This window comes from Passer domesticus, chromosome Z, assembly GCF_036417665.1.
Source record: "Passer domesticus isolate bPasDom1 chromosome Z, bPasDom1.hap1, whole genome shotgun sequence".
Classification (NCBI taxonomy): domain Eukaryota; kingdom Metazoa; phylum Chordata; class Aves; order Passeriformes; family Passeridae; genus Passer; species Passer domesticus.
The window spans coordinates 49251177-49309984 of NC_087512.1; the positions used below are offsets into that span (position 1 = coordinate 49251177).

The 58808-nt window shown below is 47.8% G+C and overlaps 2 protein-coding genes and 3 long non-coding RNA genes across 8 annotated transcripts; 4 read left to right on the plus strand and 1 right to left on the minus strand.

The window, feature by feature from the left end:
• Positions 1 to 245: 245 nt before the first annotated feature.
• LOC135291075 (uncharacterized) lies at positions 246 to 4485 on the minus strand. Its single transcript, XR_010353943.1, has 2 exons — positions 4152 to 4485; positions 246 to 708 (listed from the first exon to the last, which is right to left on the minus strand). It is a non-coding gene; the product is annotated as an uncharacterized LOC135291075 (long non-coding RNA).
• Positions 4486 to 4623: 138 nt separating this feature from the next.
• On the plus strand, positions 4624 to 22330 carry LOC135290515 (serine/threonine-protein kinase PAK 3-like). Of its 4 annotated transcripts, none has more exons than XM_064404449.1 (14): positions 4624 to 4826; positions 5730 to 7356; positions 8308 to 8371; positions 10249 to 10297; positions 11427 to 11539; positions 12063 to 12180; positions 12819 to 12918; positions 13351 to 14246; positions 15265 to 16828; positions 17271 to 17650; positions 18221 to 18568; positions 19409 to 19575; positions 20542 to 20662; positions 21753 to 22330. In XM_064404449.1, exons 2-8 carry the CDS (start codon positions 7119 to 7121, stop codon positions 13584 to 13586), a joined length of 918 nt encoding a protein of 305 aa, XP_064260519.1. In that variant the 5' UTR covers positions 4624 to 4826; positions 5730 to 7118; the 3' UTR covers positions 13587 to 14246; positions 15265 to 16828; positions 17271 to 17650; positions 18221 to 18568; positions 19409 to 19575; positions 20542 to 20662; positions 21753 to 22330. The 4 variants fall into 4 exon arrangements, with proteins under 4 accessions (XP_064260519.1, XP_064260518.1, XP_064260520.1 ...); XM_064404448.1 differs by having other exon boundaries at positions 5730 to 5767; positions 6169 to 7356; positions 13351 to 16828; XM_064404450.1 differs by lacking the exon at positions 17271 to 17650 and having other exon boundaries at positions 13351 to 15348.
• A 365-nt stretch (positions 22331 to 22695) lies between these two features.
• On the plus strand, positions 22696 to 24344 carry LOC135290643 (uncharacterized). Its single transcript, XR_010353408.1, has 2 exons — positions 22696 to 22858; positions 23211 to 24344. It is a non-coding gene; the product is annotated as an uncharacterized LOC135290643 (long non-coding RNA).
• An 18032-nt stretch (positions 24345 to 42376) lies between these two features.
• LOC135291222 (uncharacterized) lies at positions 42377 to 47957 on the plus strand. Its single transcript, XM_064405252.1, has 5 exons — positions 42377 to 43130; positions 43760 to 44107; positions 44948 to 45114; positions 46106 to 46226; positions 47317 to 47957. Exons 1-5 carry the CDS (start codon positions 42377 to 42379, stop codon positions 47385 to 47387), a joined length of 1461 nt encoding a protein of 486 aa, XP_064261322.1. The 3' UTR covers positions 47388 to 47957.
• Positions 47958 to 48195: 238 nt separating this feature from the next.
• On the plus strand, positions 48196 to 49884 carry LOC135290585 (uncharacterized). The gene is made up of 2 exons (XR_010353352.1): positions 48196 to 48439; positions 48749 to 49884. It is a non-coding gene; the product is annotated as an uncharacterized LOC135290585 (long non-coding RNA).
• The last annotated feature ends 8924 nt before the right edge of the window (positions 49885 to 58808 follow it).

Genomic DNA, 58808 nt, shown 5'->3' on the forward strand with positions numbered 1-58808 from the left:
TTTTAAAAATTATTTGAGGGTTGGTCTGTTTGGTTTTGCTTCTGTTTGCTTGTTTTAGTTTTGGCTAGCTGCGTTGGCAGGTGGCTGTGAGTGCACTGTAGTACCCCCAGCGGCTGCCCAGCTCTGCTCTATTATGTTTCTTTTTCTTAGCCAGGTCTCATAAGCCCTCAAAAGAAATATAATACAGCCAAGGACAGCTTATGTATTACTTTGGGGGCATAAAATTAGCAGGATGACTTCTGCTGCAGTGTTAGAAACAAAAAGGTTTAATAAAAGGCATAATAACAAAGAGAAAAACTCGAGCCAGGTGCAGAGGTCTGCTCCTGGTAAAAACACCTCACAAAAGCACTTAGCTCTTTTCTCTTCTTTTTCTCCCTGATGGATCAAGCAGGACTTTTTGGCTTCTATCCAATTAGATGTCCTCAAGTATTTGGTGAAGTCCCTGAGGTCCCATGAGGTGGCTTTTCACCTAATCCTTGAGAGAAACTTTTGGCCTTCTTTCCTTTTTTCGGGGACAAAGGCTAGTTTTGCCACTCTGCCATTAGGGTGCACACTCCTACAGACATGGCTCTGTTTTCTTTCTTGCTCTCTTACCTCTGTGGCACTCAAAGCCATACTTGCTATTGTAGTCATTAGCTACAAGGTCCTGCTAGGATGGTTGACTAATTCAGGAACAAACAGCCATGCTGCCATACCAGGGACACTGCTCTGGAAATGGGCAGAAAGAGAAACCATTCAATGTTTTTCACTTTAGAAATGTTCCATTGCAGCTTTATCTGCAGCAGAGTTACATTTACTGTACTGTCCAATACAATTCCATGTGTCCAGAGCTAACTTTAATCACATAATTTAGGAGTGTCCAGCTGTAAATCTCACAGCCATGGGATCAAAAGTCCTTTCCACTTCTGGTTAAGTGGCTCTCCTTTCTGGGTCTGGATGTACACCCAGTCTCCTGAGTAGTGAGGACATTCTTGAACATTCAGGCTTATTAGTGAGACCAAAACAACAAACTTGCATGATGATAAAAGCATTTTCTCCTAAGGGTTACAGATGCTCTAGCAGCAGCATTTCGGCCTCCAGCCTCTGGTGGCAGACAAGGCTCAATAGCCAGGGCTGCCAGAAGGAGGCAGGGCAGGAGCAGTTTGCAAAGCTTCCTTAAGAATCCGGGGAAACCGAATCCCCATTTAATCCCCATTTTCTTTCCAGAGAGCCTCTTGGGATATTTCAATCCACCACCTTCTATCAACAACCATAACTTTTTGGAGGTGGTGCCAAGATTTTGTTTTCTCAGTTTTGATCCTTAAATGTTGAAATAACTTACAACAACACAGACGAAGGTCAACGGGCTTCAGCTCTTTCTCATGCATTGCTTGGGGTTCTCTCCCCTGCAAGGGGTCCAAACTTGTCACATCACAGGTTGTTCCCCGGGCAAAAGACTAGGAATTTTCACCATGTGCTTCCTTCTCCAAAAGTTCTATTTCATTCCCCCAAATCCAAATTCGCAAAACATTCTCCATTTCCCTTTCTTTGCAATCATTGCTTATTTTCCCGTGTAGTTCAACCACTTCTGTTGCAGAATGAGGTATCACTTCCAGACACTGCATCCTGATAAGGGAATTCCTTCTTTATCAGTGAGCAGGGCTTGGGATGAGGAGGGAAGAAGATTGGCTTTGCAGAGCCGAACCTCTCCTCCAGGGAGCAGAGGAAGGTGACATCATCTTCGGGGCATCCTACCTCTGTATTTTATAGGGGCTGGCGGAGTTTAGAGTGAGGGGCGGGGTTGGACTTTGAGGCATTAAAGCCCTCCCAAGGGCTGCAGGGCTGACCTTGCAGTCAGGAACGCCCTGCTGTTCCTGGAGTCTGGAAAACACTGCTTCCAGACCTTCCCCAGCACTGTTAAACTGCAACTCTAAACCTCTCTGGCTTTGGAGGAACATGTTTAACTGATTTCTCATGGTTTGGGGGCTGGCTTCATCCTGCCATTCAATTCCTGCTCTGGCCTCAGGCTGGCTATTGTTTCAGGTTCTGAGGCAATTTGCAGCTGATGGGCACCATACAGCTCTGAGTCAAACCTCCATGCATATGGATACCACGCATGGTCCTTTACTGGGAGTTTTTAATTTTCTTCTACCAAATTTCATGTTTCTCCACAAGTAACTGTGGATGGTGCTAGTTCCTCTCCATCCCCATCTCTCTTTAGGGCTGGACAAGCTTTCTATATAAGCTTTTAGCAAGTGCGTCAGTGGAGAGCAGTTCAGATCAGTTTCTGCGTGGGATTCTATTACTTTTCTGCCAGAAAAGAGCAGCTTTGACTGAAAATTTATTTCTCCTTTGTTATGTCATGAACAGTTAATGCTGTATAAAAGGCCCAAGTCACCTCAAGAGTACCCGGCTTGCTGTGCCAATTAAAATGCAAGCATCCAAAAATGTTGCTCTGTGAGATACTTTAAAAGGACTTCAACTTGTTCATGTACTCTAAGTTAGAAAAGCAGGAGAAATACCGACGAGATGTTCTCAAGAGTTCGGAATAACATAAAAACCCTTGACTGGCAACGTTTGAAAATCAGAGAACTTTAAAGGCAAAAATAATTTAGAGCAGGATTCAATCAACATAAAACATTCCATGAAGGATTAATTTAGCCCATTCAATTTATAATCTCTGCAAGTTAATTTACATTTAGATTATTAAACCTGTTAGATTTTAAATTATTCAAAACTCTGAGAGGAGGGAAAAGGGAGAAGAAAGAGAAAGAGAGAATGACAGAAAAGAACCAACATAGCTATCACTCCAGGTTCCAGTGGTGTTCAGCTGATAGAAATTCCAAGAGGAGGTAGGGTCAAGACATGTGGTGGCCACATATCCCAAGGTAAATAGCCTTTGGCTCTCCTGGGGCCTTCCCCCACATGGGGCTCCCACTCACTTGGCCATTTAGGAGCTGGGTTAGGGGCTCCAGACACAGGTGTGGAGCATTGCCTCTGGTGTGCCAGGGATCAGCAGCCACTGCTGGGCTGGGATACAGGCCTGGGGGTGTGGGGCGTGCTGAGTGGGGCATCGCCTCACCAGAGCAAGGCTTGATCTGCCCCTTTCCCTACATACAAGCCCCTGAAAAGTGTTGAGCCAGCACTCTCTTCTAGTCCCTCACAGCAAGGTGTCCAGGTTCCTGTGCTTCTTGGCTGTCAAGACTCCACAGATTTGCAACTGGATCTTAAGAAACTTGGACATCTATTCCTTCCAAAAGCGGCTGCATGAGGGTTGTTTATACTTTCTAAGGCATTCCCTCCATTCTATGTCCTCTTCTTGAGGTGGTCCTTGTAAAGCCTCTCCTCTCTCCCCTTCTCCATGACAATGGAAAGGGACAATGGAGAAAACAATCGATGAGAGGTTAAAACTATTAGAGTTACAGTGTAGTGAGGAAATAAAAAGCAGTGCACAACAATAAGAAGAAAATTGTGCAAAAGGGGTACTGGCTTATGCAACAAAGGTGAAGTGTCACATGGGGCTGCTGAAACAAAGACAGGATGGCGAGGGCTTACAGAATGGTTCTGATGGTAGATGGGGGCTGCTGGTGCTGCCTGGAGCAGCTGTGCACCTGCAGTGGCAGTTTCCTGCTCCCTCTCTGCAGCAGGGATGGTGGCAGTGGTGATGGTGATGGGTGTCTCTCTGTCCCTGCAGAGCTCTGTTTGGCACTGCCGCTGCCATCAGTCTGCCACGCTGGGCATGTGTGTGGGAATGGGATCTGCCGCTTCGCTGCCTCTTCCTACCACCCTGCTGGGCTCCACTTGGCTTGGCTGGACTCACTTGGGATCAGTGTCACCACTGTGGCTTGCCTTGTTCTGCTGGAGCAGAAAAACAGTCCCACATGCCACCCTGGCCCTGATGGTTTCAGCTGTGTGTCAGAGCTGTCATTTCCATGCCACCCATCTCAGCCCCATCTCCTAACAAATACTGTGGAAGGACAAAAATGGGGGAAAAAATGGGGTGGTGCTTTGGTCCCAAGGCCTCCCTGCTAGAGTGAGTCAGACAGAACAATCCTCCTTGCATTTTCTGTCATGGCATTTCCCTGCTGAAATCACACCCATGGCTATGATGTAAAATGTTTTGAATATATAGTATTCAATAATATAATATACATACATACATATATACATACATATATATATATAGAAAGATCCATGACCATGTCTCTGTACCTAGGAGAAACCACTAAATGTAATTAAAGCAGTGCTTCTTCTCCTTGTTTTCTGATTTCTAGAACAAAGGAATAAGCCTTCTGGTTTTTGCTCATCAGCAATAGCGGCCAAAGACCACTAATGTGGTTCCTCACATCCTGGTCCCTTCTCAGTGCTCAGCTTCTCAGTGTGGGCTCCAGGGGCTCAGTGTGTTTCTACTCTTAGATGCCTTGAGCAACAGGTGATGGACTAGGAGGGCTTTGTGTGTTGCTTTGTAACAGAGGAGAACTTTGCAGGCTTTTTTGGCATTAGGTGTAGAGAAGGTCTGGTTCTGTGCATGAATTCACAATCCAGCCTAGGGCGGCCGCTATTGTGATGTCAGCGGCCGCATCCCGGCGTTGTCAAGGCAAAGTTGTTGTGCCGAGGCCCGGAAGGGCTCAGTGTGCAGAGCACCTCTGTGGCACTCTCACTGCGGGCAGAACCTGCTGATCGACGAGGTCTCTGCCAGCAGGACTCTGAGTATTTTTGCTTTTCCCCACAGGCGTTGTCTGCTGCAGACTTGAGCAGCGCTGCTCAAGCCATGGAGGGAGTGTGTGCTGCAGTTTGCACAGCTTTTTCCGTGGCTTATTCTGGGTACTTTCTCACCCACCTGGCACGTAAGTAGATATTGCAGCATATGGAAACCAAAGTGCCACCAGGAGGCCTTTGGTTGGGTAAAGCCACTGTCAACAGCTCCAGCCAAGAAGGAGGTGTCTCTAGCCAGCAGGGAGTGGGCAGCATTTGTAATGTGGCCTGCAGGGGCTCCGCTTCTCCCATGGCACAGCATGTGGTAATGGAGTCTGCAGTCCCCTCAGTTTGCTGGCTCAAGGAAGACAACTTCCAAGATAGGAAGAGTGGGAGAGCTTGTCAGGAGTCCTTGTAAAAGCTGTGCACTGCTCTCCAGGACTGAGGGAATGTCCCTCAGTTCAAGTCTTCTCTGCATTCCCTCATCCCAGCATGTGCCTGTGGAACTTGACACTTCCTGCACATTAAAAGAGCCATTTGTTCTGTAAAGAAATTACAGAATCAGCTCGGAAAAGGCCTCTGAGATAGACATTTCAGAGGAGTTCTTGTATGCTCCTGAACACAGGAGCTGTTCCCGTGCTGTGTCACAATAGAACTGCCACCATGGCTAAGGGGCACTTGGGTGAAGCTTTTCTGGGGAAAGCTTTTCAGTGGGCTCATGGCAATTGCTGCATGCAATCTCCTGAGAAAACTGAAGCACAGGAAAAGGAGGAGCTGTAGCTCCTGCTGGGTGGGGCAGAAGCACTGACTGTTACAGAACCACTGGGACTTTCTCAGTCCCAGGTTTCTATGGGTTGAGTGGCCAAAGAGGACAAAAGGTAGACATCAGGCAGTATTTTGTGCTGTTGACGTGCTTGCTATGTGACACAGGGGTTGCAGCTGGAGTGATGTAGTGAAAGCAGAATGCTCTGTCTTTGGGTTGACTTTTTGGTGGGCTTGCCCAGCACCGGCAGTTTTCTTTCAGCATCTGGTTGTTTTTCCCTTGTGTGTTGCAGGTCACATCAGCCATGCCTGGAGAGAATCCGGTCTTTGGGTGAGTGGGAAAGGAGCCTCTGGCCTTGGGAGCATTTGACAATTGTGGAGCAAGCTGTGAGCTGGGCCTGTTGCAGTCCAGTGCCAGCCTGGTTGCATGAATGAAAGTACAGTCCAGACTCTTTGCAGCAAGAGCAGCAGCAGCAGGAGGAGCCTGGGCTGTTTTCTGCAGTTCCTTTTCAGAGCTTTTAAGCAGCTGGAAGTGGGGTTGCCTGGTGCTTTAAGCCATGAGAGAATTTCACCTGCACAAGAGAGTGCAGTCCCATCTAATTGTCCCATTTTACTTGAGTTGGAGCAACTTAGAATCCCATTTCCCTACAGATGATTTCTCCTTAGTGCATCTGGGTCTAGAGCTGAATATAAAGAAGGTCATGTGTCCCTCATGCTGCTGTCTGTCTGCAGAGCCCAACACCAACCTCGGAGGCTCCTCTGGCTATGTGTCTTCCTGCAGAAGAGGCCAAAGGGGAGGAAGATGCTCCCCAAACTGCACCTGCTGCCACTGCAGGGCCTGAGCATCCAGCATCAGTAAGTGGCAGCTCTGGGTAGTGCTGTGGCTAGAGCAAAGCATAGCTGCAAGTTTCTGATCAGACAGCACCTCCCGTGCCTGGCTGAAGATGCTGAGGGCTGGAATCATTCCAGCCCTTCCCCCAGTCAGTTAGGCTTGGAAAAGGGGAGTGGAACTTGGATTGTTCAGACATCTGAACAGTAGGCAGTAGGCACCTTCCTACTGTTCTGAAAGGGGCTGTGAATTTGTCTTAGCAAGAGACAAGAGGTAGCATTAAGATGTCTTTGGATGCTCCTGGGGTACAAGTGAGGCCCGTGGTGGCCAGTGGCTGTGCAGGCTCCCTGTCCCCTGTGAGGAGAGCAGTGCAAATATGCAGTTCAAAAGCTTGCAGGATATGAGGTGGCACTGTCCCCAGGAGGGACCTGGCCCTCCCCACAGAGCAGCTGTCAGTAGCTAAAGGAAGAGCTGAGCTGCAGCAGGGCCTGTAGCTGAATATAGGTAAGGTTGTGAATGACAGGTTCTTTCCTGTCCCTCGTGCTGCTGACTGTCCACAGAGCACAAGGGCAGCGTCAGCACCTGCTCTGGCTGCCTCTGTACCCGAGGAAGAGGCTGAAGAGGAGGAAGGTGCCAATGAACCTGGCCCTGCTGTCAGCCCAGGGCTGGAGCAAACAACACCAGTAAGTGCCCCCTTTGAGTAGCAGTGTCTTTGGTGTCATTTTGTCCGTCATGTAAAAGCAGCCTTGGGATTTTGTGCCTTGAGCTGTTGAAGCAAGCTGCACAAGCTGGGAGGTGAAGAGTCCTGGGTGTGGCCAGCAGCATCTTCCTAGGGGTGTGCATTTGAAATGAGATGGGAGGGGCATCTCTGCCAGGCACATTTGTGACCCAAATTCATTTCTTGTCCCAGAGCTCCACCTCCTCTGTCCTGGCAGCTGCAGGAGCTGCAGCTGAAGGCTGGGAAGAAGGCTCCAGTGCCCAGGCTGGAAGCTCAAGCACGAGCAGCTCGTGCACCTGGAGCACGACTAGCTCCTCTGGCAGCAGAGAGCAGCAGCGAGAGAGCACAGAGGACAAGTGCCTGGCCGTGCTGAGTAGGTCCTTTGTGATCCTTGTGTGCCGGAGCAGTGCCTTGTGTGTGCGTGTGTCGGCATGAGCTGTCCCACCTCCTGCTCCTGCTCAGCTGAGTGCCAGGTCCTGAGGCCTCCACACAGGACCTGTTGTTGTGCCCTGAGGTGGTGAGGGATCAGCGGGGTGTTGCTCCTGCCTCTGAGAGCAGCTCGGCCTGGTTTGGCTTTGCCTGAGCTTCCCTGTAGGCAAAAGGCCAAGCAGAGCTTGCTTCTGGCTGAGCAGGAGGCTGTGACCTCGCGAATGAGTAGGCCTCAAGGAGCTCCTGCGGGGCCCAGCTGCTGTGGGCACGGCCAAGGTCATCTTCAGCACTCAGCCTGTCCTAAAGGCTGAGGGGCCTCATTCCTGAGGCCATCACAGTAGCTTATAACATGAGCTGCTGCTCCTGAAAGGCTGAAGGGCATTGTTTAGGCAAAGTCCTGCTTAAAGCTGGACATCTGGGCTCTGCTGGAAGCACTTTGCAATATTCTTCCTGTTCTGGAGAGAGCAGCTGATGATAAAAATTGATGCCAGAACCCAAGATGCCTTTGATGTTTGCAAGGATGAAAGCTTGTGTTGAATGTCACGGAGTGTTCATTGCCAAGAACAGGAAGGTTTTGTTTTTCCTGCTGCCCTTAATGTTTCTAGAAAACAATCATTTCTCTTGGTTAGAGTTTTCTGATCCCTGTCTCCTCTGACTGTTTCTCCATGTGCTTAGATTGCAGTTTAGACTTTTAGTTTAGTGCAGGCCATCTGCGCTGCAGGGCTGCTTGTCTTGCTGCTGCTGTTTTTGAGGTGGTGCTGGTGCGGTGGTGTTGTTGTTTCCCGACTGACTGAGTTGAGAGGGCCCAGTGTCCCAGAGAGTGGGGCTGCCTTTGTGATCTGCTGCAGGGTGTGATCTCTTTTGAAGTGAGCATCTTTCCTTGGGCTTTTTACAGAGATGCTGGTGAGCAAGGGAGATCCTGAGGCGAAATACACAGAAGTGGAAACTCTTGGCAAAGGGTGAGTGCAGCCACAGTTCCTTCTTCAAAGGGAGGGGCTGTGCGTTTTGCTGGTGTCACATCTCCCTGGAGTGACAATCTCCAAAGCTGCTCAGACACTGCGTTAAGATGATGCCTGGTGATCTCTCAGTGCTGGCCAGCATTTATAGCTGTGGTCTAAAGGCACGGCAGAGACACCGGGATGCTGACAATGTCTTTCCTGCAGCAAAGAGCAGCACCTGGCAGATCTCCTGTCCCTCAAGTGTGTTTGCACCTGTTTGCCGCTTTTTGTAGGAGAAATAATTTTTGAGTGTCTCAAAATAATACAAAATACGTGGGAATGAAAGGAGGAGAAACCCCATTGCCTCAAAGGTCAAGTTAGCTATCAGGAAGCAGCTCTCGGTAACATTTCTTTCCTGTATTTTGCTGAAAACAAGATTCAGTGGTCAGGATGACCACCACCTAGTCTAGAAGCCAAAAGCAGAAATGAAAGCAGCACCTCTCTTTTGTGACTGAGGTGGCAAAAGACAAAGCTTCAGGGGAATGCCCAGTGCCAATGCACTCTAGAGGAAAAGGCATCATTTGCCTGATGGCAGACCCCTCATGGATCCTGTGGGGTTTAGGCCTTTGCTGCAAAGAATCCACCAAGCTGTTCCCCTTGAAAGCCAGCTCTGCTGACTGTAGATGGGATTGATTTGCAACATTTTCTCTGTACCATGTGTCCTGGTTTAGGGCAATTTTGGGAGGAAACCTCCCGACAGGGCCCCTCCCAAAAGGAAACCCACATGGCCACTGCCCCCAGCCGGTGTGGGAACAATTTCCTTGGAGATAAGTGGAAAGAAGTTGTTTATTTAACAGGCAAAGCACTCCCCAGCACACAAAATGAACAATACTGGATGTCAAAACTCATTTGCTGCTCTGAAGAGATGGCAAGTTCAGAAAGTCTCTCCTGGGGTTTGTCACTGTGTTATCTGTCCCTCCAGTGCTGGGAAAGGCTGCAGAGTAGGCCCTGGTGGGCTACAAAGTGTGAGCTCTCGATGTTTTGCCGGGTCCCAGTCTGGAGCACGTTCGAATGGTTCCAAGAAAGGGGAAAGAAAAACAGTAAAGGGAAAACTCAGACTGCCTTAGCTAGCTAAACTAACTAACTAACTAAAAAGCAAAAGGAGTGTGGTGCTCTACCCCAACTGTGCCTAGACAACAACACTGGAGTTCCGTGTTCCAGCAGACTGCAGGGCAGAGTGCAGTTGATAACAAAACTCTGTGCTCCCTCTTCTCCTGACACCTACTGTCTGATCCAGTCTTGGAGGCACAGAATATAACATCCAGCATAAACAGAACATGTGACTGGGGGTGCAAGCATCATAATGTCACCCCAGAACAGAAGCCAAATGTACAAGAAGTCACCAGAAAAGTAGAGTCCTTCCAGTGTCAGGTGCACTGAAGAGAAGCAGCTGCCAATGGTTCTGGACCCAGAGCACAGCTGTCTAAGGATCCTGTGTTTTGAAGACTTCTCCATTTGTGTGTGCAGCAAGGGAAGCCTTTGCCTGCTCTGGCTGTGGCTGGACACTATTTTCCTTGCAAGCTGGAAAAGGAATCTGTGTCTAGAGGATTTCCTCCAATGGCTGTTACAGGGCTTCAGGCTTCTCAGAAGGCCTGAGTGGTGGTGCTTGAGTTTGGCAAACAGACTCCAAGGGGAGATGTGAGAAGACCCAACTGGTAAATTCCTGGAAGAATCAGACACATGCACAGATAGAGAAAAGAAAAAGGAGAAAAGACCCAGAGAAGAATCTGTCGTGTTCCACTTACTGTTTGCCCAAGGACTTTTTTCCCGTTGGACTGCAGTGTTTTGCACTTGCAGGGACTAAAGGATATCTTTCTCTGCTGCTGTTTTGTTTCTAGGGGTTTCGGCACTGTGTGCATGGCAGTGGAGTCTGCCACAGGAGAAGAGGTAAGCGTCAAGCAGCGCCGCAGCTTCTGCAGCTCTCGAGTGCCCTCCCCTCTGCTGTGAGCTGTGGCTGAGCTTTGGGTCGCCAGCAGAGCTTTGCTGCAAAGGCAAATGGAGTGCAGAGCAGTGACTGCCTGCCAAATACAGTGGGGACAGATTTTGTCCTTCTCAGCTGCCCCAGGGGATGCAAGGAGGCCAAGCAGTATTGTTCAGAGGAGGACACGCTGGCTGGGTCTAAGTGCCCAGGTGGTGTCTCAGAGCATGGCACTGCTCTTTGGGGCTGCAGGGTTCCTGAATTCTCATTTCTGGCTGTTAGCCAATACATGGGAATCGTGCTGGTAGTTCTGTAGCCACCTGCAGTGCTGCCCTTGGGATCTGTACTTAGAGAGAGAGAGGTCTGCAAGGAGTCTGTCAAGGGCCTAAGCCCTGCTCAGAGCCTGGTGTACATCCCTAGAGGATCCAGGCTTGGGTTATTTCTTTTTACAGTCAGGCAGTAATTGCAAATATCAGTGGTGTGAAGTAAAGTATTTTAGTGGAATGAAATGCAAATTCCTGAAGTGAGGAAGTGCTAGGATTGTCTATTTTGTCCTTAATGATGGTTTCATCATCATGGCATTTTTTCTGTGAAATATGTAGGGTTGTATTTCTTAGGGGGAATAACCCTCAGGATGATTTTAGGACAGCATTGTATCTGTCCTGTCTGTAAGAGTTTGCTTTGTAGTTGTGCAATGGAGAATGCCAGTGGTTGCTGGAGGAATGATCAAGCCCCCTAGAAGTGCCCAAGGTTTCCCAGCACTTTTGCTCCATTTTTACTGGCACAAAATGGCTTCCTGCTTGCAAGAGGTGTGTCAATGACAATGGGAATGATAAAGTAAGGCCCTGGGGGAAGACGGTGGGCACAGTGAGTGTTGTTAGAGGTTTGAGGTGGAGAGCTTAGACCCTGTTTACAAGGCAAAGGGTATCTGTCTCTCTGTCCAGGGAGGTACCCAAGCAAGCAGTCTGATGTCCAGTCACAGGGCAGTTTGGCCCAGCCCAGCTGGGCTACGGTCATCCCATAATCACTGTCTCCATCTTCGCCTTGTGGACGTGTGCCACACACTTCTTTGGTTCATGGTTTTCCATGTTGTTTTAGGTGGCCATCAAGAAAATTAGTCTCCTGCAAGAGAGCAGCAGTGAGCTGTGCCTGAATGAAATCCAGGTCATGCGTGGCAGTAAGAATGCCAACCTTGTGAACTATGTAGACAGGTGAGTGGTTCTGCTGTCCTGCCATGAAAGGTCATTCACATCCTGCAAGCCAGAGGTTCAACCACTCCTTTGGGCGCTGGCAAAAGAGGATGGAGCTGTTAATTCCTGTTTCTGGGCTGATTTACAGCATCTTGGAAGGAGATTGCATTAGGGCTGCATTAATCTTTCCTGGCATACCTAGTGTGAAGGGCACTTTCAAAGACAGGACTGGGCCCTGTCTTACTGAGCCAACAGCCTCCAAGTTCCTGTCCTCTCTCCACATTGTTTTGTTGGGTTTGGGGTTTGATTTTTCCCCTGGGTTTGAAGTGCTAACAAAGCACTGTCTATTGTATTTCCCTTGGCCTGTTGCATTGGTGTGGATACCGAGCTGTCTTTTAGACTGCTCAGAGTTCAAACCCTGTAGAGCATAGTGAATGACTACTCACTTCCTCCTGTGTTCCTCTGAGAGAGACACAGAAACAAGAATCCACCAGGTCATGTAAGTGCATGCCTTCATCTCCATGCTGTTGTTTCCTCCTTTCAGCTACCTGGTGGACGAGGAACTCTGGCTTGTGATGGAATACATGGACGGAGGTTCTTTACATGATGTCATCAGGGAGACTCACATGGCAGAAGGAGAGATAGCAGCTGTCTCTCGGGAGGTAAGGGATGGCACTTGTGCTTCCCATGGCTTGGTCGGGATGGTCCTTCCAAATGGGTGATAAGGAGAGGAGAGATTTCATCTTCCAAGCCTTTCTCTTATGTCCTTGGCAGTAGCAAGAGCATCTGAAGTGCCTGCCAGTGTCCCTGCCCTTCTTCTAGCGTGTTTGTGTTTGCCTCTCTAAACATTTCCCTGGTGCCTGTGTGTGCTGCATTCCTTCCCTGTAAGGGCAAATGTGATGGTGGCGCAAAGTGAAGCAGGGGGCAAAGACAAAGAGATACTCACAGGACTCTCCCAGAGCTCAGCCTCAAAGGAGAGCCTTGCACCCAAAGTGGTGTTTGCAAAGGCATCCACTGCTGTCTGGCTGGAGAGAGCACAGCCACTGCAGCAGGGCTCCTTCAGCCTGTGTTTGCCGGGCACTGGCCAGAGGAACAATTGCCCCTTCTCTCTCAGAAGCAAACACACCCTCACTTAGAAAGGCACTGCTGTCCTCGTGGTGGAGCAGCAGGCTCTTGCCCTTGCCAGCAGCCTGTCCTGCCATGGCTCACCATCCCCCAGGAAGTCAGTGTTTCAGATGTGCCACTTCCCTGCTTGTGGGATGAAATCCACTTAGGCTCGTGTTTCTTTTTCCTCTCTCAGTGCCTGCAAGGCCTGGATTTCCTGCACTCCAATCAAGTGATCCACTGCGATATCAAAAGTCACAACATTCTCCTGGGCTTGGATGGATCTGTCAAGTTGGGTGGGTGTTGCTGGCCAGGCTCAGCCGTGGCGGGCTGCGGTGTGGGGCTGCCTTTGGGTGGCTGCCAGTTCCCTGCAGAGGGGCCTGTGGCAGTGCAGGCTGCCCTGCTGCAAGCACAGAGCACAGCCACAAGGTGCAGAGAGGTGTTGCTGGGAAGAAGGGCCCAGGAGTGGCTTTGGGTTGTGTGTGTCCCTTCCCAAGCAAGGCAGTTTCAGTCTAATAGCTTCAGGGACTAAAAGCCACTGCCTGAAACTGGGGACTTTTGCTAAGTGGCCAATTCTGTATTTCCTCGGCTGCAGGCTGAGGAATGGCTGTATGGCCCCTTTACAGCTGGGTTCCACACTGCCTTCTTGGACATTGGTACAGTGGGGATTTCTTTTGTTTGCTTTCCTAATTCACGCTGGCTTGATCAGAGTGGTTTTTCCTCCTCAGCTGATTTTGGCCTTGCTGCTCAGCTCACTGCTGAGCAGAGCAAACGGAGATCAGCTGTTGGGACTACTTACTGGATGGCGCCAGAAATTTTCACCAGGAAGCCCTGTGGCCCCAAAGTGGACATCTGGTCCTTTGGAATTGTGGGGATCGAGATGGTGGAAGGAGCGCCTCCGTACCTGATGAAAACCTCCCGCACGGTACGCTGCAGCTGCTCTCAGATACTGCTGTCACGCTGACAAAATCTGCTCCCATCCTTCTGCCTGGGAAGCTTGCCAACACCTGAAAATGATAGGTTCCAGGCTGCACAGTCTCTTGTGCTTCTTGGCCAGATCATCCCCTTGCCATTTTTGTGCATGAACAACACCAAAAAATCGTGATGCCTTTTGCTTGGCAGAAGCTTCACCTAAGGGAGCAGGGAGCAGTGCTGAGCTGCATTTTGTGGAATAATCCTTGGAAATAGTAGAATGAGATGGAAGTCCTTCTTTTAAAATGCCTGAAGAGGTGGTGTCAGTGCTCAGAGAAGCAAAGTGTGCTGTTGCTGATGGAGCTGCTGCTAATTCCAGCAGCCAGTGAAATCAGGGGTCAAGGCAAGAGCCTTTGCATACTGGACTGGCTATGGCTGCCTCTGGCTTTGGGTTGTTTTAGTAGGGCTAGGGAGTAAAGTGCCACTGGAGAGTGGAGCTTGTCCAGTGGGGTCTGTGTGAGCAGTTTGGGGTGCGAAGGAGACAGGTAGAGTGTGGCATTTCCTTCTTCTCTAGGTTCAACAGCTGATAAGCACCGGGGCCCCCCCGAAGCTGCAGAAGCCCAGGCAGCAGTCGGCGTGGCTGCGAGACTTCCTGCACTGCTGCCTGGAGAGGGACGAGGACAGGCGCTGGTCTGCCCAGGAACTTCTGCAGGTAAAAGGCAAAGCGGCTGCACGTCCTGGATGTGGAGACAGCATTGCACAGAATGCCCTCCTTTCTGTATCTTTCTGGTAGCCAGAGAAAGCCTGTTTCAGCCTGTGGGGAAAGTAGAAGTTCATTGCTTCTTTTTCTCTTTGGGCAGCATCTGTTTGTTACATCAGCCAAGCCGACCTCCACCCTGGTGCCTCTGATCATGGCCACACAGCAGTTTATGTCTGGCAGGAGATACTAGCCCTGGAAGAGGCCTTTGTTGTTGTTTGTAGTTTCTAGTTTGTAGCTTATAGCTTGTAGTTTGTAGTTTGTTTAGAGTGAATAAATACTATAATAAATAAAATCTTCTCTGTGTTGGAACTTCTCTTTGTTCTCACCTTGTGAATAGGCTCTAAATTTCTTCTGAATGGTCAGGTGTTTCTCCAATGTGGCAAGACCCATGGATGGGGTTTGTGACATGGTTTGTTTGTGAGCAAAGGTCATCTTCCTTCATCGCCTCCAGGCCACAACCTCTTGTGGAGATACAGGCTTGCAGCTGTGACTTGAGGAGCAGAGCAGGACAGAATGGAGCCGAGCAGTGGTGTCACTGCTGGGGATGCTGCTGTGCCTGTGGTTGTGTTGCAGCTCTTGGGAAAGGTTGGGAGTGTCTGTGTTGCTGTGGGCAGAGGGGGAGGGAGCCAGGCTTCTCCACAGTATCAGGCACAGGTGAGTGTCCAGTGGGAAGGCAAGTTCTGCCACGGGAACTGAAGCCAACATGAGGGAGTGAAAACTTGTTCAGTTTGGATCTGTGTGAGCCACTGTGGACACTGCTAGGGGACTTCCTGGGGCTATGCCCTGGAACAATGTTCCCTAGAACTTTAACCTCTCCCATGGAGTCCTGTTTTTCATTTCAATATACAGTGATTATTGAAAATTATTGAAAATCATTTACTGTGTGATGTTCGGTGGTATCAGACAGTATATTTGATGACATTTAAATTCAAATTTAGTTGCACAATATTTAACAAACTTCCTTTCCCAGTTTTCCTGTTGTACCCCTCACTTCCCTGAACCCACTATCCCTGAGAAGGAGAGGATGGGAGATGGAACCTGCTCAAGAGCACAGGTGAGCCACCAGTCATCTGCCATCTCCCCTCCTTTTCTGTCCTCTTGCCAGGACAGCACTGGCCATGCCAACCTGGAGTCTACCCTAACCCACTTTCTGACAGCCCTCAGCCCTACTCTTGCCTTCCTACTGTATTAGCCATTCCCCATTTTTGTTGGAATTCATGTTTTAGAGATCAAACTTACAATGAGATTTCACAATAAAACAGCCAGAGGACCGACTCTGTTGCCCCCACAGGAGACCTGTTCCTGGCCCTGCCAGAAGCTCCCCCACAGGCCAGTCTGCCGGGGTCGGCTGCCAGTGGTCTCTGCCCCAGCACGGGAAAAGGTGGTTCTGGGCAGGCCGCACTCTCGAAGAAGGAGTCTGGACTCTTGCTTTTCGGTCTTCAGTTGAGTTTATTGTTCCTTATCTACAAAGTTTTTCTGTCTGTCCAGCCGAGGTCTGATCAGCAAGACAGCCAAGGGCACTCTCTCCCGCCCATGGGGCGGTTGTCTCTTTTCTAGTAAAAACTACGTAGAAGATATTTACCTTTAATTTCCAATACTTTTCGCCCTTGTTGGCAAGTGCACTTTCCCTATGAACCAATCCACACATGCCAACATCATCCTGAACATGGATGCCAAGGAGAAGAAAGAAGAAGGACAGGACATGCCCAAATTCCTCCATCTTAGTACCCCTGACCCCCATGTACAGAATTTCAAAACCCCCCTGTATAACATATAAAACCCCCCTGTACAGTGCATTATAATTCAAGTTTTATCAAGTGAGTATCTTCCCCTCACCATTCAGGCCTGAATTTCTCTCATTTTCTCACATTCAGGTGTCTTCGGCTTCCTGCCAGGGTCTCCGAGCCCCTGCCAGGGCTCTGAGACATCCAGGGCATCCAGAGAGATGCTCTGGGTTCCGACACTAGTCCTCCATCAAAGCTTTTCTTTTGATTTGTGTGTTTGGTGAAGGGCACAGGGGAAGGTGCCACCACAAGTCCTTTTGATTTTCTGTTCTCTTGTTTTGTGGGTGAGTGAGGGGGAATGGAGTGGCAGGGAGCAACCTGGGTCTCAGGGCTTTAGAAGCAAGGGGGAAGGGAAATCAAATTCTCTTATTGTTTAGCTGTGCTCTGCAATATGAACCCACCTGTTAATTTAAATTGTCAAGTTTAGTTAAAATCTATTAAGTGTTGTGTTGTTTTTAGTTAAGACAAAATTATTATTTTAACTATGATTGTTATACATTTAATTATAAATCAAACAAAAAAGGGGGAGTCGTGGGAGCTTGTGCTGGAGGGCAGGGGCCAGGAACTGACCATACAGCCACACATCAGACAAACAACGACCAACACCAAGCCTCAGGAGAAGAGAAGCCACAAGGGATGACACCCAGACAACTTATGGGGAGCTTCTCATGAAGAGCAGAGGACTCTGGATTGGGAGTGGCCATGCAGATCAAGAGCCTGCCTGGACCCATCAGGGCAGAGGGAAAACAGGTGATGGCTTTGGGATGGGCACCCAAATCTGCCTACACTATCCCTCAATGCACCATCCAGCACCAGGAGAAGCTTTGCTTCATTTTTTCAGTATTTTATCCAATTACTTTTGATTTTTTCTTCTTGCTACCTTCAACATCTGTACATAGTCCTCCCATTCCTTTGATGTTTCTACCTCTTCCTTTCTTTGCACCTTCCCCTCCCTAATTGTCAGCTGAACTATTGACAGATGGCTTTTTTCACCCACTGGTACCTGATGTGCCAGCAGCAAAATAATTCTCATTATTTTGCCCCTAACTGCCTTCTCATTGGGGCACTGTCACAGCTGGCAAAGCTTTGGTCTTTCATGTGTTTTTTGGGCAGGAGGTGGGTGAGGGCAGACCAAGTGACTTCCTAAGGCCTACAGAGCAATGCCCTGCAAGCCAGACCTGTTCTCTTTCAGGCAAATCTTCTTGGAAAGGACTTCAGAATTCCATCATGGAAATGAAGCACTGTTGACAGAGCACTAGACTCTGAAAGGATTTGAAAGGGGAGAGGAAGCTCAGCTTGCACATGAGCCACAAGAAGCTTTCTCCCCACCAGAATTTTGGCATCACAATAGCAGTGCTCCATGCTGGCCATCTCTCCCCAGGATATCCCCCACGTGCACGCCCCTCCTGCTGGCAATGGGCTCACTTTGGCTGTCTTGTGGAGCAGAGAAGGGAACAGGCACCCAGAGAGGGAGCATTTCACTGTGTTTCAGAAAATGACAGCAGAGCAGCCTTCCTCAGCAAAGTCATCTGAAATGACTTAAGAGTCCTAATAGTCTGGAACGCCTCAAGGGTAGGGGTCAAAGATACAACAAAACTGTGCCCTGGCTGGCACAGGGGCTGTCCTTGGGCAAGGTAGCTGTGCCGGCAGGGCCCGGGCGCTGTGCCGGCTCTGCCGGGCTGCCGGGGCTGCGGGACGGTCCCGCCGCGGCTGCGCTCACCACAGCCCGGCCCGCTCGGCTGCAGCTGGCCCAGCCGTGCGCCGTGGCTGGCGCTGCTCCTTGCCTGGCCCAGAGCCCTGTCCCGGTCAAGTGCAGCTGGAGGGAGCCTCCTGTCCCTGTAGAGCAGAGGAGAAAGCACCGGGCTGTTGGGTTTCTGGCAGTTGCCTTCTGCCAAGGAGCAGCAGTGGGACAGTTTTCCCAGACAGTTGAACGAATAGGGCAGAGCTAATTAGACAAGGAATTGTTAGTTGAATAGCCCCAGAACATGTGGGGATTTTTTTCTTTCTCACCCTGTTTGGGAGGATGGGAGCTTTTGTCTTTCCTGATAGAAGTACAGTTGCTGCCAAAGGAAACACACCCAAAGACCAATAGTGACGCGGCCTTCTCTTTGCTTCCTTTCTTCTTCCCTCACTGCTACACAGTGCTCTCATACCAGGACCTCACTGCTGCCTCACCTGAGGGTTTACAGCTGCCTCCAGGCCCTTCCAGGCTAAGTGCAGGTGCTCAGGAGTCTGACTTTTTCCTGACATCTCCCAAGAAAGTCTTTGCCTCATCTGGATTTCTTGGGGTTTCATCAGAGGAACCAGGCACCAGCAAATTTCATCTCAAGCGTGAGCTCATCATTCCGCTGGTTCCCATAGACCGCAGATGCCGCCCTGAGCTCACCGTTTCTCTGCGTCCCATAGACCATCACAGCCCTTCCATGGCCTCTCCAGAGGGAAGCAGCTGCACATCTTCAGAGCAGTATTTGCCAGCCTGCAGTTCATCAGGTAGGGAAAGAGTTTCTACCCTTGCTTTCCAAGCAGGTCCTGGTTAGTGACCCTTTAAAGAGTTTTCCTGCAGTGCTCTATCATGGGTAGATCTCAAGCGAGAATCGGGTAGAAAGTGTCAAGTCGCCTAGGAAGAGGGATCTTGAAAACAGAAGGATTTTCTGCCAGCTTTTCCTGTCCTTGCTGCAGATTTGGAGGGTGTTCTGGGCATTTTCCAGACAGCCCTTCTGTAGGGGTACAAGGGCAAGGCAAAAGATATTGCCTAACAAGTCATCAGTGTTAGGTGCACTCCCCTCTTTCTTTGAATGAAGCCAGACCAGGATGGTGAGAGGATATTGCAGAGCTTTAAGACTGTCTGCCCTGAAAATCAAGCCAAACCACTGAAATGAGCTCTGCCTGCCCCAGAAGAGTTGGAGCTGCAGAATACAGCCTCACCCACAAGGCTGGTTTTAGAAAAAACTCACAGTTTAATTTCAGCATGTGTGTCTGAAGATCTGGGCTCTTCCTGGGTGAATCCACTTTCTGTGGTCTTTTGTGATGAGAAACCAAATGTAGCCAAATCCCAAAGCTGCTGGGAAGATGCAAAAGGCTGTGATTATAAAATGTGTGTGTGTGTCTACATCCCTTTTACAATCCATGCTTTAATCTGTGTACATGTGAATTAGGATAAATATTTTTTAAGAGGAGAACTCACTCCCCCACTCCCCTGGCAAGTCTGAATACATTTCTGGAACTGAGGTTGCTCTGTGCTTCTTGTGATGTTTGATCCAAGGCAGCACTAGAGCTCTGTGTCCCAAAGCCACATTGTGGAGCCTGACCAATGTGTTTGGATTCTTGCAGCCACCCCAGGCACTTCAGGCCCCAGCGCTCCAGCTGGCAGTGCTGGTTTTGCACCATGGACAGCCCCCAGCTGGCTGTGGAATACTCCTGGGGAAGAGGAATTGCCACCACCAGATCTGGACATGGTGCTTGAGACGCTGGAGGAGATGTTTTCTCCCTCTGCTCAGGTAACTGCATTGGACAGGGAAGAAAAGGGCTGGGAGCTGAGAGCTTGTGAATGTTGTTGCATGGCTGAGAAGCAAAGGCTTCTTGAGTTCAGCTCAGTGAATGGACAGGAAAATATTTGCTTGGTGAAACAAGACTTCCTAAAGAAGAGGGAATGAAAAAGTCTCCCCCTGAATAAGGATGAAGAGGTGTGAGCCTGTGTTGGCCAGGTTTGGGTGCCTGTTTTCCTGGGAAGAATCCCTCGTGCAGGGGTGTTTGTGGTGAGGAAGTGGAAGCTTTGTAGGTTCTAAGAGGCTTTGTTTGGTGGGAAAGAAGAGAAGAGTGTTTGGAGAATTGCCAAGTGTCCCGTGCAGGGAGGGACATGCCAGAGGCTGTGCCTCTTTTGGGTGGGAAGGCCAAGGCAAAGCAGGGCTGGGCTGCAGCTGCTGCTGCTGCTGTGTGAGCCCTGCCGGGCGTGTGGGCGCTCCCAGAGCCGTGTGTGGGGCTGGGCTGGAGCTGCAGCTTTCTTGTCCTCTGGGTAACCTGGTGCCTGCAGCCCAGTCTCCATCTGGGAAATCCTCAGCTGGGCAAACTGGCCAGTCTTGCTGTCCATGTTGCAGAGCTCAGTCACCTTGCTCTTGGGCAGCTCTGTGGGAAGAGATGTGTGTTCCCACGCAGTCCCTGCCAAGCTGCAGCCTGGATGAGACTGCTTTGCTCAGGGTTGTGGAGGAGGAGCAAATCTCTGTGCCAGGACTCCTTCCTTAGCAGCCATTCCATGTGTTCAGTGTCACCCCCACGTTCAACACTGTCAGCTTTGACAGCTCTTGGACTGTGTTTGAGAAGTGAAATTGTTTTGACTCTTGAAGGGCTTTGGGGCCCAGAGTTCTTGTTAGGAACAAGGGATTAAGAGTGTGAGGCATGGAGTTGTTGGACCAGGTGTTTGGTGTAACTGGTGAGAAGGGTTTCTTCCTTTCTGTTTCTCTTTCAAGGGGAATATTAATGTTGCCCCAGAGTCTTCAGGAGGGCAGCCTGTGGACAGAGCTGAAGCAGAAGGAGCTTTGCCTGGCACCAGGAGGTGCGGGAACAATTCCCAGGAGCCCGAAGAGCTTGGTAAGGACAGAGTCCCCCTTGGTTTAGAGAGGTGTGAGATGGCTGCTCCGAGCCTGCCTCTGGCAGCAAGGGAGATGAGCAGAGTTGAGCTCCTGTCTGCAGGGCTGGTGCTTCCTGGTGCCTTTAGTTCAAATCCTGCACTGGCACAATCTCCCCGAGCCCTGCCCTCCACGCTTCTCCAGAGGCTCTGACACTGAGTCCTCTGCTGTGGCAAGGGAGGAGGGAATAAAGCTGACCTTGTGGAGTTGTGTCACCAACTCGGGTGTCCCAGTTTTGTGCTGAAGTCTGTGGATAAATTTGCTGTAGGGTGTCAGTGCTCTGGAGGCAACACTGAGTGACTCTTGAAGGGAGAGAAAAAAACCACAAGAAAAGGTCAGTGTAGAAGTCTGAGCTGTTTGTCTCCAAGCATTAAATCAATGTTGTACCAGTCTGCTGGTAGGTGTAGTGAGATACATTAAAAATACAAGCAGCAGAAGCTCTGAGGCCAAGCAAATCATCAGTCACAAATCCAGTAGCTCAAGGAAAACCTGAAATTACCCCAAATTAGTGAGAACTAAAGGAGAGATAGAGCACTTTGGATCTGCATGCTTGAGCAAAGCTGGTGCAGCCTGCAGGCCTGCTAGGAAGTTCTTTCCCTCCCAGCTGTTCATCCCAGAGCTGGTGGTTGTTTTGGAGGAGCTGTTGCTCACTGCAGAGGGCAGGTTGCAGACGGCAGGGAACGGTGCTGATTCATAGCTCAGCTTCCAGCAGCCCTGAGCTTCAGCCATTTCAGTGGGGACTGAGGTCTCTCTGTCAGCACAGAGAAAGAACAAGGCTGGGCTTCTTTGTGGCAGCTGGGGCTGCCTGTGTTTCCAGCTCTCATGGGTGCCCTTTGCACTGCAAGGGTTTTGACTTAATTGGGATTCTTCAAAACTTCAGAAATTTTGAACGCTTGGATGGATTCTGACTCTTTAAAGAGCAGGCTTCAAATTGCCAAGTGAGACTCTGCCTTTCGGGCCATCTTTTACAGTCTTTGACACAAGGACAGTGACTTCCAAGAGGAAAGATGCACAGAGGCCAATATTGACCCAGTGTTCCCTTTGCTTCTCAGATTTCCACCTAATCTACCTTGCCAGGAGGGCTGCCCTGCGTGAGAAAAAGGATCGGAGGGAGAGCCTGTGACCATCGGGCAGGTGGAATCCCTCCATTTATACATAGATTTATAGATTTCCATAGTTCTATTTATATATCCATGTAGTTACATTTATTGATTTATACAATCCTATTTATATATCCACATAGTTATATTTGTAGGTTTATAGAGGACATATATATATATATATACATCTATACAGTTAAATCTATATATAGTTTTTGATGTGATAGAATTATATTTATGTGCATGTAGTTACATTTATAGATTTTAAAATTTACATTTATATACATAGAGAGTAATAATATATTTTTAATATTTTTATATTTATAAATCTGCATCGATATGTAGTTAGAGTTATATGGATTTTTAGATGGATAGATTGATGTTAGTGTAGGTCTAGGCAGTATTTTTACCTCTTTCCCCCTCGGCTGCCTTTTTCACCTCTGGCTTTTCCCCCTGTGCCCCCTGTGTCCCCTCTCCCTGGGCTGGGTCCGAGCTGGCGGCCGGGCCGGGCGCAGCAGCAGTTCCAGCCCCGGGTGTCCCTGGAGCGCTGGGAGCTGCCGGTGGCCCCAGGCACTGTCCCCTGAGGAGCTGCTGAAGGACGGTGAGACTGAGGGGGCTGAGGGGGCTGAGGGGGCGGTGGTGCTGAAGGGACGGTGACCCTGAGCTGCTGCTGGGGCTGAGGGCTGTGGGGCAGCCCAGGGCCATGGTGGCACTGAGGTGACAGGCAAGTGGCACAGGCTGAGGGGACGGGATGGGTCAGAAGGGACTGAGGGAGGTGAGAGGACTGTGAGGGGCTGGAGAAGCTGAAGGGGGCTGGGGGTTTGGCGAGAGCATGGCGGGGCTGAGGGGATGGAGGGGCCAGCAGGGAGCACAGAGGGCTCCGGGACTGCAGCTCTGCCAGGCCTTGGAACCAATTCCAGAGCCTCCACTTTTGCCACAGCTGCAATGAAGACCACGAGGACCGCCGGAGACTGCCGGGAGCCAGCAGGGAGAAGCCGAGGGCCAGCAGCAGGAGCAGGGAGCGAGGCCCTGCTGCTGCCGGCCTGGAGAGAGCCCGGGTGAGGCCCCAGGGCCGGGGAGGCAGGGTGGTGCTGAGGCTGGCGTGGGCTGTGGCCGTGGGCCCTGCCCGTGCTGGGGCTGCTCAGCGCAGCTGCCCCGGCTGGCACAGGGGCTGTCCTTGGGCAAGGCAGCTGTGCCGGCAGGGCCTGGGAGCTGTGCCGGCTCTGCCGGGCTGCCGGGGCTGCGGGACGGTCCCGCCGCGGCTGCGCTCACCACAGCCCGGCCCGCTCGGCTGCTTTCTCTTTCTGACCCTCCTGGGGAGGCTCTGACATTTCCTCTTCCCTGATGGAAGTGCAGCTGCTGCCAAGGGAAACGTGCCCCTACTGACTGAGTGTTCCCTTTGCTTCCCAGATGTCCCATCTGCTGTCCCTGTGCAGGAGAGCTGCTCTGCCCGGGAGGAAGAGGCCGCAGGAGAGGCTTTGAAGATGGGGCAGCTGGGGTCCCTTTTCTTTCTGTTATATATCTGTTCATATATATAGTGTATATTATGTAATATTTAATTTCTGTTTACATATGTAGATTGTTATATAGGTATTTATATATATAACAATATATATTTTTTATATATATAAATATTTCTGTGTGTGTGTGTTTAGTACTATTTAAACATGTATGGAGTCATATAGTTGTACAGTTCTATCGATAAGGTTCTAGGTACAAGGTTCCTTGGGGAGGGAATGCAGCGGCGACAGCTAGCCTCGAAGACTCTGACTCCCCGGCACGCTCCGGCCGCGCCGCCGGCAGCACTGAGGGGGGAAGGGCACTCTCCCCCTGGGAGACTTCCTAGGGAGAGTGCTTAAGGCTGAATGCCTTCAGAAGGGCGAGAACCCCCAGAGCCGTTGGAAGAGGAGCTGGGCTGCGACCCACAGGAGAAAGACCGGACCGCGCCGACAGGGAAAACGGGAGGGTTTATTGAAAGTGCGTCGGGCGCGGACAAAAATGCTTGCCCGGCAGGGCCTTATAAACAGAATACAATGACCAATCTAAATTTTTGAGAGGAGGGAATAACGCGTAACAAACATCTCGGATCTCCAGTGGGAATAAACTGAGGGTTGAACCCTGACCTCTGGTCCAATCACTCAGTGTCCAAGACAGAAGGTTCTGGATGGAAGGGTATGGACACTGAATAACAGACAGGCAGCCAGGGAGGGATTAGGAGAGATAACTCTAACTGACGGGACAATCAAGGAGAGGGAGAGAGAGAGAGCCCGGGCAAAACCATAAACAGGAATGGGGGGTACAGGAATAAACCAACTTAAAACTAATGCACCCCTACAAGGGAATGCATATTTTTGTATTTCTATATGGGCTGTACACTTGTAGTAATATGTAATAAATTAGGTTGTTAAAGTCCTAATTGATCTTTGTATCTAGTGAGTTGTAGAGGCTGGCAATAAATTAGGTTTTGTTAACTGAAGTTGGTATTTTTATATTTTTACATAGACTGGTTGTAGTAATCTAATAAATTCTTGTTCTTAATCCAAATGGAGATTTGTGTAGTTCTGTATTGTCAGCACGGGTGCAGCAATTTGAAATAAATTATGTTTTTCAATGGAAATTGATTCACGTGAGTTGTAGCCGCAGCTCTCTTCACAGAGAGCAGCAGCTACATCGTGTGTTTGTCCATCAGCAGTGTGGCAATCTGCAAGAAATGCCATTTGTCAGCTGCGATGGGGGTTTTGTGATTTGTGCTACCCCAAGCCATGAGCAGATGGAAATGCTGCAGGATTTGGGCCATGGAAATCTCCGGCCATGGCCAGCACATGCCCCACCTGCACTCAGGCTGGGCACGGGAAGCGCAGATTTGGGATGGCAGCAGAGCCACACGTTGGCTCAGCACTGGCTGCCAAGGCCTGCTGAGAAAACTCCGGGACTCCACTGGGAGCAGAGCTCCTGCTCTGTGGATATGCAGATAATTCAGTCCATGTTTGGTTCTTTACAGACATACACACACAGAGAGCTGTAGGCAGCGCTCAGTAACCCGTGACATACTCGATTGTGGGAACTGAAATGGATATTTCTCTGTTTAGAGATAGGGGCAGCAGAGTGGTGCCATTCTGCAGCCATCTTGTATCAGGCAGTGGTCGCTCTGTCTAAGCAGTGCAGTTGCAGCAGTCTGTAATGAATTTCCCTTTTCAACTGACATTGGCTTTGGGGCACTTCTCGTTTCCGTGATGAGCGACCACATCAATGTTTGTCCCTATTTCTTCACTGATCCTGAAGCTTTGACGAGTGTGTGACAGGCCGTGGCACCCAATTCCTCACAGGTGTGTCCAGCTGGGGGTAAGAGACCTGTCTTGTCTGTGAAACATCCGTCTGAGGGTATTTGTCTGAGAGTTGTGGTCCATCTCCAGAACCCCCTCAGGCAGCACCCTGGCTAGGGAGGGGAAAAATGTAAGGGGATTTATGGCATTTCTTCTCTTTTATCATGTATTTGCACGAAGCTGTAGCCTAAACTTAGTAAAGCAAAGGATAGACTTTGTTTGGTCATGCCGTGTGGAGCAAATGGTGCAGGAACAGCCACAAGCCAAACTGCAGGAGCAGCTTCTTCTTGGTCCTAACAGGACATTGTGTACAAGAAAGCACCACAATCTTATTGATTCAATGTTGGGAAGGATGAAAATTTGACAAGAAAGTCTCACAGATACGTATGCTTAGCAGAAAGATTTTTGAATGTAGAAGCTGAGGAAGGAATAGAGATGGAAGCAAGTTTTGATATAGAAGAAAAGAATTGCTGTGCCAGTCTTACTGGATAACCAAGGAGGCAAAGGATATGTTAGTTAGAAGGGGTTTTTATGACTTAGAACAAAGGATAAGCCCACCTCAAACAAGAAGATGTTTTTACTAAGCAGAAAGATAGCACAGGCAAACAAGTCAGCAAATGCTGCAAGTAGAAAAAAGGTGTCGGAATTTTCCACTGCAAGAAAACTGAAAAACAACTTCTGGCTTAAACTGTAAACACATTTAGTGATTGGAGAATACTAACATGAATATGGTAATTGTAGTAGTTATGATAGGCTATAGATAAAAGTTAAGGTATAGATTGGTTCTACTGTATTAAGATGCTCAGCAAAGAAAAGTATATAATGCGTTTGTAACCTGAAGGAAGGGTCTCCAGGCCTGCCTGCAGATGCAGCTGACAGCTCTAGGCACAGGCTCTGTCGCCCACGACCCTGGACTGCTCTAACGTCTTGCATGTGATAAACTGCGTTTTGGAAGAGCCGCCTGGAGTCCCGCATCTCTCATTTAGGCTCTTACAATTCACCTCTTAGGTAAAACCACAGTGATTCACCGTGTCAAACTAGCTGGGGATGGAAATAACAAACATCCCTGGGCTGGGGCAGAAGCCTGGGAGTCACACGCTTGGAAAAAGAGAGCTGGCAAAGCCAGCCCAAGGCGCAGGCACGCATTTGGCTCCAGGCAAGAGGGATCTTGTAGTGCACAGCTCGGAGGGACTCCAGGCAGAGGAGCCGGCCGGCGGCAGGGAGCAGCTCCCGCTGTCACTGCCAGGGAAGGACTCGCAGGACGCAGGAGGAGCGGGCACATCGCGGATGGACAGCGGAGCCCCTCCTGAGCCCCGAGGTGACCCCTCCTGCTCCTGCAGTCACAGCACAGCCACCTGCCCTGCAGGCTCTCTTTGCCTTCCTAAGCCTCAAGCTGTGTCGGTGTTTTTCCTTTTCATGAACGGGCCGGGGCTGCTCGGGTACAAGACTTGAGCGTTATTGGCGGGATCAGCCTCATTACATGGTTGAGACAATAGGCAGAGGGCAAAGCTCACGTACAGCCAGCAGCAGCCAAAGATTTCTTTCTTACAGAGCATCTTAAAAACTTTTTAGCCAATAGCATGTTGCTAAAGCTTACAGACAGTTGTTTTAACCGATTACTAAAAGTACACGTACACCTGCTTCACACAGTGCTTGCGTGTCTTCTTTTTATTAACAATACACAATGTTCCATTAGTAAGCGTAAAACTTTCTACTATTTTGCTAAGCATATTTTCCTGCCATCTAAAAGTCTATCTTAGCCAAGCCTAAGACTCAAGCTCTTGTTTAATATCCTCACTTGCTCTACTATTGTAACATTTTCTACTTTCAGACTTTGCAGCTGCAGATAGCTCTAAGTGTCTTGGCTCTTTCTGTTTCTAAGGCCTGCTTTCCCAGCTTTCTAGAGATCTTCTTAGCTTTACTAATTCCTACACAACCCACTGCAGGAAGCAAATCTGATTACAAATGATAGCAATTATACCAGATCAAAACTTGTTGGCCCACTGCTAATACTGGATGTTTAATTTTTTAGACTGCATTAAGTACCATCTGTGTTTCCAAAGGTGGTGCTCCAAATTTAGAACCGTGCATTCTCTCCTTCAGCTGATACACACAAACACACACACACACACATATATATATTTATACACACATATATGTTTGTAATTTTCTATGTTTGTAACATCTGTGTGAAGAAAGGGTAAACTTAAGAAAGTGTACTTTTTTCACAGCAGCACAGTTCCATAGAAATTTATTTGAATTTTTTTCCTGAGGTACCCATATTATAAAGACACTTTGCTAAAACTAGTAAGGATGAGAGTTGCAGGGCTGGTTTAAAATCGAATCCAAATTTGATTTCATTCTGTGCAATATTTCCATTAAATCTGAATAATGCCCAAGACTAAAATACTAGAGTTCTATTTTTTTTTCCCATAGGAAACAAGGCATAGGTATACTTTTGATTTTTCATTTAAATAGAGGAATCCACTGGACTAACGGATACCTTGGAACTTCTTTATCATTTACAACTACCGACAGCTCTCAGGAACAGAAAGATGAAAGGAAGGGAGGAGAGCAAATATTTTAAAGCTATGACCTGAGAGTTATTGTACATCCATCTGGAGTTACTTTACATCACTTGGTTAAATACACCATTACCTAAAAATCATGTATATATGTATTTGGTAAGAAGTATCAACTGAATAAACGCTCTACATAAACAAGTTCTCATCTAATTATTTTTTGCTAGCCTCATGTTCTCTTCTTATTTAGTAAAATCAGGAAGAGAAACACTGCTGTTCTTTGAAAAATTAATCTGTTAAAATATTGACAACCCTGATGTTTGATGTAGGAGTCTACAAGCAATAATTTTAATTGTCACCAAAGAAGAACAAAAGGGACACATCATCTGTGGTAAACACCAGACATTGTTGCCAGTAGGGTTGAACAAACTATCTGTATGATGTTGTACAGCAGTTAACGTGAAGATCTCATCAATGATGGAGATAAGAGACACTGACCCTTGAGGATTCAAAGAAGCATTTGATAACAATAAGAAGAGCTTATCTTGCCCATCTTAGTTATACTTAAAATGTATTTTATAGGAATTTGATTTATACTGATTGAAAACTCATCACTTCTTGTATGTTGCTGAATAATTAATGCTGATTATTTTAGTCTCAGCCCACAGACTTCAAAGATAAACACATTGCTCCAGCTTGCAGTATGGAACCGGTATCACTTGATTTTGTCACTGAAGTATCAGGAAGTGTTGTAAATGACACAGACTGCCATGGCGAGGTATTCCCAGGATCCGGTCAGCACTGCAAGTAAACATAGGTCTGATTTGCAGTCTGGCAGCAAATTTGCTGAGAGCAAACCAAGTCTCTGAAATTGCCATGGCTATAAAGGAGAAAATGTGCCAGTAGAAAAAAGCTGGATAACAGATTCGGTAAGAAATCATAAAATGACAATTAAGCAACGCTATTGCAGAACTGTAAACACAAGTGGCCAGTATCATCATATCCTGTTTAGAAAGGCAGCAAAAGTCATAGTTAATCATTGCATAGTTAATTATTCTCCTCATTCATATGGGGGTTGCTGAGGCAGCAGCAGCAATGCTGTTCCATATCAAAGATTTGTTATTGTTCAGACCACATTCTAAAATCTCTTGATTATCCACGTGCAGCATGACTTATTCTTTCAGCTAATATTTGTGCTCTTGGTAATAGGATAGTGCAGCCATGGATCGGAAGAGGCATTTTAGATCACTGATTTTATGGTTTCCATCTAGGAAAAGTAATACTAAAAAAGCTTTAACATTCTTCACATTTCATTCTTTCAAGCCATCTAAACCAAGAATCACTTTTGCCTAAGTTTTTGTCTTTGCTCTTCTGGGTAGCCCCAAGATTTGCACATGAAGGCTTGCCAAGCCTCTGATAACCAGGTATCTAGAATTTACTCTTGTGGTCTCAGCACAGCCATCTAATACTGCTTTAAATGCAACATGTCCATAAAGAGCCTACAGATACCACCCAAGACCTGCAGAGCACACATGTCCTTTTGGACAGACAAATAAAAAATGGCATCTCCCCTTAAAATTGCTCTCTAACACTCTTAGGCAGCTCCATAAAGTTTCTGTAGTGGGACTGCATGTTCTTTGCGGTCCTTATTTCCCCCACTAAAAAGGAGGTGTATTATTGTTGGTATTTAATAATTTTGGGCTGTACTTTAGTTTCCATGTGCCTGTTCCTCCATAGGAGCTGGGTGTCCAAACTGCCTGTAGAGCTGGTGGAGATCTCATCCTCGGTTCAGGATGCCTTCAAGTGGGCATCTTGTTCAATTTAATCTACCCTGTGGAATATGTTGTGCCTCATTTGCTGCTCCAGAAGGAAAAAGGTCTCCCACACACACACACACACCCCCATGCACACCTCTACAGACATGGGGTTCAGGGCAGGGGTCTCACGTACAGGAGATGAGCTGCTGAGGCTGAAGGTACACTCATCTTCTTTAAACAGATAAATATTGATTAGATATAAATATAGATATAGATAGATAGATAGATAGATAGATAGATAGATAGATAGATAGATAGATAGATATAGATAGATAGATATAAATATAGATATATCGAAATTGATAGATAGATAGATAGATAGATAGATAGATAGATAGATAGATAGATGACATAGATATATAAAGATATAGATAGATATATGAAAATTCAGCTCAGCTCGGAGGCATGAGGGGCTGCAGGAGATGTTGGCAGCTGCAGATCTGCTCAGCTGGCACTTCTGCTCTTGACTCCCAGGATAAACCCAAGAGGCTTTGTTGAGGAGGTCTCCATTGGTGGGAACACAGCTTCATGAGGGGCACTGACTTTGGGAGTCTGACTTCTGAAACAAATGAATCCCTTTCCTGAATCACTGTGATATTTGGCAGGTATGAATGGTTATAGTGACACTCACTTAAGGAGAGGGTCACACATGGATGTGATGTAGCAATAAAAACAAAACAACCACACAAGTGGAATGCACTTTCTGACTCTTTCCGGTGAACTGTCAGCACTTTTGTCCCTACTCATGTGACTGCTAGAAGAATAGAAAGGAGAACAGCAAATTCAATCTGAAGAGTGGTGTGAAATACCAAAATAAGATTTCCAGAGAGCAGAGGAATGATTGTGATTTATAAGCATGTATCTCATTTTTATTGGAGGAAACAGAGACTGATTACAAAGGATATCCAGATCACTTTAATGTTCTCTCTGTCATCTTTTCACAAAGCATGCAATTTCCAACCCACTGCAATCAGTGAGAATCCTTTCACGGACCTGAACAGGACAAACGTTTTTATCATAATAGAAGGCACTTATGCATGGATATTTAGAGATGATAGCCAGATGTGATAGCCAGTCTTGTCTTTCTTACATTTGTTCTGGTTTTCCTACCATTCCTTTTGGTCAGCAACTTACTAGCAAACTTCAGAGATTGCTTGACATAGTTTGACACTATTTGATTCTGCCTGTATTTAACAGCACTCTGTGGACAATATTAACTGTACTTCGTGCTTTTCCCTACTTTATTTGTACAGCCTTATTTAAAAATAAATGTGAAAAAAAATACATGAAAATTTGTACAACTTGGAATAAAAGTTACAGAGTCGTAGCCATTCAGTGTATCAAAAGGGTTAATGTTTGCAGTATGGGTTTCTGTGTTTTTATTCTCAACTCTACACTAAGTTTCCTTTTGATCCCTAGATTGCTTCCTTGTCTTCTCTGAAGTGCAACCTTCTCAGGCAGGTCTAGGGAATTCCTCAATGTAAACACTCTTTTTCTCTTTAGAAAACGGACATTTTTCCTTACCTGCAAATCACAGATCAAGTCAGGAGAGGATGTTTTTCCAGTATCCTCTAACTGCTTTATTAAACACCGCTCAGAGTATTTAAGGATTGCCATCTAACACGTGAAATGCAAGTTGGTCCGTCCAGGCTTTACTCATTATGCAGCTCTTGAGGCTTAGAGGGATTATCCACCAGTTCCTGAGGAAAGCAGCTCTTGACCACGCCAATTTCCAGACCAAACAGCACCGTGGAAAATTATGTTCTCCCATGTGTTTGGTATGTCTGCTTCCCCTGGAAGACACAAAATAAAAACGGATCTTTCAAGAGTTAAGTTTTAATAGAAGTGAAGAGCTGTTCATGTTGGTTATTGCTAATTTTGTCCATCCGTTCAGGATGGTAAGAGGAAGGACTTGGAGCTACTGAGAGCATTCAGCTGTTTATTGCAATTTGCAGAATGAGCCGTCAGATGGGAGAGCAAATGTTTACGTACGCAGACAGGTACAACAGGCCGTTGCTGCATTTTGTAACTTCATAACTCAGCTTACAACTATTTTCTGTTATATATATTTTTAGGCTGTGTTTAGTGGAACCTGCAAAAAGCCCACGGATTATTAAATGTGGTAATATTACTTGTAAAGTGTTTCCCTATAGAGAAAAGACTTTTGTACTAGATTGGGAGAGGTTTGTCTCCTCAAAAATTATAATGCAAGAATTCAATTGGGATATAGGCAGGTTGTTGTAACGCAATTGTTTTGACTTCGTACTCTAATTTCTTATTTTTGTAATCCTTGAAAAATATTGATTGATCGATCAATCTATTGACTGATTGCAGAAACCTTTGAAATGCTTACCAGGCTGGCTGAGAATTCACAAGCACACCGCTCTGCAATGTGTGCACAACCACGGCTGCTGAGGCTGCTGTGAATGTGCAGGAGTTTTTCACAGGTGGTGGGCTCCTCCTGTCCGGCACAGCCCTGAGCACAGAGGAATTTGGGAAGGGATGTTGTGATGCCTGTTTGCAGCAGTCTCCAGCCCGGATTAACCCTGCTCTGACGGACAGGTCCCTGCAACGTGCTGGTGCCCGCAGGCGGCAGGAGAGACCCGGGCCCCTTTGGCATCGTTCCCAAAATGGCCGCAGGACAACGGGAATGTCGCTGTGCCCCGGGCGGCCTTTGCCGCGGGCTCTGAATTTGGGCATTGCAGGATCTCTCCAGCAGGTCCCCCGCCCTTCTCCGCAGCCGGCACGGAGCTTTGCTGAGAAGGCGGCGCTGCCCGGGGCTGAGCCGAGCCCTGCCCGGCCGCTGCCCCTGCAGCCCCGAGGCCGCCCGGCTGCCGCAGCAGGAGCCGCTCCCCGCGGGCCGGGCCTGCTCCGGCCCTGCAGCAGCTCTCAGGAGCGCCGAGCGCAGCACACGGCATCGAGCCCGAGCTGCTGAGCTTCCATCCCTGCTCCTGACGCTCCGGGGCAGGCTGGGATCCGCGGGCCGGAATGAGCGCAGCAGCTGGGACGCCGCTTTTATCCGCGCTTGGGGCAAACGGGACCGTAGGAAAAGTGTCACTGGCAGCTGTCATTTGTTTGGCCGCTTGGACCGTGAGGAACGCATTTGTTTCTAAGCGCAACCTCATTTGGCTGCGCCATTTCTGGGAGATACAAAAAGTATTTTACATGAACCTAAGAAAATGGCTTGGGTGTTATCTGATGTGGACATGATGCTACATGTACGCAGTCCTTATTTTACATACCAGGGGCATGCCTCAAAGAACCTATGACTTTGCATATATTGTTTCCATAATTTTGTATCTTTCAGAGGAAGCAGCACAGTTCATCTCAACTAAGTCCTTCCTTACACTTAAGAGAAAAAACAGGTTGTGTGAGAGCTCTGCTAGCTGGGAATGTGTGAAGGGAAGCATTTTAGGACACTGCTATGGAAAGTGCAGGCTGTTTAAGCACACTTTAGGGAAAAGAGCTAGTATATATGCTCATTTATGAAGATAAGTACCAAAATCTGAATTTTTCCTGTATTATACTCAGCCCCCAATACGTTTTGTAATTGTACTTTTCTCTGTATCCTTTCATGCAGGTGTCACTGGCAGTGACATGTTCTGTGCTCAGTGCTGCTTTGGCTGGTTGGTTCGGGGAGATGCCTTTAGTTTTATGGCACACAGGGGTCTAAGGAGGGTGTGCGGGTGTCCCTGTGCTCTGGCACCAGCTGAGGTGCAGGAGCACTTCCAGGGCTGCCTCCAGGTGTGATGAGCTGGAGTTAAAGCTGTGCCTTCTGCTGAGCAGCTGATACGACCTCTGACCATGAACAGCTGGGCCTGATATAATAAATAGAGGTCTCTTCCTTTCTTACTAAGACCCAGAGTCTGATAAAATGGGTTCTTCATCCTTCTGAGACCAGTGAATACCAGGGTTCATTTCCACAAATTCCCTGCTTTATCTGCGTTATACCTGCCAGCTACATGAGCCGTAATATCCTGCTGCTCAGCTTCCTCCAGAGACATGGTTGCTGCTTTGTGTGAGGAGCTGCGAATCTTGACTCCATGTTTCAGAAGGTTGATTTACTATGTTATGATACATATTACATTAAAATGATATACTAAAACTATACGAAAAGAATAGAGAGAAAAGGATTCATCAGAAGGCTAGAACGGACAGCAATGGAATGAATAACAAAAGCTCACGACTCTCAGAGAGTACGAGCCAGCTGCACCTGTGACTGGCCATTAATTAGAAACAACCAACATGCACCAATCACAGATGCACCTGTTGGTAAACAATGTCCAGACCACATTCCACAGACATCAGATAGTTAATTGTTTACATTTCTTTTCTGAGGCTTCTCAGCTAGAATAGGAGAAAAATCCTAGCAAAGGGTTTTTCATAAAATATCATGGCTACAGAGAGAAGCTCTCATTTCTTTGGAGAAGGGCTCTTCACTAACAGTTTGACTCACAAGTGGCTCACTGATGTCTCTCTAACTCCCAAGTCGTTTCACACCTACAGTTGCCTTTCGGGGATATACCCTGATGCTCCTTTGATTTCTGTGGGATCCTCTTTGCCTACCACTTTCAGGAATGACTTAGAAGAGGCACATAAAAGATTCAAGGTAAGGACTTCTGTTTTCTACTTCATCCTGGGTCATTTCATTTGAAAAGTTTTCGACTTGGATTTTCAACAGTGAATTGCCATTGGCCCAGGCTTCAGGATCTCTCAGCACACTCCTGTTTTCAACATGAAAGTTTTTACACTCCAAAATAGTATCTTTCACTGAATTTTAATAAAAAATTGAATGGCCGAAGAACCCTCCACTTCATGGTTTGGCTTCATGAAAATTCCATATTGATCCAGAATAAAGTGGATTTATTTGGATACCCCTGAAAACTCCATGCCTTCCTTCTCCCCTTCCTTTGCTCAATGCAAGGAATATCACATTTCTTATGTCATGATTTTGCTGCCAAGGTGTTTGTTTGAAGATCATGCATTTAGTAATGTTATGTTAAAATCATCTGCTCTGGAATCCCTGCCCAACTTCAAAAACCACACACTCCATTTTTAACTCCAGCTGCACCAGACCTAGACAGCTCTTTCACCTGCTTTCTCGGTTCTAATTGACCAGTCCTTTCTCTCTTTGATCACCGATTTGGTCCAACAAGACTAAAATGCAATCATCCTTTGAAACATGGTGCCCTAGTCGGCATATTTCATGTTTTCCCATTTATTAGGTATCAAGACTTAATTCTGACATGGAATAAATACAGACCTTCAGCTTGAAGAGGCAGAGAACATGAATTCCATTCAAATTGGCTCATTAATATTTATTTCATCTTCAGAGTGACTCATTAACTGTTTGGAGTTTGGATAAGCAATTAATGCGTCAGTGACTCTGACAGACAAGGAAGAGATGGTTGTGAGCAAGCAAATAATGGCTTGCTTAGCCATGCAGCATTCTCTGCAGTTTTAAAAAGAATTTCATTACATTTTGTGAGCTTTAAAGAAGCAAACGGAGGACAAAAGTCTTTAGATGTTTGGAAGTATCATGTAATTTTGCAAGCATTAATGTGAGAATCTACAGAGGATCCAGCTTAATGATACATGTAGTTGTGGATTTTTTTTTATTTGTTCACAGGTATGTTTGTGTAAATAACCACATGTAAAGGAATGTTTCTAAGGCTTTACAGGAATATTTAAATCTGATGTATATTCATGCTCTAAGTTCTACATGCTGTGGAAAGAACACAAATGCCTATACAGCATGATTTCCTTCTACACAACTCTTTTCCCCTACTCATTTCCAACTTGTTCCCTGCTCTTCTTGGGTCAGTCATGGTCTCGATACCTGTGCATTATTTGCTGCCATTCTACAGAACCCAGTGGAGATGCGTGGGCTGCGCAACCATGGGTGGATTTCTCTATTTCCACACCTACATATTGTCATGGATTTAATGCTGCTTCTGCTCCTCAAGTCTCTCTATGTCCATTTATCTACTGCTATTGCTCAGGGCGCAGCGTACCTGGATCTTTTCAGCTGCAACAGAATTGTCTTAGCAAACATCAGTGTGAATGCTGGTGCAGATACCCTGTAGTAGGGGTTTAAGAGAGCTGCATCACACAAAACAAGAACAGTGTGCATTTTTAGGAGAATCTGGAGAAGAGGGGATGTAGTTCTTGCACACTGGACAGCAGCTCAAAGCGCCTATTGTTACAGAGCACTCTGTAGATCGTCCTGTGCTCCTTTGTGCTCGGCCTGAGGTGCCACGTGCTGGTCTCTGGGCTTGTACGTAGCCGAGGAGATTCCCATGGAGGGCACTCTACAGCTTCATGAATGCACAAGAACTTTGGGACACAGTTCAGCCTCACACACTTGCAAAACCCCCAAACTAAAGTAAAACACCACAACAAACCAAAAATCCCCACGCAAAACAAGAACCCATGGAAATGTGTTTACAAGTTATAATCAATTGTCTCGTGAAACCTCCGTTCTGTAAGCTAAACCACTGCCAACGTTCAGACAGAAGGACAAAGGGAGGGTTTAGCAGGCCTGACGAAGTTTTGGTATGGATGGAGCCTACTGTCCCCCTATGAGAGCCTGCTGGCCCTGCCTTTCTGTGTGGATGGACGGCACACCCCGGCCGTGCGGAGCAGCCTCCTGTGCACCTGCAGTGGGCTCAGCAGCAGCTCAAGCCACCCTCCCCCTGCACTGCCCAAGGGCTGCTCTGGCAGCGTCCTCAGCTCTCTCTCGGCCCCTTTCCCTCCGTGCTGCCCTGGCAGCTGAAAGCCCAGCTGGCCGAGGGGGTGCCTGAGCTGCCAGCCTCAGCTGGGTTCTGCTGCTTGAAGACTGGAGCTGCCACGCTGGGGAACCCACAGCTGAGAGCTTCACTGGAGTGCAACAAACAGAGGGCCTGACAGGAGGGAAGGGGCCCTGAGGTCAGGCAAGAGATGAAGGAAAAAGGGAATGGAAAAGAGAGAAGAGAAAATTCACAGGGCTTGATACTTAAATCTACCCTGCAAACTTTGCACACAAGTATTGTCCTGGATTCCCAAAAGATCAATGGTGTCTGAGTTTATTATTAAACAAAAGAGATGAAAAAGAATATTGATTAGTTGTTCATTGGCTGTTCTGGGCACTGACCATGTTGGGATCTGAAGGAAAACGGAGTCTGTGACCATGATCCTAAAAAAAGATACATATGCATATAAAAATGTGGGAATCAGAAACACCACATAAAAAAGCAAAAGATCAAACAAATTCTGGCATTTCCTCATGTTGAAAGTAATGAATCTGTGCTACAAGTTTGCTAAAGTTCCTGTAGGTACGTGAATATGCAATGCAAGCATGAAAAACGTCAGAATGGCATTTTCAAAAACACTACACCTTCACCGTGTGCTAACAGTTTTCCAAACAGTTGGAGACAACAAAAACATCAAAATATCCAAAAATTCTGGAAGCTCTCAGATCCTTTCATCTCAGTCTAATCCTGAAAGAAAATGAGACTTTTTTTTTTTTTTTTTGCCTAACACTGGAAAGAAAGCAAGCTCTTTCTTGTGGCATAGAATGGTAGCAGAAAGAGGAATTTAGGGTATTAAGACTGTATTAAGAGCTTCATTTTTCTTACTTTTTGCTGGAATTGCCTAACTCGAAACAGCCAGAATTGCTCTAATACACTGAATGTCCTCAAAGAGAGTAAGAAGGACAGGAAAGTACAGGTCAGTCAGCCTTGCCTCCATCCCCTGGAAAGGTGAAGGAGTAACTAATCCTGGAAACAGTTCCATACAAATGGAGAAGTTGATTGGGAGTAATGGTTAACCTACCTGATGCCCATGCTAGGACAGGCAGATTGATGGAAATGGGTGGAGCAATGGATGATGCCCACCGCAGCTTTACCCAAGCCTTTGAGACACTCAAAGCCTACAGCATCCTTAAACACAAACTGCCAAAATGCCCAGACAGGAAGGCTGAAAAACGGATGAGGACTGTCATCAGTGGCACAAAGCAGAGCTGGAGGCAAGTCGCGTCTGCTCTGACGCCCAGGGGCTGCTCCTGGGGCAGATACTCTTTGATGTCTTCATTCACGGCCGGCCTGGAGGAGCAGTTTACCCTCAGCAAGCCTGCAAACAAAACAGAGCCGGCAGGAGCAGGGGATAGCCCAAATGCTTGTGACATTCAGAGGGACCTCGGCAGGCTGAAGAATTGGCCTGAGGGGAATCTGATGGAGTTCATGGAAGAGAAACGAGAAGTCTTGGACCTGAGCAGAGATAACCGCAGGCATCAAGAGCTGCAGGAGGCTGACTGCCTGGGAAGCAGCTTCCTTATCTTCCTTGCCTTGCTGGTTCGGGGCGTGCTGCAAAGCAAAGGCAGGAGGACGATGGCAGCCAGAGGCAGAGGGGGTTTGCAGCTGGCCGTGCCGTGCGGAGCCCGGCCAGCGCCGGGAGCCGCCCCGCCCGCGCTGTGCCCGCGGCCCCGGCTCTGCCGCGCTCGTCCCCGCCAAGTCCGGCCCGCGCCGGGGCAGCTGAGAGATTCAGCTTCGAGTTGTATTAGAGTGGAATCCATTCACTGAAGGTTTCTGGTGCAAAGATTGAGGAAAAAAGGAGAAAAGTTTAATTTCTGAAAGCCATTTAGAGTCCTGGAAGCCTTGTCTAGAGATCTATAAAGCTAAAGCCTCAGAAAACCTGAACCTACACCATCCCCAAATGGATTGATAAGGTATGGTGGGCACACCTCTGCTGTTTTCAGAGTCAATGAAACTGACAATGAATGTCTGGGAATTAGGAATGCCAACCCAGATTTTATCTCCATTACTCTAAGAACACCTTAATGAGGCACTTCAGGAACTGAGCACTAACATTTTCACTCTGCTCTATTTACTTTGCATTTGAATACAGGCTGGTAGGAGAAGAGATCTGACTTTAATTTCTCCCCAGGTTACCTGTTGCACTTTCAGGTTAGGAGTACATGTAAAATGCAGCTAATCACTCCATCTATCCATGAATGTTCCACTGCTGAACTGACACACAGAAACATCCTTTTTCCTCTTTGTACCTTCCCAAGTGGTGTCTTAACTAGCAGGAGATTTGTGTAAATCACACAGAAAATCACCAAAACTTTTGAAATTAACACTCAATTCCATGATAAAAGCTTCTGAGAAAACGCTTGACAGGATCACTGAACAAACTGAAACTCGGAAGAGAAACATGCATTTTAGCACTGATCAAAGGGAAAGAAAAAGAAATGCTGTAAAATTTCCAAGTGGAAGATAAGGAGAAAGCCAGGAAGCACAGGAAGAACAAGGCCCTGTCAGATGAGCTGTGGAAGGTAACTTTGTGCCCCAGCTCTGTCAGAGGACGTTCCCTGTCATTGGTGCAAGCAGCTGGAGACAGAAATACTGCTTGATTTGGGGGCCACAGTCTTGGGAAGTGCAGAGGTGGTTCAATAACGTGACATGAGGGAGTTCCCCCAGAGCAACTGGGATGCCTGAAAGAAGTGAACAGCTCACCACAGCCCGGCCCCTCGGCTGCTTTTCCTTCTGACCCTCCTGGGGAGGCTCTGACATTTCCTCTTCCCTGATGGAAGTGCAGCTGCTGCCAAGGGAAACGTCCCCATACTGACTCAGTGTTCCCTTTGCTTCCCAATGTCCCATCTGCTGTCCCTGTCCAGGAGAGCTGCTCTGCACGGGAGGAAGAGACCGAGGGAGAGCCTGGGAACATGGGGTGCTGCAATCCCTCCTGATCTAGTTCTGTTTGTGGATGGGTACAATTAGACTTGGATAGTTACAAGTGTAGGGATATTTACATACATTGACTGATATTTGTATAGACATCTGTCTATGTGTATTGTTATATTGATGCATGTAAGTTGATCTGTTTACATCTCTAGTTATATTTACATACTTGTACAGTTGTGTAGCTGTGTAGTTTTATTGCTGGGGTTGTATGGATTTTTTTATTGGTCCACTGATATTTGTATATTTATAGATAGGTTTGATATGTGTATATTATATATGTCATATATGTAATGAAATATGTAATACATATCTGCATCTATATATTCTTATGGATATATATGTATTTACTTCTACTTAAATATATATGGAGTTGCATAGTTCTAAAATTGTATTTATTTAGTTCTGAATCTGAAATTCTTTAGAGAGGGATATTGATGTTTCTGTATTTGTATATGGGTTGTACAATTGTAGTAATAGGTAAAAAATTTAATTGTTATACTTCAATTCATATTTGTGTACAGTGAGTTGTACAGAGTTGCAATAAAATATTTTTTTTTAACTGAAGTTGGTATTTGTATATATTTACAAAGCACAATTCTCGCAAAAAATTACATTTTAAACTGAAATTGATATTTGCATGTTTATACATTGGCAGCACAAGTGTAGCAATTTAAAACAAATTTCATTTTTAAACTTAAGGTTTTTTGCATATTTGTACATTACTAGTGCAGGTGTAACTATCTGCAAGAAATGCAGTGTTTCTATTGAAAGAAGTGTAGATTTGTGCTGCCCAAAGCCATGAGCAGATGGAAATGCTGCAGGATTGGGCCATGGCCAGCACATGCCCCACCTGCACTCAGGCTGGGCACGGGCAGCGCAGGTTTGGGATGGCAGCAGAGCCACACGTTGGCTCAGCACTGGCTGCCAAGGCCTGCTGAGAAAACTCCGGGACTCCACTGAGAGAAGAACTCCAAGCAGGAGCCACCTGGAGAGGACAAATCCAGCCCCCATCCCACGGGCAGCTCTTTAGGAAGAGCTCCAAGTGTCCCCCTGAAGCTCATCCCAGAGCCCAGAAGCCAACAGGGATCCTGAGCCAGCTCCGCTGCCTTTGGCAGCACTTGGGCAAATGAGCTGCAGCAAGGGGGAGGCAGCAGTGACTGGGACTGCTGCAGGCTGGGGATGAAGGAAGGGCCACGGACACAAGTGCTGAGATGCTCCAAAATCCAGAAGGAGGCTGGAGAACTGGGAAGGAACAAGTTCTGAAGGCACTGAAACGATGGAAACCCCTTGTGTGAAGTTCCCTGAAGGAACTCCCAAGGACATGGATGCTAAAATAAGTAGTACCAGAATGAATACACAAATGCAGTAACACCAGGAGATGGTCTGTATGACCCACAGGCAATGGCTTAGAAAAAGACCAAGTCTATATTTTATATCTTCTGTTTATTATAGTATCTATATTAAAATATATAATATGTAGTATATAGATGATGAATTACATTTATCATAAATTCATATGTGTTGTGTGATACATTTTGATATGTTTTGATAAATATTTTTATTTCATATAGTTTTGATATATTCCTCCAGCCTGGAGAGTGAAGATGTACAGCAGTCCAAAACCTTCTGCCCACACAGCAGTCAGCCCCGGCTGTGTGCATGCACACCCACCCACTGTCCTTGCTCTCCTCAGCACTTCAGGGCTGCTGTTTGCACAGAACTGGGATGAATTTAACTCGACAGAGCCACAAGTGGGCTGTCCAGCTTGTCATGAACACTCATGTGGCAAGGAACAACACAGAGCTCTTAAATCACATTATCACATGTCCTTTCATTCCTGCTGGGCACTGAGGAACTCTCAAAAGCACCAAAGACACAGAGAAGAGGTGAAAAAACTGGTATCATGCTACTGCTGGTATCCTCATGGAGGAAAATCTGTTGGGTTTCTTAAGGTTGTAGTTTTCCAAAAACTAGGAAAAAATCCTACTGCTCAGCACCAGTAGCTCAATTGTGAATGATTTTCTTGACTTGGCAAAGCTAGGATGTCAACAGTGGACTCCGTCCTTGGTTCAAATCACCTGCCCTCACCTGCAGACAAAAGCACCACCACCAGCAGAAGCTACATCACTCAATTTTCTCAAAAAGCTGGGTAACATTTTTGAGAAGAAAGAAAAACATGTCAGACTCTGTGGATTCATGACAGGACTCTGTGAAACAGTTGCAAAGCAAAGGGCAGCAGCTTCTCTCTGGGACACTCCTTGTGCTCCAGGGCAGCCGGGCTGTCCCAGCTGCCCAGGACCCGGCGCTGCGTGAGCTCTGCAGAGCTGCACAGCGGGGAGGCAGCTTCGGGCACCTCAGCCCCTGGCCAGGAGTGGCTTCTTGCTCTGGAGGGCTCCCTGGGGGCAAATGCAGACTGCTGGCCTTCTGCTCTTGGCCCTAGCCTGGCCTTGCAGGGCTAATCCTGTTCCCTGTGTCACAAAAGTTCCCAGACTGAAATTTGTGCTCCAACATGACAGCCCCAAAGTCTGTGGCGTGTCAGGAAGCTCAGGAATGAACCTGCAGGGCTTGGAAAAGCTGTGCGTCCCCCAGAGCACAAGCAGTTCTCCAACAAGACTTCAAGGCTGAGGGACAAAGCTTCCCCCTTCAGCTCTCCACAGCAGCTCTAGGGAGTCTCTCTCCATTGTGAAATCTCCTTTGTCAGTCTACAGTGACAAGAGCTGGCTGCAGGAGGCATTTGCATTGGAACTCTCCCCAGATGGGGGGAAGAAGAGGGGATTCCTGAGGAAAGAAAAAGGCAACACTGTTTGGGAAAACACCAGCATGAGTTCACTACAACTCCAGGCCAGAAATCCCTTGAATAAAGCAGCATCCATCCATGGGGCAGCACTTTAGCTTTGAAATCAATCTGACAAACCTGCTGCCCCTTCCTGCTGCTGTAGCTGACTCTAAAGCACGAGAAATGTGCCAACTCTGCCAAAGACTGGCAGACATGGTGAGATAAAAAGAGCCAGTCTGCTGAAAAGGAGACCAAATGAATGTTTTCTAATGCCCCCTTCTCATCCTTTCCCCAGCCAAGCCAGAGCAATGTCCTTCCTCTCTGTCACCGATGGTGACCCAGGCACGGGATGCACAGTGGGGACAGAGCCCGCAACTGCTCCCAGTGCCTTCGCCACGGGCTTCCATTGCCCTGAAATGCCGTGCCGGGCGCTGCCCTTCCGTGCCGTGCCGTGCCGTGCGGAGCCCGGCCAGCGCCGGGAGCCGCCCCGCCCGCGCTGTGCCCGCGGCCCCGGCTCTGCCGCGCTCGTCCCCGCCAAGTCCGGCCCGCGCCGGGGCCGCGCTGGGCGCGAGCGCAGCGCCCCCCTCCGGCCGCGCGCCGCCGGCGCAGCCGCGGCCGTTGCGCCGCGGGCGTTGCGGCCACAGGCGGCGATCGGAGCCATGGCGGAGCTGCCGCTGCCCGCCGGGCTCAGCGCCAGCGCCTTCCCCGCCAAGCTGTGGCGCCTGGTGAACAGCCCCCGCGTCCGCTCCGTGCGCTGGGACAGCCGCGCCCAGGGGCTGCTCGTCGACCGCTCCCTCTTCGAGCGGGAGCTGCTCAGCCCGGGCGACGCCCACGGGGGCGGCGAAGGGGTGGGGCCGACGCCGGACTCCTTCCAAGCCACGCACTTCGGTAGTTTCGTGCGGCAGCTCAACCTCTACGGCTTCCACAAGGTGCCGAGCCGGGTTGGCTCATCTGAGCCCGGCGATGCCGGGGGCTGGCTCCACTTCAGGAACCCCAACTTTCGCCGCGACCGCCCCGACCTCCTGCTCCATATCAAGCGCCTGACCAGGGCCAACAGGCAGCGGCTGGCAGCGGGGCTGGAGGTGCGCAGCCGCCAGCCCAGCCGCTTCCAGCAGCTCCGCACGGAGCGGCCGCTGGCGTCCTTCCCTGCCGGGCAGCCGCCCAGAGCCGGTGAGAAAGAGTGGGAGCTGTGGGCGCGGAGGCTGGCGTGGGCTGTGGCCGTGGGCCCTGCCCGTGCTGGGGCTGCTCAGCGCAGCTGCCCCGGCTGGCACAGGGGCTGTCCTTGGGCAAGGCAGCTGTGCCGGCAGGGCCCGGGCGCTGTGCCGGCTCTGCCGGGCTGCCGGGGCTGCGGGACGGTCCCGCCGCGGCTGCGCTCACCACAGCCCGGCCCGCTCGGCTGCAGCTGGCCCAGCCGTGCGCCGTGGCTGGCGCTGCTCCTTGCCTGGCCCAGAGCCCTGTCCCGGTCAAGCGCAGCTGGAGGGAGCCTCCTGTCCCTGTAGAGCAGAGGAGAAAGCACCGGGCAGTTGGGTTTCTGGCAGTTGCCTTCTGCCAAGGAGCAGCAGTGGGACAGTTTTCCCAGACAGTTGAACGAATAGGGCAGAGCTAATTAGACAAGGAATTGTTAGTTGAATAGCCCCAGAACATGTGGGGATTTTTTTCTTTCTCACCCTGTTTGGGAGGATGGGAGCTTTTGTCTTTCCTGATAGAAGTACAGTTGCTGCCAAAGGAAACACACCCAAAGACCAATAGTGACGCGGCCTTCTCTTTGCTTCCTTTCTTCTTCCCTCACTGCTACACAGTGCTCTCATACCAGGACCTCACTGCTGCCTCACCTGAGGGTTTACAGCTGCCTCCAGGCCCTTCCAGGCTAAGCGCAGGTGCTCAGGAGTCTGACCTTTTCCTGACATCTCCCAAGAAAGTCTTTGCCTCATCTGGATTTCTTGGGGTTTCATCAGAGGAACCAGGCACCAGCAAATTTCATCTCAAGCGTGAGCTCATCATTCCGCTGGTTCCCATAGACTGCAGATGCCGCCCTGAGCTCACGGTTTCTCTGCGTCCCATAGACCATCACAGCCCTTCCATGGCCTCTCCAGAGGGAAGCAGCTGCACATCTTCAGAGCAGTATTTGCCAGCCTGCAGTTCATCAGGTAGGGAAAGAGTTTCTACCCTTGCTTTCCAAGCAGGTCCTGGTTAGTGACCCTTTAAAGAGTTTTCCTGCAGTGCTCTATCATGGGTAGATCTCAAGCGAGAATCGGGTAGAAAGTGTCAAGTCGCCTAGGAAGAGGGATCTTGAAAACAGAAGGATTTTCTGCCAGCTTTTCCTGTCCTTGGTGCAGATTTGGAGGGTGTTCTGGGCATTTTCCAGACAGCCCTTCTGTAGGGGTACAAGGGCAAGGCAAAAGATATTGCCTAACAAGTCATCAGTGTTAGGTGCACTCCCCTCTTTCTTTGAATGAAGCCAGACTAGGATGGTGAGAGGATATTGCAGAGGTTTAAGACTGTCTGCCCTGAAAATCAAGCCAAACCACTGAAATGAGCTCTGCCTGCCCTAGAAGAGTTGGAGCTGCAGAATACAGCCTCACCCACAAGGCTGGTTTTAGAAAAAACTCACAGTTTAATTTCAGCATGTGTGTCTGAAGATCTGGGCTCTTCCTGGGTGAATCCACTTTCTGTGGTCTTTTGTGATGAGAAACCAAATGTAGCCAAATCCCAAAGCTGCTGGGAAGATGCAAAAGGCTGTGATTATAAAATGTGTGTGTGTGTCTATATCCCTTTTACAATCCATGCTTTAATCTGTGTACATGTGAATTAGGATAAATATTTTTTAAGAGGAGAACTCACTCCCCCAATCCCCTGGCAAGTCTGAATACATTTCTGGAACTGAGGTTGCTCTGTGCTTCCTGTGATGTTTGATCCAAGGCAGCACTAGAGCTCTGTGTCCCAAAGCCACATTGTGGAGCCTGACCAATGTGTTTGGATTCTTGCAGCCACCCCAGGCACTTCAGGCCCCAGCACTCCAGCTGGCAGTGCTGGTTTTGCACCATGGACAGCCCCCAGCTGGCTGTGGAATACTCCTGGGGAAGAGGAATTGCCACCACCAGATCTGGACATGGTGCTTGAGACGCTGGAGGAGATGTTTTCTCCCTCTGCTCAGGTAACTGCATTGGACAGGGAAGAAAAGGGCTGGGAGCTGAGAGCTTGTGAATGTTGTTGCATGGCTGAGAAGCAAAGGCTTCTTGAGTTCAGCTCAGTGAATGGACAGGAAAAGATTTGCTTGGTGAAACAAGACTTCCTAAAGAAGAGGGAATGAAAAAGTCTCCCCCTGAATAAGGATGAAGAGGTGTGAGCCTGTGTTGGTCAGGTTTGGGTGCCTGTTTTCCTGGGAAGAATCCCTCGTGCAGGGGTGTTTGTGGTGAGGAAGTGGAAGCTTTGTAGGTTCTAAGAGGCTTTGTTTGGTGAGAAAGAAGAGAAGAGTGTTTGGAGAATTGCCAAGTGTCCCGTGCAGGGAGGGGCATGCCAGAGGTGCCTGTTCCAGCAGCAGATGTGGGCTGTGCCTCTTTTGGGTGGGAAGGCCAAGGCAAAGCAGGGCTGGGCTGCAGCTGCTGCTGCTGCTGTGTGAGCCCTGCCGGGCGTGTGGGCGCTCCCAGAGCCGTGTGTGGGGCTGGGCTGGAGCTGCAGCTTTCTTGTCCTCTGGGTAACCTGGTGCCTGCAGCCCAGTCTCCATCTGGGAAATCCTCAGCTGGGCAAACTGGCCAGTCTTGCTGTCCATGTTGCAGAGCTCAGTCACCTTGCTCTTGGGCAGCTCTGTGGGAAGAGATGTGGGTTCCCACGCAGTCCCTGCCAAGCTGCAGCCTGGATGAGACTGCTTTGCTCAGGGTTGTGGAGGAGGAGCAAATCTCTGTGCCAGGACTCCTTCCTTAGCAGCCATTCCATGTGTTCAGTGTCACCCCCACGTTCAACACTGTCAGCTTTGACAGCTTTTGGACTGTGTTTGAGAAGTGAAATTGTTTTGACTCTTGAAGGGCTTTGGGGCCCAGAGTTCTTGTTAGGAACAAGGGATTAAGAGTGTGAGGCATGGAGTTGTTGGACCAGGTGTTTGGTGTAACTGGTGAGAAGGGTTTCTTCCTTTCTGTTTCTCTTTCAAGGGGAATATTAATGTTGCCCCAGAGTCTTCAGGAGGGCAGCCTGTGGACAGAGCAGAAGCAGAAGGAGCTTTGCCTGGCACCAGGAGGTGCGGGAACAATTCCCAGGAGCCCGAAGAGCTTGGTAAGGACAGAGTCCCCCTTGGTTTAGAGAGGTGTGAGATGGCTGCTCCGAGCCTGCCTCTGGCAGCAAGGGAGATGAGCAGAGTTGAGCTCCTGTCTGCAGGGCTGGTGCTTCCTGGTGCCTTTAGTTCAAATCCTGCACTGGCACAATCTCCCCGAGCCCTGCCCTCCACGCTTCTCCAGAGGCTCTGACACTGAGTCCTCTGCTGTGGCAAGGGAGAAGGGAATAAAGCTGACCTTGTGGAGTTGTGTCACCAACTCGGGTGTCCCAGTTTTGTGCTGATGTCCATGGATAAATTTGCTGTAGGGTGTCAGTGCTCTGGAGGCAACACTGAGTGACTCTTGAAGGGAGAGAAAAAAACCACAAGAAAAGGTCAGTGTAGAAGTCTGAGCTGTTTGTCTCCAAGCATTAAATCAATGTTGTACCAGTCTGCTGGTAGGTGTAGTGAGATACATTAAAAATACAAGCAGCAGAAGCTCTGAGGCCAAGCAAATCATCAGTCACAAATCCAGTAGCTCAAGGAAAACCTGAAATTACCCCAAATTAGTGAGAACTAAAGGAGAGATAGAGCACTTTGGATCTGCATGCTTGAGCAAAGCTGGTGCAGCCTGCAGGCCTGCTAGGAAGTTCTTTCCCTCCCAGCTGTTCATCCCAGAGCTGGTGGTTGTTTTGGAGGAGCTGTTGCTCACTGCAGAGGGCAGGTTGCAGACGGCAGGGAACGGTGCTGATTCATAGCTCAGCTTCCAGCAGCCCTGAGCTTCAGCCATTTCAGTGGGGACTGAGGTCTCTCTGTCAGCACAGAGAAAGAACAAGGCTGGGCTTCTTTGTGGCAGCTGGGGCTGCCTGTGTTTCCAGCTCTCATGGGTGCCCTTTGCACTACAAGGGTTTTGACTTAATTGGGATTCTTCAAAACTTCAGAAATTTTGAATGCTTGGATGGATTCTGACTCTTTAAAGAGCAGGCTTCAAATTGCCAAGTGAGACTCTGCCTTTCAGGCCATCTTTTACGGTCTTTGACACAAGGACAGTGACTTCCAAGAGGAAAGATGCACAGAGGCCAATATTGACCCAGTGTTCCCTTTGCTTCTCAGATTTCCACCTAATCTACCTTGCCAGGAGGGCTGCCCTGCGTGAGAAAAAGGATCGGAGGGAGAGCCTGTGACCATCGGGCAGGTGGAATCCCTCCATTTATACATAGATTTATAGATTTCCATAGTTCTATTTATATATCCTTGTAGTTACATTTATTGATTTATACAATCCTATTTATATATCCACATAGTTATATTTGTAGGTTTATAGAGAACATATATATATATATATACATCTATACAGTTAAATCTATATATAGTTTTTGATGTGATAGAGTTATATTTATGTGCATGTAGTTACATTTATAGATTTTAAAATTTACATTTATATACATAGAGAGTAATAATATATTTTTAATATTTTTATATTTATAAATCTGCATCGATATGTAGTTAGAGTTATATGGATTTTTAGATGGATAGATTGATGTTAGTGTAGGTCTAGGCAGTATTTTTGCCTCTTTCCCCCTCGGCTGCCTTTTTCACCTCTGGCTTTTCCCCCTGTGCCCCCTGTGTCCCCTCTCCCTGGGCTGGGTCCGAGCTGGCGGCCGGGCCGGGCGCAGCAGCAGTTCCAGCCCCGGATGTCCCTGGAGCGCTGGGAGCTGCCGGTGGCCCCAGGCACTGTCCCCTGAGGAGCTGCTGAAGGACGGTGAGACTGAGGGGGCTGAGGGGGCTGAGGGGGCGGTGGCACTGAAGGGACGGTGACCCTGAGCTGCTGCTGGGGCTGAGGGCTGTGGGGCAGCCCAGGGCCATGGTGGCACTGAGGTGACAGGCAAGTGGCACAGGCTGAGGGGGTGGCGGGTCTAAGGGGACGGGATGGGTCAGAAGGGACTGAGGGGGGTGAGAGGACTGTGAGGGGCTGGAGAAGCTGAAGGGGGCTGGGGGTTTGGCGAGAGCATGGCAGGGCTGAGGGGATGGAGGGGCCAGCAGGGAGCACAGAGGGCTCCGGGACTGCAGCTCTGCCAGGCCTTGGAACCAATTCCAGAACCTCCACTTTTGCCACAGCTGCAATGAAGACCACGAGGACCGCCGGAGACTGCCGGGAGCCAGCAGGGAGAAGCCGAGGGCCAGCAGCAGGAGCAGGGAGCGAGGCCCTGCTGCTGCCAGCCTGGAGAGAGCCCGGGTGAGGCCCCAGGGCCGGGGAGGCAGGGTGGGGCTGAGGCTGGCATGGGCTGTGGCCGTGGGCACAGGGGCTGTCCTTGGGCAAGGCAGCTGTGCCGGCAGGGCCCGGGATCTGTGCCGGCTCTGCTGGGCTGCCGGGGCTGCGGGACGGTCCCGCCGCGGCTGCGCTCACCACAGCCCGACCCGCTCGGCTGCTTTCTCTTTCTGACCCTCCTGGGGAGGTTCTGACATTTCCTCTTCCCTGATGGAAGTGCAGCTGCTGCCAAGGGAAACGTGCCCCTACTGACTGAGTGTTCCCTTTGCTTCCCAGATGTCCCATCTGCTGTCCCTGTGCAGGAGAGCTGCTCTGCCCGGGAGGAAGAGGCCGCAGGAGAGGCTTTGAAGATGGGGCAGCTGGGGTCCCTTTTCTTTCTGTAATATATCTATTCATATATATAGTGTATATTATGTAATATTTAATTTCTGTTTACATATGTAGATTGTTATATAGGTATTTATATATATAACAATATATATTTTTTATATATATAAATATTTCTGTGTGTGTGTGTTTAGTACTATTTAAACATGTATGGAGTCATATAGTTGTACAGTTGTATCGATAAGGTTCTTGGTACAAGGTTCCTTGGGGAGGGAATGCAGCGGCGACAGCTAGCCTCTAAGACTCTGACTCCCGGGCACGCTCCGGCCGCGCCGCCGGCAGCACTGAGGGGGGAAGGGCACTCTCCCCCTGGGAGACTTCCTAGGGAGAGTGCTTAAGGCTGAATGCCTTCAGAAGGGCGAGAACCCCCAGAGCCGTTGGAAGAGGAGCTGGGCTGCGACCCACAGGAGAAAGACCGGACCGCGCCGACAGGGAAAACGGGAGGGTTTATTGAAAGTGCGTCGGGCGCGGACAAAAATGCTTGCCCGGCAGGGCCTTATAAACAGAATACAATGACCAATCTAAATTTTTGAGAGGAGGGAATAACGCGTAACAAACATCTTGGATCTCCAGTGGGAATAAACTGAGGGTTGAACCCTGACCTCTGGTCCAATCACTCAGTGTCCAAGACAGAAGGTTCTGGATGGAAGGGTATGGACACTGAATAACAGACAGGCAGCCAGGGAGGGATTAGGAGAGATAACTCGTAACTGACGGGACAATCAAGGAGAGGGGGAGAGAGAGAGAGCCCGGGCAAAACCATAACAGGAATGGGGGGTACAGGAATAAACCAACTTAAAACTAATGCACCCCTACAAGGGAATGCATATTTTTGTATTTCTATATGGGCTGTACACTTGTAGTAATATGTAATAAATTAGGTTGTTAAAGTCCTAATTGATCTTTGTATCTAGTGAGTTGTAGAGGCTGGCAATAAATTAGGTTTTGTTAACTGAAGTTGGTATTTTTATATTTTTACATAGACTGGTTGTAGTAATCTAATAAATTCTTGTTCTTAATCCAAATTGAGATTTGTGTAGTTCTGTATTGTCAGCACGGGTGCAGCAATTTGAAATAAATTATGTTTTTCAATGGAAATTGATTCTCGTGAGTTGTAGCCGCAGCTCTCTTCACAGAGAGCAGCAGCTACATCGTGTGTTTGTCCATCAGCAGTGTGGCAATCTGCAAGAAATGCCATTTGTCAGCTGCGATGGGGGTTTTGTGATTTGTGCTACCCCAAGCCATGAGCAGATGGAAATGCTGCAGGATTTGGGCCATGGAAATCTCCGGCCACGCCCAGCACATGCCCCACCTGCACTCAGGCTGGGCACAGGGAGCGCAGATTTGGGATGGCAGCAGAGCCACACGTTGGCTCAGCACTGGCTGCCAAGGCCTGCTGAGAAAACTCCGGGACTCCACTGGGAGCAGAGCTCCTGCTCTGTGGATATGCAGATAATTCAGTCCATGTTTGGTTCTTTACAGACATACACACACAGAGAGCTGTAGGCAGCGCTCAGTAACCCGTGACATACTCGATTGTGGGAACTGAAATGGATATTTCTCTGTTTAGAGGTAGGGGCAGCAGAGTGGTGCCATTCTGCAGCCATCTTGTATCAGGCAGTGGTCGCTCTGTCTAAGCAGTGCAGTTGCAGCAGTCTGTAATGAATTTCCCTTTTCAACTGACATTGGCTTTGGGGCACTTCTCATTTCCGTGATGAGCGACCACATCAATGTTTGTCCCTATTTCTTCACTGATCCTGAAGCTTTGACGAGTGTGTGACAGGCCGTGGCACCCAATTCCTCACAGGTGTGTCCAGCTGTGGGTAAGAGACCTGTCTTGTCTGTGAAACATCCGTCTGAGGGTATTTGTCAGAGAGATGTGGTCCATCTCCAGAACCCCCTCAGGCAGCACCCTGGCTAGGGAGGGGAAAAATGTAAGGGGATTTATGGCATTTCTTCTCTTTTATCATGTATTTGCACGAAGCTGTAGCCTAAACTTAGTAAAGCAAAGGATAGACTTTGTTTGGTCATGCCGTGTGGAGCAAATGGTGCAGGAACAGCCACAAGCCAAACTGCAGGAGCAGCTTCTTCTTGGTCCTAACAGGACATTGTGTACAAGAAAGCACCACAATCTTATTGATTCGATGTTGGGAAGGATGAAAATTTGACAAGAAAGTCTCACAGATACGTATGCTTAGCAGAAAGATTTTTGAATGTAGAAGCTGAGGAAGGAATAGAGATGGAAGCAAGTTTTGATATAGAAGAAAAGAATTGCTGAGCCAGTCTTACTGGATAACCAAGGAGGCAAAGGATATGTTAGTTAGAAGGGGTTTTTATGACTTAGAACAAAGGATAAGCCCACCTCAAACAAGAAGAGGTTTTTACTAAGCAGAAAGATAGCACAGGCAAACAAGTCAGCAAATGTTGCAAGTAGAAAAAAGGTGTCAGAATTTTCCACTGCAAGAAAACTGAAAAACAACTTCTGGCTTAAACTGTAAACACATTTAGTGATTGGAGAATACTAACATGAATATGGTAATTGTAGTAGTTATGATAGGCTATAGATAAAAGTTAAGGTATAGATTGGTTCTACTGTATTAAGATGCTCAGCAAAGAAAAGTATATAATGCGTTTGTAACCTGAAGGAAGGGTCTCCAGGCCTGCCTGCAGATGCAGCTGACAGCTCTAGGCACAGGCTCTGTCGCCCACGACCCTGGACTGCTCTAACGTCTTGCATGTGATAAACTGCGTTTTGGAAGAGCCGCCTGGAGTCCCGCATCTCTCATTTAGGCTCTTACAATTCACCTCTTAGGTAAAACCACAGTGATTCACCGTGTCAAACTAGCTGGGGATGGAAATAACAAACATCCCTGGGCTGGGGCAGAAGCCTGGGAGTCACACGCTTGGAAAAAGAGAGCTGGCAAAGCCAGCCCAAGGCGCAGGCACGCATTTGGCTCCAGGCAAGAGGGATCTTGTAGTGCACAGCTCGGAGGGACTCCAGGCAGAGGAGCCGGCCGGCGGCAGGGAGCAGCTCCCGCTGTCACTGCCAGGGAAGGACTCGCAGGACGCAGGAGGAGCGGGCACATCGCGGATGGACAGCGGAGCCCCTCCTGAGCCCCGAGGTGATCCCTCCTGCTGCTGCAGTCACAGCACAGCCACCTGCCCTGCAGGCTCTCTTTGCCTTCCTAAGCCTCAAGCTGTGTCGGTGTTTTTCCTTTTCATGAACGGGCCGGGGCTGCTCGGGTACAAGACTTGAGCGTTATTGGCGGGATCAGCCTCATTACATGGTTGAGACAATGGGCAGAGGGCAAAGCTCACGTACAGCCAGCAGCAGCCAAAGATTTCTTTCTTACAGAGCATCTTAAAAACTTTTTAGCCAATAGCATGTTGCTAAAGCTTACAGACAGTAGTTTTAACTGATTACTAAAAGTACACGTACACCTGCTTCACACAGTGCTTGCGTGTCTTCTTTTTATTAACAGTACACAATGTTCCATTAGTAAGCTTAAAACTTTCTAGTATTTTGCTAAGCATATTTTCCTGCCATCTAAAAGTCTATCTTAGCCAAGCCTAAGACTCAAGCTCTTGTTTAATATCCTCACTTGCTCTACTATTGTAACATTTTCTACTTTCAGACTTTGCAGCTGCAGATAGCTCTAAGTGTCTTGGCTCTTTCTGTTTCTAAGGCCTGCTTTCCCAGCTTTCTAGAGATCTTCTTAGCTTTACTAATTCCTCCACAACCCACTGCAGGAAGCAAATCTGATTACAAATGATAGCAATTATACCAGATCAAAACTTGTTGGCCCACTGCTAATACTGGATGTTTAATTTTTTAGACTGCATTAAGTACCATCTGTGTTTCCAAAGGTGGTGCTCCAAATTTAGAACCATGCATTCTCTCCTTCAGCTGATACACACACACACATATATATATTTATACACACATATATGTTTGTAATTTTCTATGTTTGTAACATCTGTGTGAAGAAAGGGTAAACTTAAGAAAGTGTACTTTTTTCACAGCAGCACAGTTCCATAGAAATTTATTTGAATTTTTTTCCTGAGGTACCCATATTATAAAGACACTTTGCTAAAACTAGTAAGGATGAGAGTTGCAGGGCTGGTTTAAAATCGAATCCAAATTTGATTTCATTCTGTGCAATATTTCCATTAAATCTGAATAATGCCCAAGACTAAAATACTAGAGTTCTATTTTTTTTTCCCATAGGAAACAAGGCATAGGTGTACTTTTGATTTTTCATTTAAATAGAGGAATCCACTGGACTAACGGATACCTTGGAACTTCTTTATCATTTACAACTACCGACAGCTCTCAGGAACAGAAAGATTAAAGGAAGGGAGGAGAGCAAATATTTTAAAGCTATGACCAGAGAGTTATTGTACATCAATCTGGAGTTACTTTACATCACTTGGTTAAATACACCATTACCTAAAAATCATGTATATATGTATTTGGTAAGAAGTATCAACTGAATAAACGCTATACATAAACAAGTTCTCATCTAATTATTTTTTGCTAGCCTCATGTTCTCTTCTTATTTAGTAAAATCAGGAAGAGAAACACTGCTGTTCTTTGAAAAATTAATCTGTTAAAATATTGACAACCCTGATGTTTGATGTAGGAGTCTACAAGCAATAATTTTAATTGTCACCAAAGAAGAACAAAAGGGACACATCATCTGTGGTAAACACCAGACATTGTTGCCAGTAGGGTTGAACAAACTATCTGTATGATGTTGTACAGCAGTTAACGTGAAGATCTCATCAATGATGGAGATAAGAGACACTGACCCTTGAGGATTCAAAGAAGCATTTGATAACAATAAGAAGAGCTTATCTTGCCCATCTTAGTTATACTTAAAATGTATTTTATAGGAATTTGATTTATACTGATTGAAAACTCATCACTTCTTGTATGTTGCTGAATAACTAATGCTGATTATTTTAGTCTCAGCCCACAGACTTCAAAGATAAACACATTGCTCCAGCTTGCAGTATGGAATCAGTATCACTTGATTTTGTCACTGAAGTATCAGGAAGTGTTGTAAATGACACAGACTGCCATGGCGAGGTATTCCCAGGATCCGGTCAGCACTGCAAGTAAACATAGGTCTGATTTGCAGTCTGGCAGCAAATTTGCTGAGAGCAAACCAAGTCTCTGAAATTGCCATGGCTATAAAGGAGAAAATGTGCCAGTAGAAAAAAGCTGGATAACAGATTCGGTAAGAAATCATAAAATGACAATTAAGCAACACTATTGCAGAATTGTAAACACAAGTGGCCAGTATCATCATATCCTGTTTAGAAAGGCAGCAAAAGTCATAGTTAATCATTGCATAGTTAATTATTCTCCTCATTCATCTGGGGGTTGCTGAGGCAGCAGCAGCAATGCTGTTCCATATCAAAGATTTGTTATTGTTCAGACCACATTCTAAAATCTCTTGATTATCCATGTGCAGCATGACTTATTCTTTCAGCTAATATTTGTGCTCTTGGTAATAGGATAGTGCAGCCATGGATCGGAAGAGGCATTTTAGATCACTGATTTTATGGTTTCCATCTAGGAAAAGTAATACTAAAAAAGCTTTAACATTCTTCACATTTCATTCTTTCAAGCCATCTAAACCAAGAATCACTTTTGCCTAAGTTTTTGTCTTTGCTCTTCTGGGTTGCCCCAAGATTTGCACATGAAGGCTTGCCAAGCCTCTGATAACCAGGTATCTAGAATTTACTCTTGTGGTCTCAGCACAGCCATCTAATACTGTTTTAAATGCAACATGTCCATAAAGAGCCTACAGATACCACCCAAGACCTGCAGAGCACACATGTCCTTTTGGACAGACAAATAAAAAATGGCATCTCCCCTTAAAATTGCTCTCTAACACTCTTAGGCAGCTCCATAAAGTTTCTGTAGTGGGACTGCATGTTCTTTGCGGTCCTTATTTCCCCCACTAAAAAGGAGGTGTATTATTGTTGGTATTTAATAATTTTGGGCTGTACTTTAGTTTCCATGTGCCTGTTCCTCCATAGGAGCTGGGTGTCCAAACTGCCTGTAGAGCTGGTGGAGATCTCATCCTCGGTTCAGGTGCCTTCAAGTGGGCATCTTGTTCAATTTAATCTACCCTGTGGGATATGTTGTGCCTCATTTGCTGCTCCAGAAGGAAAAAGGTCTCCCACACACACACACACACCCCCATGCACACCTCTACAGACATGGGGTTCAGGGCAGGGGTCTCAGGTACAGGAGATGAGCTGCCGAGGCTGAAGGTACGCTCATCTTCTTTAAACAGATAAATATTGATTAGATATAAATATAGATATAGATATAGATAGATAGATATAGATATAGATAGATAGATATAAATATAGATATATCGAGATAGATAGATAGATAGATAGATAGATAGATAGATAGATGACAAAGATATATAAAGATATAGATAGATATATGAAAATTCAGCTCAGCTCAGAGGCATGAGGGGCTGCAGGAGATGTTGGCAGCTGCAGATCTGCTCAGCTGGCACTTCTGCTCTTGACTCCCAGGATAAACCCAAGAGGCTTTGTTGAGGAGGTCTCCATTGGTGGGAACACAGCTTCGTGAAGGGCACTGACTTTGGGAGTCTGACTTCTGAAACAAATGAATCCCTTTCCTGAATCACTGTGATATTTGGCAGGTATGAATGGTTATAGTGACACTCACTTAAGGAGAGGGTCACACATGGATGTGATGTAGCAATAAAAACAAAACAACCACACAAGTGGAATGCACTTTCTGACTCTTTCCGGTGAACTGTCAGCACTTTTGTCCCTACTCATGTGACTGCTAGAAGAATAGAAAGGAGAACAGCAAATTCAATCTGAAGAGTGGTGTGAAATACCAAAATAAGATTTCCAGAGAGCAGAGGAATGATTGTGATTTATAAGCATGTATCTCATTTTTATTGGAGGAAACAGAGACTGATTACAAAGGATATCCAGATCACTTTAATGTTCTCTCTGTCATCTTTTCACAAAGCATGCAATTTCCAACCCACTGCAGTCAGTGAGAATCCTTTCACGGACCTGAACAGGACAAATGTTTTTATCATAATAGAAGGCACTTATGCATGGATATTTAGAGATGATAGCCAGATGTGCTAGCCAGTCTTGTCTTTCTTACATTTGTTCTGGTTTTCCTACCATTCCTTTTGGTCAGCAACTTACTAGCAGACTTCAGAGATTGCTTGACATAGTTTGACACTATTTGATTCTGCCTGTATTTAACAGCACTCTGTGGACAATATTAACTGTACTTCGTGCTTTTCCCTACTTTATTTGTACAGCCTTATTTAAAAATAAATGTGAAAAAAAATACATGAAAATTTGTACAACTTGGAATAAAAGTTACAGAGTCGTAGCCATTCAGTGTATCAAAAGGGTTAATGTTTGTAGTATGTGTTTCTGTGTTTTTATTCTCAACTTACTCTAAGTTTCCTTTTGATCCCTAGATTGCTTCCTTGTCTTCTCTGAAGTGCAACCTTCTCAGGCAGGTCTAGGGAATTCCTCAATGTAAACACTCTTTTTCTATTTGGAAAATGGACATTTTTCCTTACCTGCAAATCACAGATCAAGTCAGGAGAGGATGTTTTTCCAGTATCCTCTAACTGCTTTATTAAACACCGCTCAGAGTATTTAAGGATTGCCATCTAACACGTGAAATGCAAGTTGGTCCGTCCAGGCTTTACTCATTATGCAGCTCTTGAGGCTTAGAGGGATTATCCACCAGTTCCTGAGGAAAGCAGCTCTTGACCACGCCAATTTCCAGACCAAACAGCACCGTGGAAAATTATGTTCTCCCATGTGTTTGGTATGTCTGCTTCCCCTGGAAGACACAAAATAAAAACGGATCTTTCAAGAGTTAAGTTTTAATAGAAGTGAAGAGCTGTTCATGTTGGTTATTGCTAATTTTGTCCATCTGTTCAGGATGGTAAGAGGAAGGACTTGGAGCTGCTGAGAGCATTCAGCTGTTTATTGCAACTTGCAGAATGAGCCGTCAGATGGGAGAGCAAATGTTTACGTACGCAGACAGGTACAACAGGCCGTTGCTACATTTTGTAACTTCATAACTCAGCTTACAACTATTTTCTGTTATATATATTTTTAGGCTGTGTTTAGTGGAACCTGCAAAAAACCCACGGATTATTAAATGTGGTAATATTACTTGTAATGTGTTTCCCTATAGAGAAAAGACTTTTGTACTAGATTGGGAGAGGTTTGTCTCCTCAAAAATTATAATGCAAGAATTCAATTGGGATATAGGCAGGTTGTTGTAACGCAATTGTTTTGACTTCGTACTCTAATTTCTTATTTTTGTAATCCTCGAAAAATATTGATTGATCGATCAATCTATTGACTGGTTGCAGAAACCTTTGAAACACTTATCAGGCTGGCTTTCACAAGCACACTGCTCTGCAATGTGTGCACAACCACGGCTGCTGAGGCTGCTGTGAATGTGCAGGAGTTTTTCACAGGTGGTGGGCTCCTCCTGTCCGGCACAGCCCTGAGCACAGAGGAATTTGGGAAGGGATGTTGTGATGCCTGTTTGCAGCAGTCTCCAGCCCGGATTAACCCTGCTCTGACGGACAGGTCCCTGCAACGTGCTGGTGCCCGCAGGCGGCAGGAGAGACCCGGGCCCCTTTGGCATCGTTCCCAAAAAGGCCGCAGGACAACGGGAAGGTCGCTGTGCCCCGGGCGGCCTCTGCCGCGGGCTCTGAATTTGGGCATTGCAGGATCTCTCCAGCAGGTCCCCCGCCCTTCTCCGCAGCCGGCACGGAGCTTTGCTGAGAAGGCGGCGCTGCCCGGGGCTGAGCCGAGCCCTGCCCGGCCGCTGCCCCTGCAGCCCCGAGGCCGCCCGGCTGCCGCAGCAGGAGCCGCTCCCCGCGGGCCGGGCCTGCTCCGGCCCTGCAGCAGCTCTCAGGAGCGCCGAGCGCAGCACACGGCATCGAGCCCGAGCTGCTGAGCTTCCATCCCTGCTCCTGACGCTCCGGGGCAGGCTGGGATCCGCGGGCCGGAATGAGCGCAGCAGCTGGGACGCCGCTTTTATCCGCGCTTGGGGCAAACGGGACCGTAGGAAAAGTGTCACTGGCAGCTGTCATTTGTTTGGCCGTTTGGACCGTGAGGAACGCATTTGTTTCTAAGTGCAACCTCATTTGGCTGCGCCGTTTCTGGGAGATACAAAAAGTATTTTACATGAACCTAAGAAAATGGTTTGGGTGTTATCTGATGTGGACACGATGCTACATGTACGCAGTCCTTATTTTACATACCAGGGGCATGCCTCAAAGAACCTATGACTTTGCATATATTGTTTCCATAATTTTGTATCTTTCAGAGGAAGCAGCACAGTTCATCTGAACTAAGTCCTTCCTTACACTTAAGAGAAAAAACAGGTTGTGTGAGAGCTCTGCTAGCTGGGAATGTGTGAAGGGAAGCATTTTAGGACACTGCTATGGAAAGTGCAGGCTGTTTAAGCACACTTTAGGGAAAAGAGCTAGTATATATGCTCATTTATGAAGATAAGTACCAAAATCTGAATTTTTCCTGTATTATACTCAGCCCCCAATACGTTTTGTAATTGTACTTTTCTCTGCATCCTTTCATGCAGGCGTCACTGGCAGTGACATGTTCTGTGCTCAGTGCTGCTTTGGCTGGTTGGTTCGGGGAGATGCCTTTAGTTTTATGGCACACAGGGGTCTAAGGAGGGTGTGCGGGTGTCCCTGTGCTCTGGCACCAGCTGAGGTGCAGGAGCACTTCCAGGGCTGCCTCCAGGTGTGATGAGCTGGAGTTAAAGCTGTGCCTTCTGCTGAGCAGCTGATACGACCTCTGACCATGAACAGCTGGGCCTGATATAATAAATAGAGGTCTCTTCCTTTCTTACTAAGACCCAGAG

What these genes read in the sequence shown, in the direction of transcription:
- LOC135291222 (XM_064405252.1), top strand. Translation starts at nt 42,377, where the DNA reads ATGCCGTGCCGGGCGCTGCCCTTCCGTGCCGTGCCGTGCCGTGCGGAG. An exon ending in CGGGCAGCCGCCCAGAGCCG is followed by an intron (nt 43,131 to 43,759) that starts GTGAGAAAGAGT and finishes ACTGCTACACAG; the next exon opens with TGCTCTCATACCAGGACCTC. An exon ending in TGTTTTCTCCCTCTGCTCAG is followed by an intron (nt 45,115 to 46,105) that starts GTAACTGCATTG and finishes TTCTCTTTCAAG; the next exon opens with GGGAATATTAATGTTGCCCC.
- LOC135290515 (XM_064404450.1), top strand. Translation starts at nt 7,119, where the DNA reads ATGGGAGGGGCATCTCTGCCAGGCACATTTGTGACCCAAATTCATTTC. An exon ending in GTGGAAACTCTTGGCAAAGG is followed by an intron (nt 8,372 to 10,248) that starts GTGAGTGCAGCC and finishes TTTTGTTTCTAG; the next exon opens with GGGTTTCGGCACTGTGTGCA. An exon ending in GGATGGATCTGTCAAGTTGG is followed by an intron (nt 12,919 to 13,350) that starts GTGGGTGTTGCT and finishes TTTCCTCCTCAG; the next exon opens with CTGATTTTGGCCTTGCTGCT.